Raw genomic sequence first — 71390 nt, forward strand, 5'->3', positions numbered from 1 at the left:
CAGGCTGGCCAGAGCCTCATCCAGCCTGGCCTTAAACACCTCCAGGGATGGGGCCTCAACCACCTCCCTGGACAACCCATTCCAGGCTCTCACCACTCTCATGGGGAAGAACTTCTTCCTCACCTCCAGCCTGAATCTCCCCACTTCCAGCTTTATTCCATTCCTGCTAGTCCTGTCACTCCCTGATATCCTACAAAGTCCCTCCCCAGCTTTCTTGTAGCCCCCTTCAGATACTGGAAGGCCACAAGAAGGTCACCTCAGAGCCTTCTTTTCTCCAGACTGAACAGCCCCAGCTCTTTCAGTCTGTCCTCATAGGAGAGGTAATCAAGCCTATAGCTGCAACCTGGACTTCTGGAGGTTTAAATTACCATAAGAGGATAAATGAAGAAGGATAGGAAGTGGAAGCATCACTAATCCCCTCTTTAATGCCTCTGCAGGCTTCTCCTCCTAAATAATTTCTAGAGGTTGCTTCATAATGAGCTCAGCCTTAAAACAACTAAATGACTGGGGGTTGGGACTACTCTTTTGAAAAGGTTGAGACAAAATGTACCTCTTCCATTTTTCTCTTCATTTCTTCCAGATTCTTTTCAATGTGCTCTCTCTGTCCTGCTGAGTGCTGGGGGAAAACAAAAAAAAGAAAGAAAAAGACATCCAGACATAAGATTGGCAGCTGTATGCAACAATGTACTTTCATTATTTATTTCCCCCCCACACACACATTTTTCTATCTGCCTTGAGTTTGATATCTTTGGTCTGAGGTTTCCTTTCCTATCACTGCCTTTGGCTGCTGTTGGCAGCATTCTGAGCTTCAGGAGCAGCCACAAGAGTCACAGCTCAGGGGAGGGAAAGAGACCTAACACTACTCACACAATGTCTCAGCTGCTGGGTGAGGGATGCCAAGAACTCTGCCACCTCCTTAGCATACAGGTACTGGTCCTTGGCCTCAGTAAGGAGGACATCTTTCACTATAACCTCCACAGTCCTCTTCATCATGTAGCAGTGGTTGTTTTCCTGTGTAAGCAAGTAAGAGGTCGTAAGAATCACAGAATCATAGAATAGTCTGGGCTGGAAAAGACCTCCAAAGGTCATCCAGTCCAGCCCCCTCTGCAGTCAGCAGAGACATTCTCAACTAGATCAGGTTGCCCTGTCAATCCCCCCTTGAATAAACATTGATTAGGTCAAGTTAAATCACAACAAGAGATCAAAGAAGTGCTGCATGAGGAGGCAAAGAGCAGCCTCCTGATGGAGGACTCACCTTGATGTTAACATAGAGCTGCTGGCCAATGAGCCTGTTGTCTGTGTCCTGGTCTGAGACTCTGGCCTGAGAGGAAGAAAACAAAAAGGAAATGTCAGGTGGGGATAGGAACCTCACCTGACAATATAATTTAAAACCCTAAGGTTTTCATCACGTTTTAAGGTCAGGTTGGATGTGGCTCTGAGCAACCTGCTCTAGTGTGAGGTATCCTTGCCCATGGCTGAGGGGTTGGAACCAGATGACCCTTGAGGTCCCTTCCAACCCTAACAATTGATTCTATGATTCTAATAATAGCTCAGATGAGATGAGGGAATGGACACTGTAGACAGCCTGTTACAGGTAGATGAGCTTGGACAGTGTGTTTGTTTCTGCCCCTTAACTGGGTGGGATTCCAGGTCAAGATCACTGGAAAACAAACAAGCAGAAGTCTAAATGTCTGTTCTGCTCTGGAATGTCAGATGTTGCAGTGGTTGTGGTGGCTAACCCAGATGCCACAGGTGGCCAACATCACCAGCAGCTGCAGTGCTGCCGGGAGGTGCTGCAGCTCTTGGTGGCATACACCAAGGGGGACCCACCCGTGGTAAAAGCAGCCCAAGAAGAGCACTATAGGATGCCTGAGGAGCTGCCTGACCATAGCTGGAGGCACTGACAGGCCCAGCTCCAAAGGGACTGAGTAAACAGAGAAATTTAAGCTCATATCTCGCAGTTGTGCCAATCCAATAGGAGCTGCTCAAAGAAACTGCACTGTGTCAGGGGCTGCTTTTCCCTGGGGAAGCAGGAGAGGCAGCACCTTCCACCAGCTACACAGCCAGACCCACTTCACACTCCCAAGCTCTGCCTTACAGCAAATGCATGTTTGGGTTGCTTTTTTTTCTGGAGAAATGCATGAGAGAGGAATGCCAAAGGCAGGAAGCTAGGGCAGGATGGCCCAGGAGGAAGCCCTCAGATCCCCTTGGGAAGGACACACAGGCTACTGTACCATTTTAGCCAGGGTGTAGGTGTGATTCCTGATGTAGGGCTGGAAGTTGAGCTTCCTGAGCCTGCAGGCATGGTGAGCAGTCGAAGCCACCCCTGCCCCTTTTGGAGGCAGAGGGCTGGTGAGAAGAAGAGGAAGACAGCAACAGCAGCAGAAGAAGACCCATCTTGAGAAGCTCTTGGTCAAGGTCTGCAGGAAGGCCATGGCTCCCAGTCCAGTCGTCTGTCCCAGCAGGTTCCAGCTACGGCACTCAGCACTGGTGAGAAAGAGCAATGTTAGCCTCAGGGAGAGTGGGCAAGGAGAAGTGTGAGAGGCAGAAAGGCTGCAAGCCTTACCTTTGCTGTGACTCTGGATGTGCTCTGCAGGAGGTGAGGTGCACCTTATATAGGGACACCAACATCTCTCTCAGCTGCTGCTTTTTTTTTTTTTTTTTTTTGAGGGGGGTACTAGTGGTGAAATAAAAAAAAAAAATGACATCAGCAAGTCTCTTACTTTCCAGTATCCTCTTCTGAGAACTACCTAACCACCTCAAAACCCACAAACACAACTTCAAGGCCATTGTAATCTTTAGTTTCTTCTAAAGTAAACCAAACCTTAATGCAGGGGCAAAGCAGGGGCTTTTACTGGGGCAGAAATCTTGGATTCTTTTTTCCTGACATGGGAGTATCTGAGAAATTGATGGGGTTGTGCCTCCTGACCTGATTTTAGCAGACCAATTAGGCTGGCAATTTGATGACAGATAATGTGAATTACATACATTTTGCTCACCTTCTGTGGTGATTCTGTACTCTGCCATTGCTGCCTGGCATACACAAGTGGGCAGAGACTGAAGCAGACCCAAAGCACTGAGCACCTACACTTCCTTCCCAGCAAATACAAATACCCTTTCCCACACAATGGCTCACTGCACTCACTGCCCCTCTGCCTACCACTGACAGATCAGAAATCTTGTAGGACTAACACTGCATTTATCACATTCCTAACCTCCAAATTCCCGTCTTCCACAAAGTTATCCATATCCCAGGCTGTAATCAGGTGTGCTGGCCATACACTTACTTATCCACGTGATTTTTCCATGTTCCTGACCTTGTTCTGCTAATGTAAAGGCAGTGCTGCACCTCAGTCTGAAATACTGTGCAGGGAAACTGTGCTCTCCTTAGAGCAGAATTTGCAACCCAGCTGTGGATGGTAATGCATGAGGGCACAGAACTGGTACAAATGCAAACTCCTGGTTGTCTGGTACACACCAGGCACACAGGTGGCACATGTGAGAAAGCAGACCTGGAAACCCAAGGCTTTAGCTCTGCCTCTGAGAATGAGCAGGGACATCCATGGGGCTAGGCTGAGGTTCTCAGGACAGGAGCCCAAACCAGCCTTGCTTAGTTGGCTGAAGTGCGGCTGAGCTTCATCCTTATGGCTCAAATGAGGCTGAGCTTCATCCTTATTATGGCTCAAATAGGGCTGAACTTCATCCTTATGGCTGAGGTTCTCAGGACAGGAGCCCAAACCAGCCTTGCTTAGTTGGCTGAAATGGGGCTGAGCTTCATCCTTATGGCTCAAATGGGGCTGAGCTTCATCCTTATGGCTCAAGTGGGGCTGAGCTTCATCCTTATTATGGCTCAAGTGGGGCTGAACTTCATCCTTATGGCTCAAATGGGGGCTGAGCTTCATCCTTACGGCTAAAATGGGGCTGAGCTTCATCCTTATGGCTCAAATGGGGCTGAGCTTCATCCTTACAGCTAAAATGGGGCTGAGCTTCATCCTTATGGCTCAAGTGGGACTGAGGTTCATCCTTATGGCTCAAGTGGGGCTGAGCTTCATCCTTATTATGGCTGAAATGGGGCTGAGCTTCATCCCTATGGCTGAGGTTCTCAGGACAGGAGCCCAAACCAGCCTTGCCTTGTTGGCTGATCTCTCTCTCATACCTGGAAGGAAGAAGCTGAAGGCTGGCTGGCACCAGGTTTACATTTTAGCCTCCCCTGCTGTATCCACAACACAAATTCATCCCTCCATTCCTACGCCCTGCCTCAGTTGTCCTCAGATAGCTGCCACATCAGCTTTGCACAGTTCTATGCCCTTGAAGCTGCACCCCCTCACCCTGGAGCATCCATTGCCACATCCTATTCCCATGCCCAGCCTGCAACAGCATCCTGACAGCAGCAGACAACAGAAAGCACATCTAGACCCAGGGCACTGACAACCTATTTCATACTTCAGGTGTACCACAAGACCATGTTTAGAAGGCTCTTTTCCATACATTTTTCATTTGCCCAGTGGGGAGGAGGTTAATGGGAAAATGGGAGGCTGAGTTGCACTCAGGAGGCAGTTGTAAACAGGAGACTCTTTAGTCTGGAGAGGAGAAGGCTGAGAGGGGATCTGATCAATGTCTCTCAAGAGCTGAGGGCTGGGGGTCAAGTGGAGGGGGCCAGGCTCTTTTGGGTGGTGCACAGGAATAAGCCAAGGAACAATGGAGACAAACTTGAACAGAGAAGGTTTCAGCTCAACATGAGGAGAAACTTCTTCCAGTGAGGGTGACCGAGCCCTGGAACAGGCTGCCCAGAGAGGTTGTGGAGTCTCCTTCTCTGGAGACTTTCCAACCCCACCTGGATGCATTCCTGTGTGAATTACCCTGGGTGATCCAGTTTTGGCAGGGGGGTTGGACTGGAAGTTCTCCAGAGGTTCTTTCCAACCCCTAACATCCTGTGATGCTGTGTGATCCTGTGAAAGGAGGGAGAAAGATGTTTTCCTTTTTAATGTTATGATTTATTCCTGTGTTATTGATATTTTCATTTAAGGCTAGGAACACTGTTTAAAATACAGAATTCTTACCAAATAAAAGCTAGACTGAAAGAATCATAGAATCATAGAATGGTCTGGGTTGGAAGGGACATCCAAAGGTCATCCAGTCGAACCCCCTCTGCAGTCAGCAGGGACATCCTCAACTAGATCAGGTTGCCCAGAGCTCTGTTGAGCCTCACCTTGAATATCTCCAGGGATGGAGCCTCAACCACCTCCCTGGGCAACCTGTTCCAGTGTTCCACCACCCTCATGGCACAGAACCTGTTCCTAAAACACAACCTGCTATGCTTTTGTTTTAATTAAAAACACTTCTCCAAGCTTCTACAAAGTACTCTCTGCCTATTTTTCAAATTTTATTTTAATTAGAATTAATACCAAAAGTTAAAAAAAAAAAACAAAACCCAACTTGTAATTGCTCACAGAGGATATTTTCTCCCCAGTGCCATCCCAGGAGTTAAATGTCCATGCCAGCAGTGACCTCAGCAGTAAGCTCTTCAGCTCCAGTGACGAGGAGTTTCCCCCATGCAGGAGACCATAGTGGTTGAATATTCTCGACAATGACTTCTTGACCCAGATTGAAGACAGAGGATTTTTTTGAGGAGGACTGGAACTCTACATCACAGCTGCCTCAAAAGCCACAGACACTTCCTTCTTGCTTTGAATGAGGCCACAGGTGAGTAACCAACAACTGTACTTCGATGCTCAGCTGTTGTGGATCACCAGCAGCAGACTGGCATGTAGGAGTTTCCCTGGGCTTTAGGACACTTTCACAGAATCACAGAAACATTCAGGTTGGAAAAGCCCCTCAGGATCACCAAGGCCAACCCAGAACCCTACTCTACAAGGCTCACCCCTAAACCACAGCCCCAAGCACCACAGCCAAACCACCTTCAAACACAGCCAGGCTTGGGGACTCCACCACCTCCCTGCCCAGCACATTCCAATCCCTGACCACTCTTGCCCTCAAAAAATGTTTCCTAATGTCCAGTCTAAACCTACCCAGTGGCAGCTTGAGGCCATTCCCTCTTCTTCTACCACTAATGACCTGGGAGAAGAGACCAGCACCAACCTCTCCACAACCTCCTTTCAGGGAGTTGTAGAGAGCCAGGAGGTCTCCCCTCAGACTCCTCTCTTTCACACTAACCATCCCCAGCTCCTTCAGTCTCTCTTCATCAGATTTCTTCTCCAGGCCCTTCCCAGCTTCCTTGCCCTCCTCTGCCCTGGCTCCAGCACCTCCACATCTCTCTTGGATTCAGGTGCCCAAAACTGGATACAACACTCCAGGTGTGGCCTGAGCAGAGCTGAATCCCAGAGGACAATCCCCTCCCTGCTCCTGCTGGACACAGCATTTCTAATCCCAGCCAGGATGCCTTTGGCTTTCTTGGCCAGCTGGGCACTGCTGGCTCCTCTTCAGCTGCTTGTCCATTAGTACTCCTAATTCCCTTCCTGACAATTCTGTGATTTTCTCTATTTCAGCCTTTCATTCTGGAAGCTTGCTAGCACACAGGCTGGGAGACAAGTGTCTTCTGGGCACAATCATTAGGAATGGCAGAAGGAATTAATTTTCTGTGGAGGAAATTACATCCACACAGAGATTGGAGAGGGCATACAGCATCTGACCTGTGTGATCTAGTACAGGTGATCCCACAGGGGGGTTGGACTCAATGATCTTTTGAGGTCCCTTCCAGCCCCTAACATTCTGTGATTCTCTGAGCATATCTTTTGCCATTTTCCTCATGGGTTTAATGCTGTGTAAGGCACTGCCAGTCTTTTGGAATGAGAAGGAGGAGGAGGATCATTAAAATGACAGCCTGGGGCTGTGATTTGAGTTTGGAAACGCCTCTGGTGGCAGCTCTCAGCGCAGACACTGCTGACTCAGGCTTTTTGCTGAGGTTGTGCAGTGCACCCAACCTCCCCTGACTGCAACACTTTTGTTACACAGTAACACATTTCCTCTGGCAGTAACACTTTTGCTTATCTATCTGCTGCTTCATCAGACATCTTTGTTTCTGAGGAGTGTGTCCAGCAGATCCAGGGAGGTTCTCCTCCCCATCTACTCTGCCCTGGTGGGGCCCCACCTGGAGTGATGCATCCAGTTCTGGGCTCCCCAGTTCAAGAGGGACAGGGATCTGCTGGAGAGAGTTCAAGGGATGCTGATGGAGACTCTCTCCTGGAGAGAGAACAAGGATGCTGAAGGGCCTGGAGCACTGCCTGATGAGGAGAGGCTGAGAGCCCTGGGGCTGTTTAGTGTGGAGAGGAGAAGGCTGAGAGGGGATCTGATCAATGTCTATCAAGAGCTGAGGGGTGGGGGTCAGGAAGGAAGGGACAGGCTCTGCTCAGTTGCACAGGGGGCAATGGATGCAAACACTGGTGAGGCCATACCTCAAACACCATGTCCAGTTTGGGGCCCCTCACTGCAAGAAAGACATGGAATTGCTGGAGCATGTCCAGAGAAGGGCAATAGAGCTGGTGAAGAGTCTGGAGAGCAAGTCCTGTGAGGAGCAGTTGAGATTTTTCAGTCTGGAGGAGGCTGAATTGAGAATTTATTGCTCTCTACAACTACCTGAAAGGCAGGTGAGGGTCAGTGTCTTCTCCCAAGCAACTAGAGACAGGACAAGAGTTAATGGCCTCAAGTTGCACCAGGGGAGGTTTAGGTTGGATGCTAGGAAAAATGTCTTTGCAGAAAGAGTGGTGAGGCACTGGAATATGCTGCCTAGGGTGATGGTGGAGTCATCAGGTGTGCTAAAAACATGTAGACATTGGCACTTGGGCCATGGCTTAGTGGATATAGTGCTGTTGGGTTGATGGACCTGATGATCTTAGACATTTTTCCAACTTCAATGATTCTCTGACAGTAAACATCATAAAATTTGCATTTTGTGCTATAAAAAGTCTAAGTAGAAGGCAACTAACAGCTCAGTGTGGACTCAATTTTGAACTGCATTCTGGGACACCAAAAAAAAAAGAAACACCTCAGCTTGGATTAAATAATTTTATTCTTCCCTCAGAAACCTTCATGCAGTGGAGATCCAAGAGAAAGCCACCCATGGACATGTTGAGACAAGACTGTACAGCTGCTCCAAGCATTGTTGCTGCTGCCTCAGGACCACTGCTGTGGTGTGCCAGGAAGATTCAGTGATTAATATTAGAACAAACAAAAAACAAGCAAACAAAACCCTGAACAAACAAACAAAAAAAAAACAAAAACAGACAAACAATCAAGCAAAAAAAAGGGCCAGGAAACCCCAGTGGCAATGGAAGTGCAACAGATGTTAGGCCAGGGGTGCTGCCTCTGCAGACAACTGCTGCCAGTATCAGCAGAGCATGGGGAGTGCTGACACAGGAGGGTTGTGCTGCCATTCAGCCAGACTTGGGCATGCTGAGAGCTGGGCAGGGAGGAACTGAATGAAATTCAGCATGGGCAAGGGGAGAGTCTTGCACCTGGGAAAGAACAACCCCATGGAGCAGGAGAGGTTGGGGACTGAGCTGCTGGAGAGCAGTGAAGGGGACAAGGCCCTGGGGGTCCTGGTGGATGGGAGGTTGACCATGAGCCAGCAATGAGCTCTGGAGGACAAAGAGGCCAAAGCCATCCTGGGGTGGATTAGAAGGGCTGTGGTTAGTAGGTCAAGAGAGGTTCTCCTGCCCCTCTACTCTGCCCTGCTGAGGCTCCATCTGGAATACTGTGTCCAGTTCTGGGCCCCTCAGTTCAGGAAGGACCTCAGGGAAGTGCTTGAAAGAGTCCAGCACAGAGCCACACAAATGCTGAAGGGAGTGGAAGATCTTCCTTGTGAGGAGAGCCTGAGGGAGCTGAGGGCTCTGGAGCTTGGAGAGGAGGAGCCTGAGAGGTGACCTCATTGCTGGTGATAAAGATGTGCAGGGTGAGTGCCCAGAGGCTGGAGCGAGGCTCTGCTGGGTGATGCCCAATGCCAGCACAAGGGGCAGTGGTGGAAGTTGAGGCATAGGAAGTTCCATGGAAACAGGAGGAGAGATTTTTTTTCCCTGTGAGGGTGCCAGAACACTGGGAGAGGCTGCCCAGGGGGGTTGTGGAGTCTCCCTCTCTGGAGATATTCAGGACCTGCCTGGATGTGTTCCTGTGTGACCTGCTGTAGGTGCTCCTGCTCTGGCAGTGGGGCTGAACTGGGTGATCTTCCAAGGTGGAAGACTGGTTGCACTGGAGGAGCTGTTGAGGTCCCTTCCAACTCCTAACATTCTGTGATTCTGTGATAAACAAAAGTCTTACTAAGCCTTGCCAACAGGATCCATCATTTATCTCCTGCAGACAGGAGAAAAGAGAATTTAGACCTCCTCAGTGCCACACAGCCTTGCAGCACTGAAGGCCCTGCCGTTGATTTGTCCAACAGATTGCTATTTCTTTTAACTCAAGAGTGTAAAACCAGCCATGCATTTGTTAGCCTCTGTCACTTCACAGAGTGACCTACATCTATCCAGCAATGTCTTGCAAACAGTCACATCAGGTGAACCGAAACTTCCGTGGTTCCTGTTCCTGTGGTGTGGTTGCAGAGCACATGGCAACTTTGCAGTGACATGGCAAAGTGGAATTACTGACTTAGTGTATCTCAAAGAAAACCACTCGAGCCAGGAAGAGGATTTTGCAAGCTAGGTTATACTCCAAAATTCAGTGACAGTTACAGAATCACAGAAACATTCAGGTTGGAAAAGCCCCTCAGGAGCACCAAGGCCAACCCAGAACCCTACTCTACAAGGCTCACCCCTAAACCACAGCCCCAAGCACCACAGCCAAACCACCTTCAAACACAGCCAGGCTTGGGCACTCCACCACCTCCCTGCCCAGCACATTCCAATCCCTGACCACTTTTGCCCTGAAGAAATGTTTCCTACTGTCCAGTCTAAACCTACCCAGTGGCAGCTTGAGGCCATTCCCTCTTCTTCTACCACTAATGACCTGGGAGAAGAGACCAGCACCAACCTCTCCACAACCTCCTTTCAGGGAGTTGTAGAGAGCCAGGAGGTCTCCCCTCAGCCTCCTCTCTTTCACACTAACCATCCCCAGCTCCTTCAGTCTCTCTTCATCAGATTTCTTCTCCAGGCCCTTCCCAGCTTCCTTGCCCTCCTCTGCCCTGACTCCAGCACCTCCACATCTCTCTTGTATTACAAAAGAGCTCCAGCATTATGCACCTTGATTTACCATCAGCATGACCATGTCATGAATCCACACCATCTCAAGTATTTAAATAAAGCCATTTGGAGTAGAAGCAACACTATTTAAGATGGAGTACATGAGACCTGATCTGAAGTGCTGTGTCCAGCTTTGGAGCTCTCAAATCAGGAAGGACATGGAGCTGATGGAGCAGGTCCAGAGGAGGGCCATGAAAATGCTCAGGGGTTTGGAGCAGCTCTGCTATGAGGACAGGCTGAGGGAGCTGGGGGTGTTCAGTCTGGAGAAGAGGAGGCTCCAGGGAGACCTAATAGCAGCCTGCCAGTACCTGAAGGGGGCTACAGGAAGGCTGGAGAGAGACTGTTTGCAAAGGCCTGCAGGGACAGCATGAGGGCCAATGGCTTCAAATTAGAGCAGAGCAGATTGAGATTGGATGTTAGGAACAAGTTCTGTACTGTGAGGGTGGTAGAACACTGGACAGGTTGCCCAGGGAGGTGGTTGAAGCTCCATCCCTGGAGATATTCAAGGTCAGGCTCGATGAGGCTCTGAGCAACCTGATCTAGTTGGGGATGTCCCTGCTGACTGCAGGGTGGGGGTTGGACTAAATGACCTTTGGAGGTTCCTTCCAGCCCAAACCATTCTATGATTTATGCCCAGACACTGCCCACACACCAGAGCTTCCACTGAGGCTCTGAGCAGAGCATCACCTCCTGAAGATGAGCCCCTGGCTGCTCAGTTATTCCATATAAGAGGTCTCCTAGAGAAGGAGATGCTGGCTCCTGTGTTGTCAGCAGTAGTCTTCTAGTCAGTGTCTGTCCCTAGGAAGCCAACAGTCCATGGCCCAGCCCTTCCCCCGCCTGAAGTTACGTTATTGCCCATTTCCCAGGGGAGCCTTGGAGTTTCCTGTTGGAGTGGGACTGTTGTCAAAAGGGGAGATTTATGGCACCAAAAGGAGATCAAACAAAATAGCTACAACCTAGGAAGCAGGATGCTGCTTTCCTGGGCTGTCTGTTTTTAGCCACGTCCTGTAAGCCAAAATACGTCAACAGACAGGAGCCAGCTTCCCACTGGAAGCACAAGGAGCACATTCCTCATGAGAGCACTGCTCTGGGAACTCAACCCAAGCTGAGCTAGTTGGGGATGTCCCTGCTGACTGCAGGGAGGTCAGACTGGATGACCCTTGGAGGTGCCTTCCAGCCTGGACTATTCTATGATTCTATGACTCACAGACTCACATCACCTGGAGGGCACCAAGCACCAACAGGTTTCACCCAGCCCCACAAGAGACCTCATGTTGAGAGCTGGGCACCTGGCTCTCCTGATGGTGGTGCATCTGCAGGTACAAACTTCAACAGAGAAGGTTTCACCTCAACATGAGGAGAAACTTCTTTGTGTGAGGCTGACAGAGCCCTGGAACAGGCTGCCCAGGGGGGTTGTGGAGTCTCCTTCTCTGGAGACTTTCCAAATCCACCTGGATGCGTTCCTGTGTGGACTACCCTGGGTGATCCTGCTTTGGCAAGGGGGTTGGACTTCATGATCTCTTGAGGTTCCTTCCAACCTCTAATGTTCTATGATTCTATGCCTGTGTATGTGTGTCACAACAAATGGGACCAGCAAGGCACCTAGGAAAGGAGAAATCCAGAAGTGTAGGCTTCCTGGATCCTGTCAGCCATTCCTACTTGACTTCAAGTCATGAAGTATCACAGTCTCACAGTACATTGGAGGTTGGAAGGGGGCAGGGGGTTGGAACTGGATGATCCTTGTGGTCCCTTCCAACCCTGACTGATTCTATGATTCATCATCAGGGTAATGGAACAAGTTTGCTTTAGGCTGTGTTAAAAATTGGTCACCCAGAGCAGAGTAAAACTTCCACTTGTCTCAGACAGCAAGGGGGCTCTTTGCCAGATGCTCTGGCAAGAAGAACTGCTCTGACAGCAGAGCATGAGGTGGCAGCTCAGCCTTGCAGGACAGGCAGATGTGATGAAGCAAGATGACATTATTTTCAGTGCCTGGCTTACTGAGTCCACACCAGAGTCACATGATGGATTTGTTTCAGGTTCTCCAGTGCTTCATTTTTAGCATATTTGAGAAGATCAGCTTGTCCCTGTAAGAAATGCATACAGTCACAATACATGTGATATTAGGATTCTCTTTGTTTTCCTCCCTTTCTGGTTTTTTCACATTAAGGGTACATTTGCCTTGCTAAAACAAAACAAAAACAAAAACTAAACAAACAAAAACCCAAACAAAATGAACAACAAAACCAAACAAAACTCCCAAACCCTGAAAACCCAAAACGAAACTCAGAATCAGATTATTTGATGTTAGTAAGAACCAAGCTCTTTGCTTCCTCTGGAGCCAACTCCTCTGGAGGCTGAGAGCCCTGGGGCTGTTCAGTCTGGAGAAGAGAAGACTGAGAGGGGATTTAAGAAATGTTTTAAATATCTGAGGGTTGGGTGTCAAGAGGGAGGGGTCAGGCTCTGCTCACTTGTGCCCTGAGATAGGACAAGAGGTAAGGGATAGAAACTACAGCACAGGAGGTTCCACCTCAACACGAGGAGGAACTTCCTCACTGTGAGGGTCCCAGAGCCCTGGAACAGGCTGCCCAGAGAGGTTGTGGAGTCTCCTTCTCTGGAGACTTTCCAGCCCTGTCTGGATGTGTTCCTGTGTGACCTGTGCTGGATTCTCTGGTCCTGCTCTGTCAGGGGGCTTGAACTTGATGATCTCCTGAGGTCCCTTCCAACCCCTAACATCCTGTGAGCCTGTGATTATGCAAAGAAGCACCAACAAAATTGTTCTAGGAAGCTGTGCTGCCCCATCTTCAAGCACTGCCGACTTGCTCATCATTACAGACAGCATTTTGGAATTTCCTTTCTCCCCTGCTGCTGTCTGCCAGAAAGTGATGACATCAAGAATCAGAAGAGGAAACCATCTTACTACCTGGACTACAATTTTGGTGAGAATGCTGGTGGCTGGTAAGCAACTTCACTTCCTTTCATCTTTCTGCCACAGTGGGTTCCAGGCTGTGGCCCTTAGGTCCAGGAGGAACCTTCAAGGCATTGGTGAAGGCAAATCTGTTTTCAGGAGTTTGCTACTACATAGGAATCCATCTGAGCAAGACAGAAGACACATGGATCTATTCATTGTAAAAGGCTGAAAAAAACTCTGCACAACAACATGCAAATAGTGACTTGAGCATCACTAGAAAAGCAGTGAGCAGCCTTGGGATATAAATCCAGACTGTATGGCCCAAAAATGTGTCTACATCTTCCTTAAAACCAGTATAGCTCTGATGAATCATGGAATCACAGAATTGTCAGGGTTGGAAGGGACCTCAAGGATCAGCCAGTTCCAACCCCCTGCCATGGGCAGGGACACCTCACACTACAGCAGGTTGTTCACAGCCACATCCAGCCTGGCCTTAAAAAATTCCAGGGATGAGGCTTCCACCAGCACCTCCTTGGGCAACCTGTGCCAGTGTCTCACCACCCTCATGGGGAAGAATTTCTTCCTAACATCCAATCTGAATCTACCCACTTCTAATTTTGCTTCATTCCTCCCAGTCCGTTCACTCCCTAACACCCCACAAAAGTCCCTCCCCAGCTTTCTTGTAGCTCCCCTTCAGATACTGGAAGGCCACAAGAAGGTCTCCTTCTCTTCTCCAGAGTGAATAGCTCCAACTCTCTCAGTCTGTCCTCACAGCAGAGCAGCTCCAGCCCTCTGCTCATCCTCGTGGCCCCTCTCTGGACACCTTCCAGCACCTCCAGATCCCTCTTGCAATAGGAGCTACACTTGGCTGCATACAGTTGTAAGGTTAACAGCATTCAGAGATTTACAGTTTCAGAGCTCACCTCAGCAAGCATTAAAATTTGTAAGTAGCAGTAAAATATTATGGCAAAACTAACACATTTGAGCAGTGTTTAATTGGATAGGAATATCCACAATCCCAAGTGATCTCCCAATCTTCCCAAGAGAGCTGAAAAGCCCCAGCTGAATCTTCTCAAACTCTTCAATCAAGGGTTTCTGGGCTAATTCAGCATTTTAAGTAGGTAAGACTGATGCATCATGGAAGACACTGGAAACTGAGATGCTGAAAAGAAACTATCCTCTGAAAAGTATCCTGGGGTGCATCAAACAAGTGTGTCCAGCAGGTCTAGGGAGGTTCTTCTCCCTCTCTACTCTGCCCTGCTGAGACCACAGCTGCAATCCTGTGTCCAGCTTGGGGCTCCTCAGTTGAAGAGAGACAGAGACCTGCTGGAGAGAGTCCAAGGGAGAGCCAGGAGGATGCTTAGGGGACTTGAGCATCTCCCCTGTGAAGAGAGACTGAGAGCCCTGGGGCTGTTTAGTGTGGAGAAGAGAAGGCTGAGAGGGGATCTGATCAATGTCTCTCAATAGCTGAGGGCTGGGGGTCAAGTGGAGGGGGCCAGGCTCTTTTGGGTGGTGCACAGGAATAAGCCAAGGAACAATGGAGACAAACTTGAACAGAGAAGATTTTAGCTCAACATGAGGAGAAACTTCTTTACAGTGAGGAGCAGGCTGCCCAGAGAGATTGTGGAGTCTCCTTCTCTGGAGACTTTCCAACCCCACCTGGATGCATTCCTGTCTGGACTACCCTGGGTGATCCTGCTTTTGGCAGGAGGCTTGGACCTGATGATCTCTGGAGGTCCTTTCCAACTTCTAACATTCTGTGATTCTGTGATTCTGTGATCCTGTGAACTCAAGACTGGTTCCATTATTAATGTGCTGAGTTTTGTAAATCTTAAGCCAACAAGCTTCCAAGGCTGTTTATTCATTAGATACATCTCCTGTTGGCAGCTCCAAGGTCTCTCCACTTCAAGGCATCTAAGACTTCCTTGACAGAAAACAATACACATTTACTGTCCAGCACACACTTCTAATTATTAATAAAAGCTGCACTCTTGAACCTTTTTTTTCCCCCCACATTCATCTGACTGGAAAACACAACAGGAAACTTATTTGGAGGTTGGTCTGAATGTCCAGGAAAACAAGCTGCTCCCTAGGTGTTACCTGGTGTTCCTGGCAGCTGTGTCAGACTTTTTGTGCAGGCCTGATTTTGAGATCTCTAAGTCATAGACACAACAGCCTGTGTGTCAGTTTTGCTTACGGTATTGCATTTGGGAAAGAACAACCCCATGGAGCAGGAGAGGTTGGGAACTGACCTGCTGTTGGAGAGCAGTGAAGGGGAAAAGGACCTGGGGGTCCTGGTGGATGGGAGGTTGACCATGAGCCAGCAGTGAGCTCTTAGCCAAAGCCATTCTGGGGTGGATTAGAAGGGCTGTGGTTAGTAGATCCAGAGAGACTCTCCTCCCCCTCTACTCTGCCCTGATGAGGCTGAATCTGGAATATTGTGTCCAGTTCTGGGCCCTCAGTTCAGGAAGAACCTGAGGGAACTGCTTCAGAGAGTCCAGCACAGAGCCACACAAATGATTAGGAGAGTGGAACATCTTCCTTATGAGGAGAGCCTGAGGGAGCTGAGGGCTCTGTAGCTTGGAGAGGAGAAGACTGAGAGGTGACCTCATTCATGGTGATAAAGATGCAAAGGGTGATGAGTGCCCAGAGGCTGGAGCCAGGCTCTGCTGGGTGATGCCCAATGACAGCACAAGGGGCAATAGTGGAAGTTGAGGCATAGGAAATTCCATGGAAACAGGAGGAGAGACTTTTTTTCCCTGTGAGGGTGCCAGAACACTGGAAGAGGCTGCCCAGGGGGGTTGTGGAGTCTCCCTCTCTGGAGATATTCAAGACTCACCTGGATGTGTTCCTGTGTGATCTGCTCTACGTGATTCTGCCCTGGCAGGAGGGTTGGACTGGATGAGCTTTCAAGGTGCCTTCCACCCCCTAACCTGTGATTCTGTGTGATCAGTTCTGAGGTAACATCTTGTCTTTCAAAAGTCCACAGATACCCTTCCAACTGAAGAGTGAAAACAGAACTAAGCAGAGAAGTTCCAACACACGAAGGTCTACCAATGGATCTGGCACAATTCCAATAGAAACAAACCAAACAACATTTTTTATTTTCAATAATATCCACGCACAATTGTGTACAAAAAAATCAAACTGTGTACAAAATTCACATTGTTCTTGTATAAAATTTCCAAATTAAAGAGTATTAAAAACTTAAAGCCCTACAAGAAGAACCCAACTGCTTGCCAGCCACCTACTTCCTCTACTTCATGTTAAACTGTTTGCATTGCTTCTAAAGATAAAACAAGCTGTCAGCATAAATCACAAACATTTTGTCAGTCTCCCAGAAACAGGCAACTCAGAGAAGAGGTAATTAAAATGTCCAAGTCAAGAAAAAACATCCTCCTGAGTTTAAGAGATTAACTACTCCTAAATACCTGAGTTTGAAGTGGGGCTGGGGCAAGGCCACTGTTTGAGATTGCACTGTCTAAGAAAGTTGAAATTAATATTAAAGAAGGATATTGTCCCCAGAAGTCCAAATGTTCCTATCAGCACTCACTGATGGGCTGCAGTACTGTACACATTGAACTCTAATAATCATCTTGGCTAAAAAACCGTGGACAGTGAACAAACCCTACCACTTAGTATCCTTTTCTCAAACTCCTGCATGTTGCATGTGGGCTTTAGAAAGAAGTAAGGTGAATGTTTTTGGTAGCAAGGTAAAAGCAGTAAGTAGTAAAAGTGGTTTTATTACAACACTGTGTTGCACTGACAATTCATGCAGTAACATAAACAAATATACCACAGCTGCCTTTAAGAGCGCTGCTTAAAAAAAAAAATCAAGCAACTGAGGTGTTTGGTAAATGATGGTGTTGACCTAGGACAGTATTCAGGGGCATGATCACACCAGAGTATCTTGAAAAGCAACACACTACTTGTATAAAAAAAAAAAAAGCAAATCATCTCAGTTTCAAGAGGTGCCACTATAAGGCCAGGCTGGATGTGGCTGTGAGCAACCTGATGTAGTGTGAGGTGTCCCTGCCCATGGCAGGGGGGGTGGAACTGAATGGTCCTTGAGGTCCCTTCCAACTCTGACAAATCTATGATTCTATAAACAAACAAAAAAAATACACCAACAAAACCAAAACAAAACCCAACATGAAACCCCACAGGAATGTTGTGACTTAATAAATTAAGACAAAACTCTCAGATATAAAGGATATAAACACTGCTTGAAACACTGACATTTTAGATTGGGATGGCAAGTCCTAAAAGTTTGGCCTGATTAGTGAGAAGTGAAAAGATGCTGCACCTGATCTGGTGTGAGGTGTCCCTGCCCATGGCAGGGGGGTTGGAACTGGCTGATCCTTGAGGTCCCTTCCAACCCTGACAATTCTATGCTTCTATGAGTTCTACGATCACAACCTTTTACAATGAACACTGCAAACCCCAAATCCTTTCACAGAACAGCTTCCATCAAACTGGGTGGCAGAAATCATGTCTTGCCCCAGAAATCCTTCCTCTTCTGAGCTCGTTCCAGTATCTGAGACGCAAGTGAGCTAGAGGCTGCTGAGCGAGCAGAAAGCTGCGACAACCTGTCCTCTGGGGGGGAAAGAACAAGAGGAGAAGTTAAGTAGGAAGATTAAACAAACACATTAAACCACAGCTGACATTCATGGCAGACTTTGAAAGTGGAAATATTTTCATGCCCTCTTTCACAACAGATGCTGAAATAGTACCACAATACACTTCATTTACACTTTACACCATTAATGAGTAACTGAGGCTGATGCTGGTCTCTTCTCACAGGTAATGAGGGATAGAAGAAGAGGGAATGGCCTCAAGCTGCCACTGGGTAGGCTTAGACTGGACATCAGTGTCCCTGGAGGTGTTTAAGAAAAGCCTGGATGAGGCACTTAGTGCCATGGTCTAGTTGTTTAGTTAGGGTTGGGTGATCAATTGGACTTGATGATCTTTGAAGTCTCTTCCAACATGGTTGATTCTGTGATTCTGTGTGATTAGGAAACATTTTTTTCAGGGCAAGAGTGGTCAGGGATTGGAATGTGCTGCCCAGGGAGGGGGTTGAGTCCCCAAGCCTGTCTGTGTTTGAAGGTGGTTTGGCTGTGGTGCTTGGGGCTGTGGTTTAGGGGTGAGCCTTGTAGAGTAGGGTTCTGGGTTGGCCTTGGTGATCCTGAGGGGCTTTTCCAACCTGAATGTTTCTGTGATATGCTGGAGAGGAGTATCACTGGAAAGCTACTAGGATGCTAGGTAAGTTTAAGAGCTACAAGTCCAACTCTTGACAAACTCTGGAATGAGATCCCTCCTGTGGCCTGGGAATTGCTCAATGCTCCAAGTCATCTTGCCCTGGCAGAGGGGTTGGACTGGATGACCTTTTGAGGTCCCTTCCAGCCCCCAACATTCTGTGATTCTGTGATCTTTACATTTCCTGTTCTGTGTCAGGAAGACCTCAGAAATTGTTCCTGTGTCACTGAAGTCTGTATAGACTAGACTCTGATGCTAACATGCTCATGGAAGCAACTCATCACTTTGAGCCAAGCAAACAACCTTAGAATAAAACATGACAAATATCAGAACCCTGAAAGAGCCTTTCTGAGCCAAACTGGTCTGGTGTGCCACCAGATGCTGAAAGAAAAATGTCTTCTGAGAAAAAAATAGGAAGTTTAACACAAAGACAACAAGAAGCATGCTTTAAAAATGGACTTTTGAAAGGTCCCCCTTTTGAATAGAGGGTCCCCTTCACACCCAGCAGGACTCATCAAAGTGAAACACCCTGGATGCTGCTTCTCTGATATAAAGCACATTATTATTTAATATCACAATAAAAATGTTACTGCAGCTCTCTCAAGATGAAAAAATGACCTTAGCTACACTCTTCTCCTATAATGGATTTAAAGAAAAAAAATCATTACAACTTTCTAACCCCCCTCCCAGCAAACACACAGAAATTCCACAACTGAAGCCTAACAGGACCTGTACTTTGCCAGTGCTTCAATTAAGTTTTTACAGCATATCTAAACTGTAGAAACATAGAATCATAGAATGGTCTGGGTTGGAAGGGACCCCCAAAGGTCATCCAGTCCAACCCCCTCTACAGTCAGCAGGGACATCCTCAACTAGATCAGGTTGCCCAGAGCCCTGTCAAGCCTCACTTTGAGTATCTCCTGGGAAGAGGCCTCAACCACCTCCCTGGGCAACCTGTTCAGTGTTCCACCACCCTCACAGTAAAGAATCTGAAATACAGTGATCAGTGTAAGAGGCCCACACACTGTGCACAACAACTACATTGCCATGTATGAGAGAACTGCTCATTGCACTTCTGCACACATGGAACTGGAGTAACTCCCAGGTTTGCATGGGCATGAAAAAATATGGGCACATGAACTCCCTGTGAGCTGGTGCACTGCATCTGTTCCTGCAAGGAACATCATCACTCAGCTCACAGGTGGAAGCAAGCAGTTAAGAGTACTGAATCTGTGTGCAGCACGGTGCAGAGTGCTGTAGGATTTTGCAGATGCTTGGCTGAGCCGTCTGCATAACCCACAGACTCTTCAGCCAAGTGCAATGAGTAAAACAGAGAATTGGCCTGAACCCTTGTCAAAACCAAGAAGCAAACAAGCCTAAGTGGTACAGCAAAAAGCTTTGGGTTTTTCTGTGGTGTATTTATAAATAAACTGCAATCAGATATATGCTTGCTGTGCCCAAATTCTAATCTGAGCCAAACCCAAGGGATTGCAGCTAGCACAGCACCACACCAAGCTCCATCTCATCACTGTGCATACAGCAGCTCAAGCTAATGAGGCTGAAGTGCCTTTGGCTGACTCATACTACTGAATGAGTTTGTTCCTGTCCACAGCAGGGCCAAGAAGCTGCACTGGTGGGCTGTGCACTAGCTGCTGCCCAACATTAACTTTACACTAAGCAGGCAAAAAAAGCCCAAAACAGCTGTTGTAGTTTTTTAGGGAGTGGAGAGAAGCTCTTTACCACTCCCCAAAGGAGTGAAAGGAAACATTCCACACAGGATTGGAAAGAATTGGAAGCTTAAATGGAAGTAGTATTCACAGAATCATAGAATCACAGAATCATAGAATGGTCCAGGCCAGAAGGGACCTCCAAAAGTTAACCAGTCCAACCCCCTCTGCAGTCAGCAGGGACATCCCCAACTAGATCAGGTTGCCCAGAGCCCTGTCCAGCCTCACCTTGAATACCTCCAGGGATGGGGCCCCAACCACCTCCCTGGACAACCTGTTCCAGTGTTCCACCACCCTCATAGTGAAGAATTTCTTCCTAACATCCAATCTCAATCTGCTCTGCTCTAGTTTGAAGCCATTGCCCCTCATCCTGTCCCTGCAGGCCTTTGCAAACAGTCTCTCTGCAGCCTTCCTGTAGCCCCCTTCAGGTACTGGCAGGCTGCTATTAGGTCTCCCCAGAGCCTCCTCTTCTCCAGGCTGAACACCCCCAGCTCCCTCAGCCTGTCCTCCCAGCAGAGCTGCTCCAACCCCCTGAGCATTCTCATGGCCCTCCTCTGGATCTGCTTCATCAGCTCCATGTCCTTCCTATGCTGAGGGCTCCAGCCCTGTACACAGTACTCCAGGTGGGGTCTGACCAGAGCAGGGCAAAGTGGCAGAATCACCTCTCTGGATCCACTGGGAACACATTTATGATGTTTCTCAGGATGTGATTTACTGTATACAACAGTATAAAAACTTACAAAACACACCACGTCCTATTTAGCCTCGGCCCAGTTCTCTCCAATCTGGGCTCTTCCAAGATCTCACTAGGCCAGAACCTTCCCCAAACCTTCCCCCAAACCAGGCCTCAATGCCCCAGGCCTCAAAGCCTCTCCATCACACCCCTCTACCTCCCCATGCCTCTAGGTCTGAATGGCACAGAAGAAATTACCTTTGCCCAGGCCACTATCAGGCCACCCAAGGCTGAAACCTTCCCCTGAAATACCAAACAAGAGATAAGGTCCAGCTGGGAGCAGAGTGAGACAGGAAAAAGGGAAGAATCTGACTATGCAGCCAGTTCATACAGGGAAGGGAGATGCAGGCTGACGGGAATGAAATAACAAAAGATTACACCTTATGGTGCTATCCTGGGGTGCATCAAGAGGAGTGCGTCCAGAAGATCAAGGGAGGTTCTCCTCCTGCTCTGCTCTGCCCTGGTGAGACCACATCTGGAATACTGTGCCCAGTTTTGGGCTCCCCAGTTCAAGAGGGACAGGGATCTGCTGGGCAGAGTCCAACAGAGGGCTACAAGGATGCTGAAGGGACTGGAGGCATGCCCTATGAGGCTGAGAGCCAAGGGGCTGCTTAGTCTGGAGAGAAGAAGACCGAGAGGGGATCTGATCAGTGCCTATCAATATCTAATTTATGTCTATGAATATCTGAGGGCTGGGTGGCAAGAGAGAGGGGACAGGCTCTGCTCAGTTGCACCCTGGGATAGGACAAGGGGCAATGGATGGAAACTGCAGCACAGGAGGTTCCACCTCAGCATGAGGAGGAATTTGTCACAGAGCACTGGAACAGGCTGCCCAGAGAGGTTGTGGAGTCTCCTTCCCTGGAGACTTTCCAGCCCTGTCTGGATGTGTTCCTGTGTGACCTGTGCTGGATTCTCTGGTCCTGCTCTGGCAGGGGGTTGGACTCAATGAACTTTGGAGGTCCCTTCCTACCCTTAACATCCTGTGAGCCTGTGATGTCCACTTCCTGAGTGATCTAGCCCCTTCTGGAGGACCTTAAGGAACTCTATGGTTCTTAAACCCACGACGACAGCAATCAGAGTAACAGGAAGCCATAAGTACCCCTAATGCACTGAGTTAACAAAAATGAGCAGGATCATTCTATGCTGCATATCTGTTGCTCAAGTTTCACAGAGAAAATCTTTTCTCTTTAAATTCTTGGTACTTGTCAAGTTGCATCCAAAGCTACTGCAGCTGCAAAGCCTGGGCTGTGACTGTTGAGCAGTTTACAGCTGTTGCTATAGACAGAAAGGCTTAAAAAACTTTGTGGGGAGGAAATGATTTTAAGTATGGAACTCAACAAGCTATATTAATCATGTTGAACCACAATGGTCTACTTAATTTTCAGCTGCATTTAATGGCTTTTTCTTAATAAACACCTTCATATTCATACTTCAGATTACAGAATCACAGAATCATCAAGGTTGGAAGGGACCTCAAGGATCATCTAGTACCAACCCCCCTGACATGGGCAGGGACACCTCACACTAGATCAGGTTGCCCATAGCCACATCCAGATTGGTCTTAAAAACCTCCAGGGATGAGGCTTCCACCACCTCCCTGAGCAACTTATTCCAGGGTCTCACCACCCTCATGGAGAAGAATTTTTTCCTAAGGTCTAAACTAAATCTTCCTTCCTCTAGCTTGGATCCATTCCCCCCAGTCCTATCACTCCCTGACACCCTCAAAGTCCCTCCCCAGCTTTCTTGTAGCCCCCTTCAGATCCCAGAAGGCCACAAGAAGGTCTCCTTGGAGCCTTCTCTTCTCCAGACTGAACAACCCCAACTCTCTCAGTCTCTCCTCATAGCAGAGCAGCTCCAGCCCTCTGATCATCCTCATGGCCCTTCTCTGGACACCTTCCAGCATCTCCAGATCTTTCCTGTAACAGAGGCTCCAGAACTGGACACAGTACTCCAGGTGAGGTCTCTCCAGAGTCATGTAGAGAGGGAGAATCACCTCCCTCGCCCTGCTGGCCACACTTCTCTTGCTGCAGCCCAGAGAGCCAACCAGAGCCTGGGCTGCAAGTGCATATTGACAGCTCAAAATGATCTTCTCATCCCCCAGCACCCCCAAGTCCTTTTCTTCAGGGTTGCTCCTGAACCAGTCCCTGCCCAGCCTATATCAGTGCCTGGGATTGCCCCAGCTCAGACACAGGACCCTGCACTTGGTCTTGTTGAACCTCATGAGGTTGGCTTGGGCCCAGCTCTGCATAATAATAGTTTAAAAATCATTTGAATAGAACAATGTGGTAGTTATTCATGCAAACACATAAGACACTCTGACTTACTGCAGTCAGAGACCTTTCACATTAGTGCACAAGTTACAATGAACCCACCTTATATATATGCACAAATGATATACAACAATACTTTGGGACAAGAAATACCTTCATCATCATAGTTTCTTTCCTGAAGGGGTAACTGGAAAGAACTTGGTTTCAGATTGCCAAGATTCCCTAAGACAAAAAGTCAAAAGCATATTTTTGAATCATTTCAGAACAGACAAAAGGATAATATTCCGTTTTAGAGCACTTTAAAAATGTTATTTCCAAAACAGTAAGTTTTTTACAAAGAGCAAACACACCAAAATCTCCAAGAGATGCTTTTACTCTATGCTGAGGTAAAATAAACTTACTCCTCTGTATTCTTCCCAGTGCAGCTACCTTGGGTACATGATAAAAGTTATTCAGTAAACTGTATTTGAAGTGCAGAGCTAGAACACAAATTCAACCTCTTTCCAAGGAAACTGGTCTGGGTTTCACTATCCCACTTAGCCTGACAATTACTTCACAGAATTGTCAGGGTTGGAAGGGACCTCAAGGATCAGCCAGTTCCAACCCCCCTGCCATGGACAGGGACACCTCACACTACAGCAGGTTGCTCACAGCCACATCCAGCCTGGCCTTAAAAAATTCCAGGGATGAGGCTTCCACCACCTCCCTGGGCAACCTCTTCCAGTGTCTCACCACCCTTATGGGGAAGAACTTCTTCCTAACATCCAATCTGAATCTCCCCACTTCTAGTTTTGCTCCATTCCCCCCAGTCCTATCACTCCCTGACACCCTCAAAAGTCCCTCCCCAGCTTTCTTGTAGCTCCCCTTCAGATCCTGGAAGGCCATAAGAAGGTCTCCTTGGAGCCTTCTCTTCTCCAGACTGAACAACCCCAACTCTCTCAGAATGGAGACTTAAGCACATAAACTTTATTTTGCCTAATAGGTGAAGGATTGTTTTCTTTACCAGATTTATGCTCCCAATACTCCTAAACATTGCTAAACATCTTTGACATGCTCCAGCACAAATTCTTCCTCAGCCACAGAAATGGCTTTTCTTCCTATCTAATAGCTCTTCCATAAATTGCTTTTCGTTTCCATATCCTGCAAAAATATTTAAGGTTCACAGGATGTTAGGGGTTTGAAGGACCTCTGGAGATCTTCCAGTCCAACCCCCTGCCAGAGCAGGACCATAGAATCCAGCACAGGTCACACAGGAACTCATCCAGACAGGGCTGGAAAGGCTCCAGAGAAGGAGACTCCACAACCTCTCTGGGCAGCCTCTTCCAGTGTTGTCACCCTCACAGCGGAGAAGTTCCTCCTCATGTTGAGGTGGAACCTCCTGTGCTGGAGTTTCTATCCATTGCCCCTTGTCCTATCCCAGGGCACAAGTGAGCAGAGCCTGTCCCCTACTTCTTGACACTCAGCCCTCAGATCTTGATAGACATTGATTAGATCCCCTCTCCTCTCCAGTCTAATCAGCCCCAGGGCTCTCAGCCTCTCCTCCCCAGGCAGTGCTCCAGTCCCTTCAGCATCCTTGGAGCCCTCCCTTGGACTCTCTCCAGTAGATCCCTGTCCCTCTTGAGCTGGGGAGCCCAGAGCTGGATGCCATATTCCAGGTGGGACATCACTAGAGAGGGGGAGGAGAACCTCCCTGGATCTGCTGGACACACTCTTCTTAATGCTTATCCCTCAGAACTCCCCAAGTCCTGTAAAATATTACAACACTATCAAGGTCCCCAGTTACACCCTTCTGATGGTCACTGAAACTGGAAAAGTGTCACAGCATCCAATAGTAGCCTGAAGATTAAAAAGTACAACAGTTGATGCTAAACCAAATGAATCTCATCAGTACTTAGTGAAATTAGTAAAGCAAAATTAGACAACTGACCACTAGAATACAATGACATTAGTGGAATCCGCAGCTCAGGTGGAGAGTTGTGCACATTTCCTCAGCAAGACTAAAGATACAATAGAAAAGCTTTTGTTTACAAACAACATATCCTTTGTAGAGCCTGTAAGGCAGCAAACTCAGCAGTCTCTTGGCCTGGATGTGCATAGTAGCCACTTCCATCCTGCAGCACTCTGCAGACAACCAGTTAATACACACAACTCACCATTATGCTGGAATTCTGGATCCTTGAGAGTCCCTTGAATACGAGGAGATGGACTCCAGAAAGGCATAGCAGAGTTTTTGGCTGACTTCAGCACAGGAGTTATAGAGGAATGCTCTTGATGGGCTGAAGCAATAGGAACTTGCTGGTTAGAAACACTGTTAGGAGGCCACTGATCCTGCCTAAGTGGCAGAGGATCTAAAGTTCCTAGCCCAGCAGGTGGAGAAGTAAGGAGTGAAACAGCTTCCACATTCTAAAACACAATAGAAAGTAAAAAAAATAAGAACCCCATACCAGCATCTCATCTACAGATCCACACATAAGCAGCAGATGTTGGCTTTACATGGTTACACTTCTCAGGAGGGTACTGGGAGACAGCTTAAAGAAAATCCATTCCTGATAACAAGTGTTTAACATGGTCTGGAAGGAGTCTAGTCAGGTCAACCCAAAAGCTTCTTTTCTTCAAAGCAAAAAAAAAAAAAAAAAAGTTTTATTTTAAACTAACATAACTGTGAGGTTGGTGAGGAACAGGTTGCCAGAGATGCTGTGGATATTCCCTCCCTGGAATTGGTCTAGGCCAAGCTGGATGGGGCTTTCAGCAACCTGGTCTAGTGGAAGGTGTCCCTGGCCATGGCAGGGGTGTCGGAACTAGATGATCTTTTAGGTCCCTTCCAATGATTCTACGATCAGCTTCTAATTGCAGTTGTGTCTGCTTCTGTTACAGAACTCACTACAGATGATGCATGCAGTGAAATGTCAGCTGCCTTTGTGCCCAAGACCACTTGACAAAAAGCCCATGATTTTGAGAGGAAGACAGCTGAACAACTCCTAAATATTTCTACATTTCTAAAAGAAGCACAAAGGAAAGGAAAGGGAGAATCAAACTACTACAGCACATTTACCTATGTTGTACATAGGCTCCCAATTTCTCCTTATTTTATTTTTTTTTCAATTCAAGGAATCTGAAGCTGTGTCCTATGCCAGTGGCAAGCCACAGTAACACTAATTGGATGTTAGGAAGAGTTTTTCACCATGAGGTGGTGAGACACTGGCACAGGTTGCCCAGGGAGGTGGTGGAAGCCTCACCCCTGGAGGTTTTTGCAGCCAGGCTGGATGTGGATCTGGGCAACCTGCTGTAGTGTGAGGTGTCCCTGCCCATGGCAGGGGGTTGGAACTGGATGATCCTTGAGGTCCCTTCCACCCCTAACAATTCTATGATTCTATGATAATGGGGAAATCAACAGCTCCTGATGGCAGCCTTGTTTGGTTTGGGTTTTTTGTTATTGTTTTGACTGGTTGTTGTTTTTTTTTTTCACAACAGATCCTGTGCATTTAGCAGAGAAAGCCAAAACAGAGTTCATTCAATCTCACTCCAATAGTTTTGCTTGATACACCCCCAGAAAAATATTTTCTTCAGACATCAACCATTTTTAATCACAGATGCTGAGACTTTTAGAATAGCAAATGACAACTCAAAAGAAAAAAAAAATTAAGTAATTTATTCACAATTACTTAAAAGCACATTCTTAAAATGCACACTGGCATGTCCTTTTCTGGCTCACCTGGAAGGGCCTTCTTTTTGAAGCCTCTCTAGCACTTTTCTTAGCAGCAGAAGGGTGTGTTCCTAAACCTCTTGCTCTCCTCTGTGAAGATGATGACTTCAGCTTAGGAGGAGACACTAAAACCGCACCTCCTGTGATAGTGGAGAAGATGAAAAATGCATTATTATTATTACCTTAAGTAATCTAAAAGATTCATTTATACAGGACTTTTTTTTTTTCCCTTTGGTTCTTGAACTACTGCTTGGCATTTCAAAGTCTTTTTACCAACAGCTGGGGTAGTAAGATCATGGTGAGTCCTCTGAGCTCTACCAAGCGCTCTCAGCTTCGGAGTAGGAAGCCGGCCGCCAGTCCTTGAGGATGCAGAAGAAGAATCTGAGACAGCTGCAGAGGAGTTCAATCCTAAGGCATTCTCACTGAAAAAAAAAAAAAAACAAACACAAAAAGAGAGAGAGACATTATTAAAGGAGTTGTGCACTGTAGCATTTTGTTTCTAATATTACACAATCACAGAATGTTAAGGGCTTGGAAGGGACCTCCAAAGCTCATCCAGTCCAAGCCCCCTAGCAGAGCAGGAGCACCTAGAGCAGATCACACAGGAACATATCCAGGTGGGGCTTGAATATCTCTAGAGAGGGAGACTCCACAACCCCCCTGGGCAGCCTCTTCCAGTGTTCTGTTACCTTACAGGGAAAACATTTTTCCTGCTGGAACTTCCTATGCCTCAACTTCCACCATTGCCTCTTGTGCTGTCATTGGGCATCACCCAGCAGAGCCTGGCTCCAGCTTCTGGGCACTCATCACCCTTATATCTTTATAAACATGAATGAGGTCACCTCTCAGGCTCCTCCTCTCCAAGCTACAGAGCCCTCAGCTCCCTCAGGTTCTCCTCCTAAGGAAGATCTTCCACTTCCTTCACCATCTTTGTGGCTCTGCACTGGACTCTTTCAAGCAGTTCCCTGAGGTCCTTCTTGAACTGAGAGTCCCAGAACTGGACACAATACTCCAGATGGAGCCTCACCAGGGCAGAGTAGAGGGGGAGGAGAACCCCTCTGGACCCACTAACCACAGCCCTTCTAATCCACCCCACAATGGCATTGGCCTTCTGGGCCACAAGAGCACATACTCCTACAATGAAGGCTAAGGCCAGAAACTAGGACCATAAAACACCAACAGCCTACAACTAAAACATCTGCTTGCAATGAGGACTCCTGGATTCCAGATGTTGAGCCTCAGTTTCTGAATTCTGTATGTAACTGGATAAAACACAAACAGTCTCAAGCTGCACAAGTCAGATTCCCTCTGCCCCAATAAACATTGAATGTATTGCTGCACAGTAGCAGAGACTCAACAGGAGGGCTGGGCAGAGTACTCACCTTAGAATTGGGTATGTGGGTATGAGTCTTTTCTGTCAGTGTGGTAGAACTGAAACCAAGCATCCCCCATGCTCATGTAACCACTCTAGCCCCCAGGTTATTAAATAAATCAGCACTACCTCTTCTGCCTTCTTCCTCCAGATGCATCTCCAAAGGCGCTGGTGGCATAGCCACACCATATAATGAACCTGATCCTCTCTGTGCATGCTAGATGCTCTGAGGTCATCTAGACAAAGAATGACTCATTTCACAGAATCACAGAAACACTCAGATTGGAAAAGACCCTCAGGATCACCAAGGTCAACTCAGAACCCTACTCTACAAGGCTCACCCCTAAATCATATCCCCAAGCATCACATCCAGGAACATATCCAGGACTGAGGACTCCATCACCTCCCTGCCCAGCACATTCCAATGCCTGACAATTCTTGCACTGAAAAAAGGTTTCCTACTGTCCAGTCTAAACTTACCCAGTGGCAGCTTGAGGCCATTCCCTCTTGTTCTATCACTAATGACCTGAGAGAAGAGACCAGCACCAACCTCTCCACAACCTCCTTTCAGGTAGCTGCAGAGAACCAAGAGGTCTCCCCTCAGCCTCCTCTTTTCCAAACTGAATAGTCCCAGCCCTTTCAGTCACTCTCCTTCAGCTTTGTTCTCCAGCTCTCAAGCAGTCTTAGATAACATGGAAGTGTTAAGCTGCTTTGCATGGCCAAGTCCAGAGCAGACCTCTGCACACACACACAACCACATTGTGGGAGGACAGAAAATCTTCAATTTACTCCAAGACAGATCAGTGAAACAGATAATCTCTAGAATCACATAGAAAACTAAGAAGGTTTTCAGGATGATGGTTTTGAAAGCCTGCATTTAATCTCTATTTAACTCTAGCATCTCAATCTTCTCTGCCTGGGCTTTGAATACAGGGTATTATCCCCCAAAGGAAACAATTCCAGAGAAGGGCCACGAGGATGAGCAGAGGGCTGGAGCTCCTCTGCTACGAAGGCAGACTGAGAGAGTTGGGGTTGTTCAGTCTGGAGAAGAGAAGGCTCCAAGGAGACCTTCTTGTGGCCTTCCAGGATCTGAAGGGGGCCTACAGGAAAGCTGGGGAGGGACTTTTTAGGGTGTCAGGGAGTGACAGGACTGGGGGGGATGGAAAAAAAAAAGAAATGGGTAGATTCAGATTGGATGTTAGGAAGAGTTTTTTCCCACAGGGTGGTGAGACACTGGAAGAGGTTGCCCAGGGAGCTGGTGGAAGCCTCATCCATGGAGGTTTTTAAGGCCAGCTGGGTGTGGCTCTGGGCAACCAGATCTAGTGTGAGGTGTCCCTGCCCATGGCAGGGAGGTTGGGTGATCCTTGAGGTCCCTTCCAGCCCTAACAATTCTATGATTCTATGACAATTACAATTACTTATTCTTGATTTGTGCTGCAACACCAAAGATAGAACCCAACAAGGAATGCAAAATGCTTTGACAGTATGGTAATAAAGGTCAAAATTATTCATATTTAAGTAGCTATCAAACTAAATTGTTTGTTCTACTCAAACAGGAATGTGAAAGTTGCACAGTAAAAAGGCAGAACTGTAACCACACATAAATAGGATCTTTTATCTCTCAGCCACAGGGCTATGCACATACTGGATTGATCTCTCGTTGTTTCTAAACAGCCTGCCACCTTTCTCCCACCCATGCTCAGTAACATTATCACCAGTTATTATGGGGTGCTAGACACCTTTTTCCTCCCAAGTCTTTTATCTTTGCCTGTGAATGTAAAGAAAAACAGATGCTTAAGCACAAGATTGGCATCTATTATATCCTTTCAGTCCCATCAATTGTACACCAAATCACAGAATTGTCAGGGTTGGAAGGGACCTCAAGGATCATCCAGTTCCAACCCCCCTGCCATGGGCAGGGACACCTCACACTACAGCAGGTTGCCCAGAGCCACATCCAGCCTGGCCTTAAACACCTCCAGGGATGGGGTTTCCATCACCTCTTTGTGTGAGATGTCTCCAGTGTCTCACTACCCTTATAGTGAAGAACTTCTTCCTAACATCTAATTGAAATCTGTCCTCCTCTAGCTTGGATCCATTCCCCCTAGTCCTGTCACTGACCTGACAGCCTAAAAAGTCAATGTGAAGCAAATTGTGAGCTTTAATTTTCACTACTCTTGTAGTGGCTGCTGTGTAATGAACAGTCTCTTCTGGCAGGCCTATACTGCAAATTTTAAGGTGTTGGAAAAAGAAAACACATCAGAATTGTTCATGCTTCTACAAACTTCTGCCTTGCAAGTCAGAAATCAAGTATCCTTAACAACAGATTCATTCCCATCCAACAGCTCAATGTCTTGAACTTAGAATGATAGAATCAGAGAATGGTTTGGGTTGGAAGGCACCTCCAAATGTCATCTAGTCCAGCTCCCCTTAGTCAGCACGGGCATCCTCCACTAGATCAGGTTGCTCAGAGCCTCATCCAGCCTGACCTTGAATATCTGCAGGGATGGGGCCTCAACTACCTCCCTAAGCAACCTAAAAACCAAACTAGTGCCACACCACCTTATACCCTCTTAATTAAATCCTATAGAAACCCCAAAAATTACTTAATATAAAAAATTCTGAGATGTTTGAGTAAAAAAAATACACACCCCCTGACACACAGAAAACATTTAGTTTTACCCTTCAATTTTCTTATCTTCATTGGCATCCTTATTATTTCCTTTTAACTGCTGAGCCATGACTGCAGCCTGTTCATTTTGTTTTCCTTCCTCTTCTGTTGTCTTTGGATTCTCCCTTTCTTCAGTGCCTTCTTGCTCACCCCAAGCTAAACGCCTTTTGACTGGAACAGTTGAAGCATCTGGTAACTCTTTCCTCTCTGTGCTGTCCTGGTGTGGCTGTTCTCTGGGGTCAGGCTGCTGCAGCATTTTGGGGCTTGGTGCAGTCTCCTCAGAAACTCTAGGAAACAAAGCAAGCAGTGTTTCAAACCACTGATTTGCACAAGACAGATATGCCTACAGACAACACAGCCAGCCAGTTCAGTCCTTTGCCACAAACACAACTCACAGTCTCACAGTGTACCAGAGGTTGGAAGGGACCTCAAGAGATCACCAGATCCAACCCCCCTGCCAGAGCAGCATCACCCAGGGGAGTCTGCACAGGAATGCATCCAGGTGGGGTTGGAAAGTCTCCAGAGAGGGAGACTCCACAAACTCCCTAGGGAGCCAGTTCCAGGGCTCTGTCACCCTCACTGGAAAGAAGTTTCTCCTCATGTTGAGGTGAAATCTTCTCTGTTCAAGTTTGAACCCATTGTTCCTTGGCTTATCACTGTGCACCACCCAAAAGAGCCTGGCCCCCTCCACTTGACCCTCACCCCTCAGCTATTGATAGACATTGATCAGATCCCCTCTCAGCCTTCTCTTCTCCACACTAAACAGCCCCAGGGCTCTCAGGCTCTCATCCCAGGGGAGATGCTCAAGTCCCCTAAGCATCCTCCTGGCTCTCCCTTGGACTCTCTCCAGCAGGTCTCTGTCTCTCTTCAACTGGGGAGCCCCAGACTGGACACAGGATTGCAGCTGTGGTCTCAGCAGGGCAGAGACAAAGGCAGATCTAGGCAACAAACTGAAATCCAGGCAGCTAATGTGATTTCAGGGATCTTGGGAGCTTAATAAAAAAGGCTGAGAATTCATCACTCATGACACTACACAGTTACCCCCCAGATTTATGTCACTACACAGTTACCCTGCAGATATTAAAAAGTGGTACAGTTGACATGATGAATGGTTACATTTCCACTGATGCTTTAATTGGTGTTTAAGTGCAACCCGTTTTCCAACTAGATTCTGTGAAAACTCTTTCTGGATTCACATTTCCAAAAGTGTCATGTAAAATAAGGAGTCTGTTTCCAACTTCAACAACAGCTTATCAGGAGTGTTCCAAAACTAACCAGTGCCATGCATGGGGGATGTCTGATGGCACAATTCTGAAAGCCAAGCAGTTTAGGAGACTCCTCTTTAGGAAAAGCTTTTTAAAGTTTTGAACTGTCAAGTGCTCACAGAAATCAGTGCAAATTAGCCCAGTGCATGGAAATGAGATCAGTGAGGATCTCCTTATGAGGACACTGAGGCAGCTGAGGGCTCTGTAGCTGGGAGAGGAGGAGCCTGAGAGGTGACCTCATTCATGGTGATGAAGATGTGCAGGGGGAGTGCCCAGAGGCTGGAGCCAGGCTCTGCTGGGTGATGCCCAATGACAGCACAAGGGGCAGTGGTGGAAGTTGAGGCATAGGAAGTTCCATGGCAACAGGAGGAGAGATTTTTTTCTCTGTGAGGGTGGCAGAAGACTGGAAGAGGCTGCCCAGGGGGAGTTGTGGAGTGTCCCTCTCTGGAGATATTCAAGCCCCACCTGGATGTGTTCCTGTGTGATCTGCTGTAGGTGCTCCTGCTCTGGCAGGGGGTTGGACTGGATGATCTCTTGAGGTCCCTTCTAGCCTCTAATATTCTGTGATTTCACAGGCAAAAAGTCAAACCAGTAAACCAAACAGATCCTACTTAATACTACACACTGTAGTGTAATAAATACTATACTTAGTGTCATCCCTTCAACCTTTTATTACAGCTACAACCATGCTAATGGGTACAACTCCCTCACACACACAAGTAGTGCTCATACAACATCAGTGACGTTCAAGCCAATGTTTTTAAACATCAGATCTCAGAGAAGACATAAAAGGCTTCTTTCTGCTCCCTTGCTTCAGCAATAGCTGTCTGCATATTCTACTAAAACACCAATTGTAGATTTTCCTAGCAAAGGATTTAATATCTGCCAATTCTGATGGTCTTTTCAAAGGAAGGAGAAAATAGATGTACACCGTTCCATTCAGAAGTCTCATCTCAGAACTACAGAGAGTTTTAAGACTCAACCATGAGATTAATTAATCCTGAGAAGAACACTGATAACACCTGAGTAGGCAAAACTACCATTCCTATCATTCCAGTTGAAAGAAGAATATTACTTCAGTATGACTCAGTGCAAAATTGCTCCAGACTTGATGAAACTGAGTTTGCCACACTGAATATGCATTTGTGGAGAATTAGAAGAGCAAGTTCCCCTTCTTCCAGAGGGCTAGAGATTGCTCTGTTTTCAATTTATGCACATAGTAATTGATCTATCTATGAAAAAGGAAACACTCTCATCTCTTCTACAGAATTCACATGCTACAAAATCCTGGAACAGCTCAAGTTGGAAGAGTCTTCTAAAGATCACCTGGTCCAACTTTTCTTGGGCAAAGGAAGCCCAGGTGAGGTTATCTAGCACCCTGTCCACAGAATCACAGAATGGTAGGAGTTGGAAGGGACCTCTGGAGATGATCTAGTCCAGCCTCCCAGCTAGCACAGGTACACCTAGATGAGGTTGCATTGGAACATGTCTAGGTGAGTTTTTGAAGTCTCTAGCAAAGGAGACTCCACAGCCTATTTGGGCAGCCTGTTCCAGTGCTCTGTTACCCTCAAAGAAGATTTTCCTTAAGTTCAAGTGAAACCTCCTGTGTTCCAGTTTGTACCTGTTGCCCCTTCTTCTACCACTGATAAGAGCTTGGGCCCATCCTCATGACCTCCACCCTTTAGACATTTACCTGCACTCCAGAATTTATATCACAGAATCACAGAAACGTTCAGGTTGGAAAAGACTCTCAGGATCACCAAGGCCAACCCAAAACCCTACTCTGCAAGGCTCACCCCTAAACCATATTCCCAGGCACCACATCCAAACCACCTTTAAACACAGCCAGGGTTGGTGATTCAACCACCTCCCTGGGCAGCACATTCCAATGCCTGACCACTCTTTCTGTGAAAACTGTTTTCTTCTTTATGTCTCTCTTCCATGTCTCTCAGGTCTCTCAACCTCTGCTTGTAAGAGCTGCTCCAGTCCCCTGATCATCTTCAGTCTTAATGGTGTCTTAAATACAGGCAAACATCCAAGATCTCACAGCTGTGCTAACCCTGTGCTCAGCATTTTGTTCTGTTTCAAAGCTCCCGAATACCAAGCAGGAATGATGACCTTACCCAGCAAGATCTAGTGCTCTGATGTTGTTGCTGATGCCTTCTTCTGAACTGGAACTTGAAGAGACATCCCAAAGACTGTTATTATCAGACAGGATCTGATTGAGGTGGTACCGGGAGAAGTGTGTTCCCTCTACTCGCTGCCTGTAAGCCTTTGCTCTTTCTCGAAGCTCTTTCACCTGCACATCAACAAACAAGGTTTCCTAAGCTCCATGTCTGCTCAAAGTTCACCAACAGGCTATAATATTGTAACATATTTGCAGTAGCTAATGGCAGCTAAAGGAGAAAGCCAAGTTACTCATAACACCACAGGGCCACCCACAGCACAAACATTGCATGCAGCAGTAAATGCAACGAAATGAAAGCAAAAAATAACAACAGTGTGTATTTATTAAGCATGGTTGAGCCATGAAGCTAAAGCAAAAAGTTGTCAATTACTCATTCAATGAGCACAAGGAGTTATGCAGCAGCTATGAATAAGTTTAGTGCTGGGTACTAGATTTTTTTTTCAGTCAGCGCTCAGACACAGTGCTCCAAACACTGAAAGAGGAACTGAGATGCAACCAACCTCCATATACCACATGGAATTTAGGGTGTTTTGAGATGCCTAAGGAGAAGAATACAGAATTATTTTGAAGTGCCTTATTTTTCTCTCAACACTGTATCGTTACTATCACTCTTGTAACTGTGTTTCAGTCCAAGTAAGGAAATAAGTACTGAAAACCTGTCAACATAGCTCTATGCTGCCTCCCTGAGATCCAGCAAAGAGCTGTGAAACAAATACATCAGCACTAGCACTGCCCCACCTTTTGCTAGCTTTGAGATTTAGATTTCTAAGCCTTTACACACAGAAATACATCCACCACACACTAATTTATGCTTATTTCAAGTCAATAGGATCTATGTGCATGTGCAATACTGTTTGTATGCTGCATTCATCTTATCTCAGTGAGGAGCAGATTACATGACACTTCTAGATGCTATTGCACAGAAGACATAATATCAAAATCATTCATAGAACCATAGCATCATAGAATCACAGCATCATGAAATCACAGCATCATAGAACCATAGAATGGTCTGGGCCAGAAGGGATCTCCAAAGCTCATCCAGTCGAACCCCCTCTGCAGTCAGCAGGGACATCCTCAACTAGATCAGGTTGCCCACAGCCCTGTCCAGCCTCACCTTGAAGATTTCCAGGGATGGAGCCTCAACCACCTCCCTGGGCAACCTGTTCCAGTGTTCCACCACCCTCACAGTAAAGAACTTGTTCCTAACATCCAATCCAAATCTGCTCTGCTCTAGTTTGAAACCATTGTCCCTCATCCTGTCCCTGCAGGCCTTTGCAAACAGTCTCTCTCCAGCCTTCTTGTAGCCCCCTTCAGGTACTGGCAGGCTGCTATTAGGTCTCCCCAGAGCCTCCTCCTCTCCAGACTGAACACCCCCAGCTCCCTCAGCCTGTCCTCATAGCAGAGCTGCTCCAACCCCCTGAGCATTTTCATGGCCCTCCTCTGGACCCTCTCCACCAGGTCTATGTCCTTCCTATATTGAGGGCTCCAGAGCTGGATGCAGTACTCCAGGTGAGGTCTCCCCAGAGCAGAGCAAAGTGGCAGAATCACCTCTCTGGCTCTGCTGGCCACACATCTTTGGATGCAGCCCAGGCTGGGATTTTCCTTCTGTGCTGCAAGCTCACACTGCCTGCTCCTGTCCAGCTTCTCACCCATCAGCACCCCCAAGTCCTTTTCCTCAGGGCTGCTTTCTAACACCTCCTCCCCCAGTCTGTATTGACAGTGAGGATTGTTCCAGCCCAGGTGCAGAACCCTGCACTTGGTCGTTAACCCTCATGAGGTTCACCTGGGCCACCTCTCCAGCTTGTCCAGCTCCCTCTGGATGCCATCCTGTCCCTCTGCTGTATCGACAACATCTCTCAGCTTGGTGTCATCTGCACACTTGCTGATGGTGCCTTGACCCCACTGTCTATAGCAGTGATAAAAATATTAAACAGCACACGTCCCAGTACAGATTCATTCTGTGCTAAAAGTAGTTTAGTCTTAGGAAAAAAAAAAAGGGGGAGAAGCCTTCTCTTCAGACATCATACTGCAGAGTTCACACTGTCATTTTTATGGTTAAACTATTTCAACACTCACCATGCCTTGTGTCATTCAGTCCCTTCACCCAAGCACAATTAAAGTGCAGGAAGAACAAGCAACAGCAAAACTTCTGTGTTTAATTGATCAAAAATAACTTTGTGATATTGTTGTGTAAATTCTGGCTCACTACAAAAAAAAATGCTTCCCAGGAAACAAGTAGTTCATCAAAGAGCAGCAAAGTGATACTGACACCTCCTCTGGCAATATTTTCAAAGCTTTTATTTATTCTTCTTGTATGCTAGACTTCCTGCATCAATCTTCCTGCAAGGAACAGACTTAAGTGGGCCAAATTCCACAAACCCCACTAAAAGTAACTGAATGCAGCAGATGGAAATCCACTTAGCCCACACCAGCTAACGTCCCACCATTTGACCCACTGAGCTTCCATAGAACAGCCCATGAAAAATATACACTTGGCATTTTAAGAGGAGAGTTTGAAGTCTGAGGTGATCTATTGGATTATTCACCCTAAACAGAAGAATTAAAAATTAATTATGATAGCCACAACAGAAAGACTATAAATCCAGAGCAGCAGGACACTGCAGGGGGAGGGAAAATACTATGTCTCCAGTGAACTGTGAAGAAGTACAAAGGACAACTGTCACCTTCAGTGAGTCAGCAGGCAGCATTATCTCAGCAGGACACAGGACGCAGAGAGTCCTACTGGGATTATGAATTGCTCACATTCATTTTTCAAAGAGAATTTTTCATTCAACCTGCTGAAAAGCAACCCTTTATAATCTAGAGTAGCAGTCTAGGAGTAATCGCTACAGCTAAGGTCACACCAGGATTCTGTTGTAGTCTTTTGCCTGTTTGGTCTCAGAAAGTCTGCTTTGGACTCACATGTGCATTGCCAACTAAGGGAAAAAGTTCTGCAGGCACCTTCAGCAAGGATGAGTCTCAACAACCCCTCAGAAGCAGAGGGGTTGAAGAACAGAATCACAGATTTGGCAGGGCTGGACTCCCACCTAACTACAACTTCCCTTCAGGTACTTGTAGAGTGTGCTAAGGTCCCCCCTGAGTCTCCTCTTCTCCAGGCTGAACACCCCCAGCTCCCTCAGCCTCTCCTCATCAGCCTTTCCCTCCAGTCCCTTCCCCACTCTCATTGCTCTCCTCTGGACCTGCTCCAGCCCCTCAAGATCTCTCTTGCAGTGAGTGCCCAGAGCTGCACACAGTGCTGGAGGTGAGGCCTCCCCAGTGCCCAGCACAGGGCAGAATTCCATCCCTGGTGCTGCTGGCCACACTATTCCTGATCCAAGCCAAGATGCCCTTGGCCTTCCCTGCCCCCTGGGCACACTGCTGGCTCCTGTTCAGCTGTTGTCCCCCAGCACTGCCAGGTCCCTCTGTGCCAGGCTGCTCTCCAGCCACTCACCCCCAGTCTGTAGCCTGCATGGGCTCCTTGTGGCCAAGGTGTAGGAGCTTGCCCTTGCCCTTGTCATACCTCATCCTGTTGGCCTCAGCCCTTCGACCCAGCCTGGCCAGGTCTCTCTGAAGTGTCTTCCTACCTTCCAGCAGATCAATTCTCTGCCCAGTTTGGTGTCATCTGCCAATGACTCCACCCCCTCATCCAAGTCATCAATAAAGATGTTGACTAAAACTAGGCCAGTACTGGTCCTGGGGTACACCACTGGTCACCAGACACTAAATGAATACTTTCAACTGGGAGACTTAGTTCTTGTTCAGTATTTCTGCTATATCCAATACATCTTTTTTTTTTGCCCCCCAAATCTAGCAAGGGGACTGGAGCATGTGCCTTATAAGGAGAGGCTGAAGGACCTGGGGCTTTTTAGTGTGGAAAAGAGAAGACTTAGAGGGGGTTTAATAAGTGTTTATACATATCTGAGGGCTGGGGGTCAGGAGGGAGGGGACAGGCTCTGCTCACTTGCTCCCTGGGATAGGACAAGGAGCAATGGATTCACAGGAGGTTCCACCTCAACACAAGGGGAAACTTCTTTACTGTAAGGGTCACAGATTACTGGCACAGGCTCCCCAGAGAGGTTGTGGAGTCTCCTTCTCTGGAGCTTTTCCAGCTCTGTCTGGATGTGTTCCTGTGTGACCTGTGCTGGATTTTGTGGTCCTGCTCTGGCAGGTGGGTTGGACTCAATGACCTCTTTGGGTCCCTTCCAACCCCTGACATCCTGTGATCCTGTGAAGTCCACTGAGAAAACATAAAACTGAATTCTACCACACTACTCCTGCAATTCTCAGAGAAAGTTATGTCAGAATTTCAAAGCCCAATACCCTAGAGCCATCTGCTCCAGTTCTATTTTTCACATCAGCTTGGTCCCAACTGATGAGGAAAGTCACCTTTCCAAGTATTGGCCACACATTTAGCAAAACATAACATCTCATGGAGGCTCCTTCTGTCAGCTGGGAAAAGGCTACGTCAGTCTGCTGAAATCTGACAGCTGCAGAACTAGCTCTAGCAGTTTCTTAGCACACTCCTAACAGTTCTGATTTACTTAACTGATTCAGAAAACCACACTCAATAATCCTACTTAGAAATCCTATGGTACTAAAGCTGTTCAGCATTTTCAGAGACCTGTCAGATGAGTTCCTAGCAGTATAATGCTGATAACAGTTACTAAATCAACTACATGAAAATACTTAGATTGGCTGAAACCCTCAAGAGAAACTCTGTGTTGTGCATGACTGAATTCATCTGACTGCTTTGAATGGATTCAGCATGCAGGCTAATAAACTGAACTTGACTATCAGGCTGACTTAGGCTGACACACATGGTGTAACATTGTCCTTTTCCTTTCACTCCCTTGGAATCTCCTATCAACCAATGCTGCATTGCAAAACTTCTGCTTGTTAAAACTGGGCTGAACATCAACACAGATTATCTGCTCCAAGAGACTCTGTTCTGAACAATTAACACTGTAAGGGAAACAAAACTCCTCCCTCACTTTGGATGCCACCTGACTATAGTCTTTAAGTTACATCATCTCTTACTTTATCTTGGTAGCTATTACACTGACTTGTAAGAAACTAATTGCCTTTGTATATTCACCTTTGGGAGCTGGAGTCATTAGCGTTAGAATCACAGGATCCCAGGATGTTAGGGGCTCAAAGGGACCTCTGGAGATCTTCCAGTCCAATTCCCCTGCCAGAGCAGGACCAGAGAATCCAGCACAGGTCACACAGGAACACATCCAGACAGGGCTGGAAAAGCTCCAGAGAAGGAGACTCCACAACCTCTCTGGGCAGCCTGTTCCAGTGCTCTGTCACCCTTACAGTCAAGAAGTTCTTCCTCATGTTGAGGTGGAACCTCCTGTGCTGGAGTTTATATCCATTGTCCCTTGTCCTATCCCAGGGCACAAGTGAGCAGAGGCTGTCCCTGGCCCTTCCTTCCTGACCCCCAGCCCTCAGCTATTGATAGACATTGATCAGATTCCCTCTCAGTCTTCTCCTCTCCAGACTAAACAGCCCCAGGGCTCTCAGCCTCTCCTCAGAAGGTAATGCTCCAGTCCCTTCAGCATCCTTGTAGCCCTCAATGTCTTCGTGTATTCACCTTTGGGTACTGGAGTCATTACCATTACAAAACTGTATCTCATAAACATCACAATTCAAAGTTTTTTGCACCTAAAAATTCAAAATACAAAGCATATTCAGGCTTCAGATTTTTTTAAGAATACTCACCTGGTTGGGACCTTTACTCCTAATACGAGACCAAGCTCCATCTTTGTACAAATACTGGGCTGGAGACAAAAATTTTGCCCTATATTCAGTGCTCATCTTCCTAAGAAATGAAGAATGAGGAGAGGAAAAAAAACAAAAAAGACAGAAAAAGCACTTTTAAAGTTGTACCAACAATAATAAGGGTACTTGCACCTAAGTATCAGGGCTGAGATGTGAAAAATGCACACTTTGAAACACTGCTCATCCCTACCAACATAGTTAGGAAAGCTGTGGAAAAGCTTATTCATAGCTGGCGGCTCTGCCAGTATTACTTCTGTTGGTTTTTCCTCACAACCCTTCTGCCAGAAGCCTTTGCCCTGGCAGCCAAATCAGCAGAATGGAATACACACAAAAGCCTTAATTGCTTCAATGCAAAGTGCAGCATCTTGGTCTAAGTCACTGATGAAGGTGTATTAAAACAAACAAACAAAAAAGCCTGGTTTGGCACTCATGTGTCTGAGATATTTCCTCCTATGAACTCCTTTCTTAAGGCACTCTGCACATGGGTGGGGTGAATTGTTTGGGTTAGAGACATCTGACTACCAGAACAATGGTCACTGTAATTCATCTTGCTTTGAACTTCAAAAGGCCTCAGTAGTTCAAGAGATGGATTCAGTTTTCCTTCTGTCACACACACAGAGGAAAATTAACACTATGTAACCTGTAGAAGGCAATAGGCAATACTCCCAAGTCCTTAAGCCCTGAACTGTGGGTTTATCAGCTTTGGTTTTAATCCTGCTTTTTTTTATTTTAGTACATTCAGCACTGGGTGAAAAGACGTCTTTTTTGCTTCTTCAGAAACAGATCATAAAAGCCTTAAGTCAGAGATAAATGCACTGTGTATAAAGAAAAATACCAAGGTAAAAAAAAAAAACAAACCACTTTATATTTAAAATTTGTTACCATATCTCCCTTTCTTTGAAGCTAACAGAATTCCTTCCATCTTGGTTGCAAAAGTAATGGACTAGTTAAAAAAAACCACATCACTGCTCTGCTTTGATCCCAGTCATTCTGCTGCAAAAGCAAGGCATGCAATCACAGAATCACAGTGACAGTCCTGTCTGAATATTGACACCTTCCACACTTGGACAGCAATTGGTTTGGAATCTTCTGTCTTATGCTGCCACACTGAAAGCATAAGAGGCAAAAATTTGTCCTTAAATGAGTAAGTCACAGCAAATGATGAAGAATTTTACACACTACTCATGACCAAAATGAACTACAAACTACTCTGTCAAACAGCTATGAAAAATCTAAGTTCAAGGTTTCAACTACAATAACTATCCACTCACTCTATCATAAAGCAATTTTATTTCACAGAATTTGGGGTGATTATTTCATGATTATCTCCCAACATCCAACAGCATTCAGACCTAGCTAAACCTCCTCTCCCATCTTTAATCTAGTGCCTTAAAAGTGCCAGCAAATCATGTGAATGAAAGCAGTCACTGGGACATACAGAGACAGCAGGGTTTAATTAATTTCTGCACTTCAAAACCTACATCCATTTTGAGTTTTGATTTTTTTTGGCACATCTCAGATGTGTAGACATGAAAACATGAGTTCAGATCCTGCAGCATAGGTTATGGGATAGAAATAAAAAACAAAACATTTTGATAGCACTCAGTGACATACAATTCCATTTTATTTCCATGCTTGTCAGACTATCCTAAGCAGAACAGATTTCTTTATTTCCCTTTACCTCTTATTTGCTTTTGGTAGTCTGGGACAGAAGGTCATACAGACTAGAAAAAGCAGACATCAAGTACAATCATCACAGCTTTAAGGCACAGAGCAAGGACAGCAGAGCAGTTTGAAAGGTGACTACACAACTACCAAAGCACTTGCTGAAAGGCTTAGTAGCAGCACTGCATCCACTGCATTTCATTCATCTTATTAGCAATATTATTACTGCATCAGAGGTTGAACTGCACGAGCGTGGTTACAAAGCTTCCACTTTGGCTGCCCAGAGAAGGGGATGGAAATTAACACCAGGAAATGGAAATGAACACCAGGAAATGGAAATGAACACCAAGAAATGGAAATGAACACCAGGAAATGGAAATGAACACCAAGAAATGGAAATTAACACCAGGAAATGGAAATTAACACCAAGAAATGGAAATGAACACCAGGAAATGGAAATGAACACCAAGAAATGGAAATTAACACCAGGAAATGGAAATTAACACCAAGAAATGGAAATTAACACCAGGAAATGGAAATTAACACCAAGAAATGGAAATTAACACCAGGAAATGGAAATTAACACCAAGAAATGGAAATTAACACCAGGAACCTCAACCCCTGCAAGGGGGCATTTGCCCCTGCACCTGCAGCACGGGCATGGTTTGCACCATTCTAAACATCAGGTTGCTGTACACCTACTCACTAGGCTAGGTTTTCCTAATTCATACATACCCATGACTTCTATGTAAAGAGAGGGGCTTTGGACTGCTATGTTGCTTATGTTTTTGTTTAGGATGTTTCTGTTCTGATTTCCCTTGTTTTGCTGCATCTTCTGCTGGCTTTTGAAACGGTTCTTCCCTCTTACTCTAAGGCAAAGATAATTTCAAAAATACCACATTAGCTAACAGTCTGGAAAGCTCCCACATTCCTTTTGACAACAAGCTTTTTGCAAGAAGTGCATTTTATTGTCATGTTTAGCTGCTTTGCATCTTTAAGACAACCAAGAATTTATGTTCCTCTGTGAATGCAAAAAGAAACCAGCAAAATGCCAAAGCTAAGACTCTGAGTGCAACATTCAGTTAGTCAGGTGACCCATTTGGGATGCTTCACAAAATTAATTTAACAGGAAACACAGAAATCAAACAACATGTGTGCATTCTAACCCGAGCTGTGCAAGACTGAACACATAGATTTCTGGTATCAGGAGGTTGGAGCAGCTCTGCTATGAGGACAGGCTGAGGGAGCTGGGGGTGTTCAGCCTGGAGAAGAGGAAGATCCAGTGAGACCTAATAGCAGCTTTCCAGTACCTGAAGATGGCCTACAAGAGATGGACTGAGACTGTTTACAAAGGCCTGCAGTGATAGGACAATGGCTTCAAACTACAGCAGAGCAGATTGAGATTGGTTGTTAGGAACAGGTTTTTTACCGTGAGGGTGGTGGAACACTGGAACAGGTTGCCCAGGGAGGGGGTTGTGGCCCCATCCCTGGAGATATTCAAGGTGAGGCTGGACAGGGCTCTGGGCTGATCTAGTTGAGGATATCCCTGCTGACTGCAGGGGGGGTTGGCCTGGATGACTTTGGAAGTCCCTTCCAGCCTGGATTATTCTGTGATTCTATGAATTTGTAATTAATTATAAAAATAAAACCTCTTAACTTTACAGTCAAGCAATACAAAGCAATTTGTAATAAACCAAAAGGAACAATTCTAATTTGCTGCCATTCTGCTTAATAAAGGATCATATTGATTTGTTCTGTGTTCACAGCAAAGGTATCTGTTGTATCTGCTGATTTTGTGGGTTTTGGTTTGGTTTTTTTTTTTTCCTGCTTATTTTATCCTCTTAGAAATCACAACATTTTCAGGGTTGGAAGGGACCTCAAGGATCATCCAGTTCCAACCCCCCTGCCATGGGCAGGGACACCTCACACTACAGCAGGTTGCCAGAGCCACATCCAGCCTGGCCTTAAAAACCTCCAGGGATGAGGCTTCCACCACCTCCCTGGGCAACCTGTGCCAGTGTCTCACCACCCTCACGGTGAAGAACTTCTTCCTAACATCCAATCTGAATCTCCTCTCCTCTAGCTTGGATCCATTCCCCCAGTCCTATCACTATCTAACACCCTAAAAGGTCCCTCACCAGCTTTCTTGTAGGCCCCCTTGAGATAGTGGAAATCTCACAAATGATTTCCAGTTCTGCTAGAGATTTTCATAGATTCTGTTCAAAACATTCAAGGAAAAAAACAAAACAAAACAAAACAAAAAACCCCACCAAAATCCCCCAAAGCTTTTTCCAAGATATTAATCAAAGATATTAGTATCACAAAAAGTGGTTGAGACACCATCAACAAAATTCCACTCTCATGCTTTCTGTTCCTTCACTTTATTAGCACTCCTGGGAAAATATAACCTCAGTTTGCACTATTAAAACAAAGAAATGCTTCCTGAAATCCTCACACCTTTTAAGCTTTCTTCACATCTGTTAAAAAGAGGTAAAAAGGGGCATCAAATTCCTCATTCTCAGATGAGATTTAATGCAGTGGGCGGGCCCCACTTTTAAATTATAAAGCCTCCAAGCCAACAATTGTCTTTAAGGACATCAAAAGTACCAATGGCTAAAGCTGAGCCACAGGTCCTCCCTGTTAAATGTGAATTTTGGGCAGTAATGGTCCTAATAAACACACTGTCTGACAGTGGCTCTTTCTATTTTAACAAGGAAGAGAGCTACAAGAAGAGCCTTGTATATGGTCCTTCTGTCTGAAGGATGGTTAGCTAACCTGCAGGCATTTAGACAACACTATACTTAGCAGCTTGCTACAAAAACAGACATTCCTATGTCTATTGCTCTCACCTATTTTCAGAAGGTCTCATCCTGAAGCAATTCCTTTCCATTAAATGCATCTGGTAAAACAGCCACAGCCATGCTACAAATCCACCTCAGTGTGTCCCAGCCAACAGCAAGACAAGGAAATGCAAAGCCTCAGACAGGCAAATTGCTTTCAGAAAAGACATTTTCCTGTTTTGAACTGAGTAACAGAGCCTACTGTCTTCTTACAGCCTTGTGCTAAATACAATTCCTTTACCTTTCAAATTATCAAGGCAAAGGCAAATTAATTGTAACCACAGTATCACAGAGGTTGGAAGGGACCTCAAGAGATCATCAGGTCCAAATCCCCTGCCAGAGCAGGATCACCCAGGGTAGTCTGCACAGGAATGCATCCAGGTGGGTTTGGAAAGTCTCCAGAGAAGGAGACTCCACAACCCCCCTGAGCAGCCTGCTCCAGGGCTCTGTCACCCTCACTGTAAAGAAGTATCTCCTCATGTTTAGGTGAAATCTTCTATGTTCTAGTTTGAACCATTTGTTCCTTGGCTTATCACTGTGCACCACCCAAAAGAGCCTGGCCCCCTCCACTTGACCCCCACCCCTCAGCTATTGAGAGACATTGATCAGATCCCCTCTCAGCCTTCTCTTCTCCAGACTAAACACCCCCAGGGCTCTCAGTCTCTCTTCCTCCATGCTTCTTCAAATTACAACTATTGGATGAAAATCAGTTCCAACTGTGGCATCTTCCATGCATCAGAGTATTTTTAATTCCTTAATTTTTAAGTTGTAATTTACTTATGCTTGACTTATGAAACACAAGAAGTTCTCTCTCTCCCATCCAACTTTCCTGCAGACCAAGAGACTACACTGGTACCATGAACCAGGGATTTGTGTTTCAGACACTGTCCCAATGAATAAAACCCTTCAATTTAAAGGGAAAAAAAAAAGAAAAAAGAACAACCTACTTGAAATATCATTAAAAAGGGGGCATAGGAAAAACACACTTAAAATGTCATTGTAAAGTGAACACATTCACTACAGAACCCACTCCAGAAACTCCCACTAAGAGCATGCAGAGTTGTATAGTGTTATTTTGTCTTTTATAGCAGACCCACTACTGAGTATAGTGTCATTAGCAACAGCTCTGAAATGTAACTAACAGATTTCAAAATGAACCCACATTTATAGAAATGAACAATAAAAATATTTACTTGCTCATCAGCCAGAGACTCCTTCCCTTCTGAAGCACCTCCCTCTTGTGGATCCTTAACAGGAGGAGACTCCTTGAAATTTCTCTCACTTGCAGTTTCAGAAGTAATTGCAGGAGTTTTAGATGGAGGTGTGGATTTAGTTATGTTGCTAATAACCTTGATGGGAAAGAAAACAAACAAACAGAAAAGTGCAATTTGCTTACTTTAATTTTTCAGCATTAATTAACCAATTCATGCAAATACATTCACATATGAGCAAAAAAATGGTCACAGGAAATTCCAACTCAACAAAAACATGGACTTGCTAGAAGGCGTCCAGAGAAGGGCCACAAGGATGATCAGAGGGCTGGAGCTCCTCTCCATTGGAGACAGAGTGAGGAAGTTGGGGCTGCTCAGTCTGGAAAAGAGAAGGCTCCAAGGAGACCTTCTTGTGGCCTTCCAGGATCTGAAGGGGGCTACAAGAAAGCTGGGGAGGGACGTTTTAGGATGTCAGGTAGTGACAGGACTGGGGGGAATGGAGCAAAACTAGAAGTGGGGAGATTCAGATTGGATGTTAGGAAGAAGTTCTTCCCCATGAGGGTGGTGAGACACTGGCACAGGTTGCCCAGGGAGGTGGTGGAAGCCTCACCCCTGGAGGTTTTTAAGGCCAGGCTGGATGGGACTCTGAGCAACCTGCTGTTGTGTGAGGTGTCCCTGCTTGGGGCAGGGGGGTTGGAACTGGATGATCCTTGAGGTCCCTTCCAACCCTGACAATCTTAGAGCTCCTAAAGTAAATTAATGCAAACAGGAGAAAATGATCCTGTTAGAATGATGGAATACAACCAGGGATGAGGAGAAGGAGTAATTAGACCTCACTACAATAAAGAATCACAGGGAAACAAATCTAATTATACTGTACTGCTGTATTTTGAGAGAAAAAAAAGATTTATAAATCATGCAACAATATTCAAGTTTTTTGTTCCCTTGCCAGAAAAGGAAGAAAGAAAATCTTGGAAGGTAAGCAACTTTGCTGGTACATTAAAAAATCCAAAATGTAAATGAATACTTTCTTTTAACTTACCTGTTCAGCTGCAAGTATTGGTGATTTTTCATGAGGACTCCTCCAAACAAATTGGCTTTGATATTCAGAATTTCTGGGTAAAGTACTTAAGTGTGAAATATTCATGTCTGCTTTTCTCTGAAGGACTCTTTGAAGCTGACAATATAAAAAAAGACATTTTAACACTGATTTTTCCCTTTCCTAAAACGTTTTCAAAGACAGGTTTTGGGTTGTACGAATTCAATGAATGCAAAGTACATTTTTAACATTACAACCAACAACCTCAGAAAGTCACAGGATCAGAGATGTTGTAAAGGACCTCTGGAGATCTTTGAGTTCAACCCCCTGGCCAGAGCAGGACCATAGAATCCAGCACAGCTCACACAGGAACTCATCCAGACAGGGCTAGAAAGGCTCCAGAGAAGGAGACTCCACAACCTCTCTGGGCAGCCTGTTCCAGTGCTCTGTGAGCCTTACAGCAAAGAAGTTCTTACTCATGTAGAGGTGGAACCTCCTGTGCTGTAATTTACATCCATTGTCCCTTGTTCTATCTCAGGGCACAACTGAGCAGAGGCTGTGCCTTCCTTCCTGACCCCCAGATATTCAGATATTGAAAGACATTGATCAGATCCCCTCTCAGCCTTCCCTCCAGACTAAACAGCCCCAGGGCTCTCAGCCTCTCCTCACCAGGCACTGCTCCAGTCCCTTCAGCATCCTTGTAGCCCTCCCTTGGACTCTCTCCAGCAGATCCCTGTCCCTCTTGAACTGGAGAGCCCAGAACTGCATGCAATATTCCTGGTGGGGCCTCACTAGGGCAGAGTAGAGGGGGAGGAGAACCCCTTGGATCTGCTGGACACACTCTTCTTAATGCACCCCAGGATACCATATTATTGGCTAAACCCTTGCATAACTGAAAACAACAGAGATGGTACATAAAGGGCAAATTCCTACTGATCTAAGTGGAACAAAAATCTGTCTCAAAAGGACTGTTCTCCCAACAGAGAAGTTACAATGTTGAATATCAAAATACAGAACTAAGGAGAAAGTTAGGCAACAGAGGCTGGTGTATGTGCATTAAATTGCTGTATTAGGCTAGTAATCTTTATACTCATCAATTTTAAACATAAATAAACATCTTCCCTTACCCCATTACCCATTTTTCCCAATTCCTTTTTTTGAGATGAAAATGCTTCATTTTGATTTAGTGGAGCTGCAGAAGGTGATCTCTTCATGTTACTTTCTGCAAGGGCAAGAGCTGTTTCTCCTGTAGAGTCTACTGAATGTGACTGCACTTTTGGGGGGAGCCTGGGTCCTTCCGGAGTTTCAGTTTTTTCCTGAATCACATCATTGTTGCTGTGGTCTGTGTGCAACTCTGCACTCCTAGGAGCTTCAGTTTCCACTGGATCATCCAAATCACAATCTCCTGTCCATTCTAAGGACTTTGAAATCTGTGGATTATGGTAAGGTACCCTTCTCTTGGAAATGAAGTTTGGTTCTCTTGTGATTCCTGAAAAAGACACACTAGGCTTAACCAACAGATTCTCTTCAAGACATAGTATCACTTTATTACAAGAACTGATTATCAGAAAAACATATTTTAGTGTCTTTGAGGAAAGACATCCTATGGGCACAGCTGTGAAATCTTGCCTTCTATCTGCAAATGCCCTTCATTTCCCCTGAAGAGAGACAGGAACATGCTGCTCCAGGACCATGTCGGACAAAACCTTTAAAAACAAGTATGGCCACAGGACAGTCCTTCGCAAGTTGATTTTGGGAGCTGAACAACAAGAAAATCAACATAGCCAGTGAAAGAGCCTAGTTAACACCAAGACCAAACTAAAACTGCAGTCTAGTTTGACTGGAAAAGAAGCACAGATTAGAATTTTAATGAGAAGTTAACGTGTTTGGATGTTCAGGTGTTTCAGAATTGGAGGAAGTTAAGTGCACGCTTCAATACAGGCACCCATACACAGAGCCATGTGCTAGGGAAAGCAAGGTTAAAAATATACATATTTTTCAGTGATAGAAGAAAGCAGTAATAAAGTAATAACACCTCTAGCAAGATTAAATTATTAATATGTCTAGCATCTAGACTAAAACAAAGCTTACTCTCTGTCATTTCTTCTAGGCCATAATTTAGAACCCTTATCATACTGAATGATTTCATGTATTGGACTCTATTTACACACACATAGAGTGTTTGCACTGAATTGCACAATCTTCTTAATCTGTCTTGTGCCACTACAATAATTCATATTTTTTAATGCATCTTTTCAAAGCAGTGCAGTTGTCATTGCTCTCCAGCTTACTCCTATTGGCTCTCCAGTTCAAGTGACATTTCCTTCGGCTTCTACTTCCCAATCCCACATTTTCCTGCCATGATACTGCCTACACCCCCTAAGTCTTAGGCTACAGCATCCCAAGTTTTTCAGTTTAATCTTTAACTTTTTCTTTTTTTTTTTCCCAGATACCTGTCTCCATTAGTCTTTGCAGCAATTTTACTTTGTATCAAACTCTGCCCCAAGTTAGTTTCCTCTTAGAAGTAGAATTTTGCTTACTGTTCCCATGCTTCACAGGTCACCCAGTGCCTCCTTCTACACACTCTGCATAGGTTAAGATTTCATGTTTGGGACTGAGCTTATGCTGCATGTCAGAACCCACATATTTTTCAGGTTTTATATAAATAGAGCTAACATTAAAAGAAGTGACCTGCACTAGATTCTCTGGTCCTGCTCTGGCAGTGGGGTTGGACTCGATGATCTCCGGAGGTCCTTACCAACCCCTAACATCCTGGGATCCTGTGAAAGTTTCAGTGTAGCCACAAAGAACACAGCACTTGAAAACATATTCGAAATGATGACCAGGAACACACTTTTAACTGTACAAAAGTACACAAACTGCAAACACTACCACTTCACTGTGCCCATGCACTCAGTCAAGGAAAACCTTCTCAGGTCTGCTGCTGCTCAGACTCATTCTTTCCAAGCCAGGCTTGGACAGCGCTGTGCTTACCAAACTGATCCGAGCGAAGTCCTGCCCACAAGGATTTCTGCTGTGGGGACAGGCTACAGAAGTCGGGGGTTTTCCATTTGAAGTTTCTCTTATATTCACTCAGCCCCTGCAGCAAACAGAGAGGTGCCTGTCAAGCGACCGGCGCGTATCCTGCTCCTCCGCTGCTCTTGGTAACAGATCTCCATGGGGAAAAACACCGACAAGGCCGGCGCCGAATTCAGCCGAGCTGGCAGGCTGCTCTGCCTCTTCCAAAGCCAGCCCCACCGAGGACCCAAACCTGCTTAACCGAGCCGCATAAAACGCGTGAAATAAGTTCATGCGCCAAAAAGCGTACAAAAAAAAAAAAAAAAAACAAACAATCCAAAACAAACAAAAAGCCCCAACAAAAACCAAAGCAAACAACAACAAAAAAAGCCCAAACCAAAAATCCAAACAAATTTAAAAAAAAAAAACAAACTTATTTACATCTTGCAAGAGCATAACGTTTCAGGACCAAACGCATCCCGAAAGCCCTGGCGCCTTCACGACTGAGCTCTTTCTGTCTTTATTAGCCGGCGCTCAAGTGTACTGCTCATCCCGCTTTGCCAGTGGCACCCCAGAAACAGCTGCACTCCCCCCTCCTGCCGGCTGTAGGGGCCCCTGGGCCCCACCGCCTCCCGGGCCCGGGGCCTGCCCACCCCCGCAGCGCACGGCCCTGCGGGGCGCGCAGGCACACACCCCCTACCCGCCCCCACGGCCGCTTCCCGACAGCTCCGCGCAGCCTCACCCTGAACCGCACGGGCATGGCGAAGCGCGGACCGTACAGCCACAGTCGTCAACGCCACTCTTCCTCTAGCAAAGCCCCCGACCGGCCCGCCCAGGCCCGCCTCGCCTAGCCTGGCCAGGCGCCTGCGCGGCGGCCGCCCAACAGAGGCGGGTAGCATCGCGACTCACGCCGGGTAGACGCCGTCGCTTCGCTTTGCCTCGCTTCATGGCGCTTCCCTCACGGGCCGTGTTGGACGAGTGGGGCCACACCGCCCTCCCCCACGGCACTGCCCTCGGGGTCTGTGTTGCGTAATCCATATTAAAAGCCTCCTTCCCTATCTATGGCAGGATAAGGGCTTTGCATCGCCAGCGCAGCGTTTCCGAAGAAGAAGAAGGACGGGGAAGCTGCGCACCCACCGGCCTGTCAGTAGTGCCGGGCAGTTGGAGCTGATCTAGGACATGGCCAGGGGAAAATTGAATACCTAGTTTAAAAAAAAAATAACGCGTTGGTACAAACACAGTGCTTAGAGAAAGCAAAAATAAGTCCCCTTACCGTTCCGGAGCTTGTGCAATGGCGTACCAGCTGCCGATCCTTCTTTGCCACCTCACCCGACCTCAGCGCGCAGTCAGGAGAGTCTAATCCACCGTCTTGTTCAGGTACTCCCTCAGGGCTCACTTTCTTCACTGCATTCCCGTTACTGATGTTTATGCCTACTCTCCCCGGCTGAGAACACAGTAGTAAAAGTGGCAAAATAGATACACTAAACAAAATGGCTTAGGTGATCTGTTTACACTCCTGCCCTTGGACACTGATCCTCTTTGTCTTCCTTCTTAGTAAGGCCTACTGCTGGTCGCTGATGCCTCCCCCAGTTGCAGTGTGGGCCTCTTAAGCCAGAGCTTTCATAGAATCACAGAATTGTCAGGGTTGGAAGGGACCTCAAGGATCATCCAGTTCCAACCCCCCTGCCATGGGCAGGGACACCTCACACTACAGCAGGTTGCTCAGAGCCACATCCAGCCTGGCCTTAAACACCTCCAAGGATGAGGGTTCTACCATTTCCATGAGCAACCTGTTCCAGTGTCTCACCATCCTCATGGTGCAGAATTTTTCCTAACATCCAATCTGAATCTACCCATTTCAATTTTTATTTAATTCCCCCTAGTCTTATCACTACCTGACACCCTAAAAAGTCCCTCCCCAGCTTTGCTATAGGCCCCCTTCAGATACTGGAAGGCCATAATAAGGTCTCCTCGGAGCCTTCTCTTCTCCAGACTGAATAGCCCCAACTTTCTCAATCTGTCCCCATGAGAGAGGAGCTCCAGCCCTCTGATCATCCTTGTGGCCCTTCTCTGGACACGTTCCAGCACATCCAGATCCTATGACTGCAAAGCACCCTGCCAGACAGAAAAGGAAAATTTAGTGCCGGTCCCACTGACTTACACAAAGTTTAGATCCAGTGGGACCCTGTAACAAAGGTGAGCAACAATTTTTTTTTTTTTTTTACTGTGGATGAGAGAGAGGAGAGAGCACCAATCTTGTAATGAAAGGCTTGCTAGAAAAGTAACTTGTTCTGAAACGTAACAGAGGGAAAAAGTAGGAAGAAACATGCTGCACTGACAGTGCTTCCAACTTTCACACATCTTTACTAATTTATTTTAAGATTAAGACAGTAATTCTGTTAGAATTTTTTTGCTGATTACACTTGAAACTTGTAGGCCCACCAAAGAAAATAGTTCACTTTGTTATTACAGTGGTTTATTTTGCAGTGCTCAGTCAGGTCTAGTTCAGTACATCTTCTAAAGTAATATGCAAACTTGTTACAAAATGTGAAAAGCCAGCTGGCAAGCTGCTCACTCTAAATACAGATTCCAGACATCAAAATACAGCCAGGAATCTCTCTTCTTTGATATATGTGGAAACCAAGCCAAACATAATTTCAGTATTCTTCCAGGGTGTTTTCCAATTAACCAAACTTAATGCATTTATAGATGGTTTGAGGATGGCTGGATTCAGAGATGGTTTGATTCTTTAATGCAGAAACAAAATATGACACCACACACACCATCCTCAAATGCGGGGTATTGTATTTCTTACAATGGCTTTCCCTTGTTTTAAGATAAATCAAAACAAATTATGCTGAAACAATGGAATTCATGTTCCTCTATATGCACTGATTGATTTAAGTTACATTTTAAATCTTATAGCTAAGATAAGAAGAGGGGATGTGAAGGAAGCACTTCAGTAAATATGTCAGTCACTGACATGCTAGGATCTTTATCTCATACTCTTTATTGCGGCTGATGTGCACTACCTTCTTTAAATACAATATATACACATTACTCAACACAGTAATTCAAAGTAATGGGATGTAAGAATGCTAAAACTCTTTGGTAACAATATTTTCATGTAAGTGCTGAGCAGATAATGAAATCATAAAGATGGAGACGTGTAGAAAAAGCTACAGTGCACTCACAAACTCATGGTCTGGAAAAGAAGGAAAAGATTGTTTCCAGTTTCATGGAAAATAAACTAGCTGGGACTGGTGTAAATGTGCATCCCTCAGTAGCTGGTCTGTATGACTTGCTGGATCCCATTGTTCAAGAAAAATAAGCATTTAAAGCCTGAGTTGCTGCATTAAACATTTAAATAGTTTTGAGTTTATGCCACTTCACATTTCTGTAGCACTTGAGAGGTTTACCATTTTTGTCCTTTACTTCCTATCAAGCAAATATATGTATTTTATTTTGCCTTGCTGATACTTACACCAGATTTAGATCTTCTTGTTGCTGTTCTTCAAATGAATCAACAGTTGTGATTTCTCTTGCTCAACCACATATGAAAATTATTTTTAATTTTTTATGTGTGCAATTTCAAATGCCCAGTTTGTGACCCTTATATTTTTCTTTTTTGCGTTGTTTCTTTGTCTTTTAGCTTCACTACATCTTTCTGCATATCCAAACCCTTATCTTTGGCCTTCTTTGTCTCTTGATCCCAGGCCACTTGAGTCTTCCTCTGGGGACAGGCTACAAGAGTTGGGGCTGCTAGGCCTGAAAAGAAGGCTATGGGGAGACCTTATGGCAGCCATCCAGCACCTTGAAGGGAGCCTACAAGGAATCTGGGGAGGGATTTTTCATGAGGGCTGGTAGTGATAGGATGAGGGGGAGTGGCTTTAAGGTGGAAGAGGGTAGATTTAGACTAGATATTAGGAAGAAATTCTTTACAGTCGGTGGTGAGATACTGAAACAGGTTGCCCAGGGAAGCTGTGGATGCCTTCTCCCTGAAAGCGTTCAAGGACAGGGTGGATGGAGTTTTGAGCAACCTGGTCTAGTAGAAGGTGTCCCTGCCCATGGCAGGGGCGTTGGAACTAGATGATCTTTAAGGTGCCTTCCAACCCAAACCATTCTATGATTGTTAGATTTTTCCTGAGCACTTTCATTTGAGCCTGTGAATAGCTTTTACATCTAACTAAAAGGAGAACGTTTTATGGCCTGTTTCTCACTCTGCTTGTAAACTTGTATACCACAGGCAGCCTTGCCTTAAAGAGTCTGTAACCTAAAGAAGCCTCTTTCTTTTCTTTTGTCTTAACATTGATGGTATCTCCTGCCAAAACTCAAAGCACAACCATGTCAGCATTCCTCCCTCCAGCCATGGAAGGCTAGATACAGCTTGGCTTGGAGCCTGTCAGCTCCACTCCACGTGTCAGCCTGAGGGAATCAAATGAGAGCAGTGAAACTTACTTTCTACCTCCAGAGTCTGTAGCCTCTGGCACCTACTGATACAGGAGAAAAGGAGGAGCAGTAGCACAGCTGGCCTGGCTCAGGTCCCATGGTTTTACCCCTAATCCCAAATATTTCTTGTGCAAGCTTGTTCCATCTTATTTTACAACTCATTTTAAAACTACTTTAATTTAGTACTCATTTCAACCCCTTTTTTCAAGTGGCAGAGCTCATCCAGCAGGCATTAAAGGGCAGCATTTTGCTGCTTACAAGAGATCTGGATTTGAAGATATCCTGGCTTCGTGCCTCAGTAATGGTTCTTGACCTTGGCAAAAGCTTTAATGTTATCATCTTAAACTAGTCTGTCCCTCTGACACAATTTCATTCTGAATTGCAGAGGACTGTGTTTAGTACATCTCTCTAACTGCGAAAAAGGTCATAAAATGAACATGATGTGGATAGACAGGTCTGACTATCAGCCCACCATCCACGTTTTTTGTGTATTATACTCAATCTCTTAGGGAAAAATGCTGTCAGAAGTGAATGCTGCCTTTGAGAACTTCATCTTATGCTTACTCAAGGGCAGACACAAAAGAGCTTTCCCAAACCAGACCTCTATCCTATGAGGAGAGGCTGAGGGAGCTGGGACTGTTTAACCTGGAGAAGAGGAGGCTCAGGGGTGACCTCATTGCTGTCTACAACTACCTGAAGGAGATTGTAGCCAGGAGGGGGTTGGTCTCTTCTCCCAGGCACCCAGCACCAGAACAAGAGGACACAGTCTCAAGCTGTGCCAGGGGAGGTTTAGGCTGGAGGTGAGGAGAAAGTTCTTCACAGAGAGAGTTGTTGGCCATGGGAATGTGCTGCCCAGGGAGGTGGTGGAGTCACCATCCCTGGAGGTGTTCAAGGGGGGATTAGACATGGCACTTGGTGCCATAGTTTAGATAGTCATGAGGTTTAGGGTGACAGGTTGGACTCGATGATCTTTGAGGTCTCTTCCAACCTTCTTGATTCTTTGATTCTAAGAAACAATGGGTTCAAGCTTGAACATAGAAGATTTCACCTCAACATGAGGAGAAACTTCTTTACAGTGAGGGTGACAGAGCACTGGAGCAGGCTGCCCAGGGGGGTTGTGGAGTCTCCTTCTCTGGAGACTTTCCAAACTCACCTGGATGCATTCCTGTGTGGACTCCCCTGGGTGATGCTGCTCTGGCAGGGGGGTTGGACTGGATGATCTCTGGAGGTCCCTTCCAACCTCTATCCTTCTGTGATACTGTGATAACCAAGGGCTGCTGGCATCCATGGCAGTCCAGGATAATCTTCAAAGTGTCTCAGATCAGACCACTTTTGAAATCAGCATGCTTGACCTCTCTGCCCTTTCTTCTCTAAAGTGAGAACAATGTGAGGTTCCTAACCATAGTTTGGTGCCTGCTAATCATGAGCTTATTTTGATTATAAAAGCACTAGATGTTTTTTAAAACTTATAGAAGAGAACAAAGTATTCCAAATGTGTGAAGCTGATGAAAGGGTGCCAGTGGCTAACAATTTCTTAGATGAGAAGAAAAAGGAAAGCAGGAAAGCATGTGTCATTTTGATCTGAGGTTCGCCTGGAGAGCACAGTGAAACCACAGCTGCTCATCCTTTAGCGAAGAAGCATACACCCAACTTGTAGCTATGACCAGCAGTGATCTCAGTTTCTGTAGGAAGCACAGGACATTGCTCTGTGATGATTGCAGGACTCTACACACTCAGTCATTACCAGCCTACATGATAACGTAGAAATAATCTCCTTTCTATTTTAAAAGTTACATAAGATTTACACTGTGAAGAAACAAAATTGTGCAACACTGGCATAAATAATCTGTTATCACAGAATCACAGAAACATTCAGGTTGGAAAAGCCTCTCAGGATCACCAAGTCCAACCCAGAACCCCATTCTACAAGGGCCATCCCCAAACCATGGCCCCAAACACCACATCCAAACCACCCTGAAACACATCCAGGCCTGGGGACTCAACCACCTCCCCGCCCAGCCCACTCCAGTGCCTGACCACACCTGCCATGAAAAAGTGTTTCCTACTGTCCAGTCCAAACCCTTCCAGTGGCATCTTGAGGCTACTCCACATTTCTCCTGGAATGAGCTGCCCCAAACTGGACACAACACTCCAGGTGTGGCCTCCCCAGACCTGAGTCCCAGGGGACAATCCCCTCCCTGCTCCTGCTGGACACAGCATTTCTAATCCCAGCCAGGATGCCTTTGGCTTTCTTGGCCACCTGGGCACACTGCTGGCTCATATTCTGTTGCTTGCACATATTTGTTGCATTTCATGTTTCTAGATTGTAGCTATGACAGCCCCTCAGGGAGCTACTCCTGTTGGCAGGATATGTGCAGTCCCAGGATGTTCTGATGCATTGGTAAGTGCACCATAACAATGGAAACATGAGCTTGGCCTCAGACAAGTCAGGGCTGGAGTGGGCAGGCTCAGCTGTGTCAGCAAGGTAATGCAGTTCAACTTCAAAAGGCAAGGTGGAGGGGCTAAGAGTCAATGTAGAGGGCTATCTGCTAGGCAGCCAAAGCTCTCTGTGGTGTGTGTATTAAGAAAAGGGTTTGTAAAAGATATGCTGAGCTTCCTGATAAATGAAACCTTTCCATCTCTTACTTTGCTCTGCTTGCCATCTGGAACAATAATCTGGAACAATAATCTGCTCTCACACCGTTGATGCTACTTAGATAAACTCAGGAGAAATCACACTTCCATGATGCTGACTCATAGCCATTTAGGAGGGAAGGCTCATTAAAGGAGTGGGAATTGGCCACACTGTCCAAAGAAGATTGTCCTTTACCTTTTGGAATCCAAATGTGAGCAATTTTCCCCTTCCCTGCTGCTCCTGGCAGTGTCCTTCAGGAGGCAGACAGACAGGAGTCTATTTCAACAGTCTTGTAGCACAGTGAAAATGTTTTAGCAAGTTCAGGTTTTGAATGTCTGGGTCAACATAGCTGATCTGGTAAGACTGTGGAAAAGGAACATCTAAAAATTATTCTTCTTTTCTAAATAGTGATCAGTCAGTGTAATATGCCACAGTGCCTGTCATCCATGATGATAGAGGGACCTTATCTGTTATCTGTGGGGAAAAAAAAGATCATAATACAATAGAGTTGTGTTTTAGGAAGGAAAAAAAGAAGAGTGTAAAACCACTGTGTTTTCTGGTTACAGATATTGAAGAAGTCATTATTAATAGCTTGAAATACACTTTATCAGTAGCTCTAGCAGTGTTGAGTACAGTCTGGGACAGGGACAGTATGCTGAAAGGGGAAAAAACTTCAGCACCCAGCTGCAGGAAAAGCCATTAGTGGCTTCTGTATAGATCAGATATCCCCCCTTGGTATCAGGAACTCACTTCTTGTAGATAGCAGGGGTAGCTTGCTCCGACAGATAGCTTGTTACCCCCTTTCGCCCTTCCTGGTGCCATTTGGAGAAGAAGTTGCATATTCCTCTGTAGTATGCATTTCTCAGGGCACTGCAGCAGCAGCTTGTGGTGGCTGTTTTCTGTCACAGAGATGCACAGAATTATTGTTTTGTTATGAAGTGGCAGCTGTTCTCAAGATCTTGAGAAGTATCAACTCTTTCATCTGCCATTTTATCCAGTAACCCTCCAATAAGGCAGTGCAGGTGTCCTTGTTCTTATTTTCATTTTTTGTTAAACAGAGTATCAGCATAGGCAAGCTTTCACTGCTACAGCTTGATCACACACCTGTACTAAACACACACCAGCCTTGGATTTCTCACCCTGTTTCACTGGATGCCTCTTCCCTGCTAACTCCTGCTAGCCCACAGGACTTAAGAATAATGTGCCAGCAGTCACATACCCAAAACTACATTCATACACGGGCTACAAAAATGGTTAGATATTACTGTGCTAGCTACACTGTGTCTAGGAAAATAGATTTGATGCACTTGACTAGCTCCAGTGCCTTCTATTAAGGTGATTTGAAAGCATTGATTAGAGTAGTGTAGTATAGAGTAGTTCCCAAACTGTGTTCATGCATTCTCAAGTATGCATTACTTTGCAGCCAGATATAGGACCTGCTGTCACTATCAGTGGCCACCAGCACTGCTGCCACCAGTGTCCCTGCAGTGATGGAACCTGGCTTTGAAAGTTTGTGAAAGTCAAATTTAGAAACTTGTCTCCCCTCAGAGTGCCAGTAAATGAAGGATGTCTGAATAAGCCCTGCTCTAGATGCCCTCTAGTAGACAGCCAAACACAATCTGCAAGTAGTCAGGATCAACAAAGTCCTGGGCTACCCCCAGCCTGAGTAGCTCCTTGGTCTCTTGGTGTTTGTCTGCATTAGGTATGCACAGCAGCTGACAGAGGATCATAGAATCAAAGAATCATAGAATGGTCTGGGTTGGAAGAGACCTCCAAAGGTCAGCCACTCCAACTCCCCCTCAGTCAGCAGGGACATCCTCAACTAGATCAGGTTGCCCAGAGCCCTGTCAAGCCTCACCTTGAAGATCTCCAGGGATGGGGCCCCAACCACTTCCCTGGGCAACCTGTTCCAGTGTTCCATCACCCTCATGGTAAAGAACCTGTTCCTAACATCCAATCTCAATCTGCTCTTCTCTAGTTTGAAGCCATTTCCCCTCATCCTGTCCCTGCAGGCCTTTGCAAACAGTCTCTCTCCAGCCTTCCTATAGCCCCCTTCAGGTACTGGCAGGCTGCTATTAGGTCTCCCCAGAGCCTCCTCTTCTCCATGCTGAACACCCCCAGCTCCCTCAGCCTGTCCTTGTAGCAGAGGTGCTCCAACCCCCTGAGCATTTTCATGGCCCTCCTCTGGACTCTCTCCATCAGGTCCATGTCCTTCCTATATTAAGGGTTCTAGACCTGTACACAGTACTCCAGGTGAGGTCTCCCCAGAGCAGAGCAAAGTGTCAGAGTCACCTCTCTGGCTCTGCTGGCCACACATCTTTTTCTGCAGCCCAGGATGTGATATACCTGTGTCTCTTGGCTGTATTTAGGTATGGTAAGGAATCTCTGTACCTGGTTCTGACACCTGGTTCTGGCTGCTCTGAAGGACAAGAGGTTCTGAACACTTGCGTATAAGAATTTGGCTACTGTAGCTAAGCTTTTCAGTTGGAATTACATTAGGCAATACAGAAGAATATTTTAGGGCACTGAATATTGCACTAAAACACTGCAGCTTTATGGTGCAAAGTCCCACAGGCATGGGATTTGAATGTGCTAAAAAATGTTCCAGTTTATATTGGTTTAATTGGCTTATATTCTGTCCACACCAATTTTATGCCAGCCTAGGTATTACAAGTTTCCCCAGACAATATAAATACTCTGGATAATTCACCAGTAGTGCTGTCAAGTGCTCCTGCTCCTTCCATTTGGACTGGTAGGTGATCCAGTGCCACACAAATCAAATCTTAATGGTCTTGTCAGCATATCCTTACTAAAACCGAAGTTACTTATTTGTCTCAGCCTCTCTTCTGTCTGACATGCATATGAGCACAAAGAAATCAAATATTTACCAGCACAGCTGTTTCCTACCTGCTTCTGTGTCTGCAGCCCCCTGGGACACAATTCTAATAGAGTTTTGTGTAAACAGCAGTTGGCAAAAATCCTGAAGTCCCTTCTAAGGCAGGTATGAAATCCCTGGGACACACATCTGGAGTTTTTTCAGGAAATTATTTCCTCTAGATAGTGCCTGCCAGAGAGACTGAACAAGCTGAAGGTGTTGCTGGAGGACCTCATCCATCTCTATCCAAAGACAGTGCCAGTCTTTGGGTTGGCTTCAGGGAAGGCAGGCATGGAGCTACAGGCTGAGCCTGACCCTACCTGTTGTGGTCCCAGGGAGAGGCCTGTTGACCTCAGTTGCCTTATGACTTGTGCAGTTGATTTTGACTCTGCACTTTCCCAGCAAAAGGAAAGCCACCACATGGGGATGGGCTGAGGCCAGGCATGGTAGAAGCTGTCACTCAGGTGGGAAGACTGAGAGGGGATTTAATAAATGTTTATAAATATCTGAGTGCTGGGAGTCAAGAGGGACGGGACAGGCTCTGCTCAGTTCCATCCTGTGATAGGACAAGGGGCAATGGATGGAAACTCCAGCACAGGAGGTTCCACCTCAACCTGAGGAGGAACTTCTTGACTGTGAGGGCCCCAGAGCACTGGAAGAGGCTGCCCAGAGAGGTTGTGGAGTCTCCTTCTGTGGAACCTTTCCAGCCCTGTCTGGATGTGTTCCTATGTGACCTGTGCTGGATTCTCTGGTCCTGCTCTGGCAGGGGGGTTGGACTGGAAGATCACCAGAGATCCCTTCCAACCCCTAACATCCTGTGTGTGAACTGATACTCAGGTGGGAGCTAAGCACCATGGCCTCAGCTCCCCAGAGACAGGAATGGGTCCCAGCTGCAGCCTCCCTGTGACACTACCTGGGGGCCTCACCCTGGGCTGCAGTGACTCTGCATTGTCCTCAAGCCCTGGTTGCCAGACCTGCTTGTGGGGGGATGCTCACAGAGCCTTTGCAAAATGGACCCAGTGGACCTTTCTGTGTTTACAGCTGGTCTGCATAAATGTGTGATGCTTTCTAGTATTTTCTTTCAATCTGTCACAAAATGTAAAGTTCCCAATATTGTTGGAGAGGAAAATGCCACCCAGCCAGCAATCTGGTCCTTATCACAGCCGCTCAGTCTCAGTGCCCAGAAGTCAAGTTTCAATCAATTTAGTCTTGGATGCTTTTGCAATTTCAGATAAACCAGAGCCCTCAGCACTTAAAAGCTTTTAGAAAAATATATGCAACGAAATATGATACATTGGATTCGTTTCAAAATACCCAGTTTGCAGTGGTACACTTCCAAAGATAATTTCATTGGGGTTTTTTCTTTCCATGACAGCACTTGGAACAAAATCCTGTCATTTCCTACTCATAAGTAGCTCTCACTGAAATCAGTGGAGTGACCTCAGAGGAGCAGTTTGCTGAAGGTATCTCTTTTCTTTCCACAGAACAGATTAAGTACTTTGCAGGCCAGATCTAGACAGGGGATCATTGGCTGATTATCTCTGCTATGAGATCTAAAAACAATTCATAGATTCAGTCAGGGTTGGAAGGGACCTCAAGGATCATCCAGTTCCAACCCCCCTGCCATGGGCAGGGACACCTCACACTACATCAGGCTGGCCAGAGCCTCATCCAGCCTGGCCTGAAACACCTCCAGGGATGGGGCCTCAACCACCTCCCTGGACAACCCATTCCAGGCTCTCACCACTCTCATGGGGAAGAACTTCTTCCTTACGTCCAGCCTGAATCTCCCCACTTCCAGCTTTGTTCTATTCCCCCTAGTCCTATCACTACCTAACCTGATAGCCTAAAAAGTCCCTCCCCAGCTTTCTTGTAGCCTCCTTCAGATACAGGAGGGCCACAAGAAGGTCACCTTGGAACCTTCTTTTCTCCAGACTGAACAGCCTCAACTCTCTCAGTCTGTCTTCATAGCAGAGGCACTCCAGCCCTCTGATCATCCTGGTGGCCCTTCTCTGGACATGTTCCAGCATGTCCATATCCTTCTTGTAATAGAGGCTCCAGAACTGGATGCAGTACTCCAGGTGGGGTCTCACCAGAGCTGAGCAGAGGGGGAGAATCACCTCCCTTGCCCTGCTGGCCACACTTCTCTTGCTGCAGCCCAGGCTCTGCTTGGCTCTCTGGGCTGCAAGTGCTCACTGCTGGCTCATGTTGAGCTTCTCATCCCCCAGCACCCCCAAGTGCCTCTCCTCAGGGCTGCTCTCCAGCCAGTCCCTGCCCAGCCTGGATTTGTGCTTGGGGTTGCCTCAACCCAGCTGCAGGACCCTGCACTTGGTCTTGTTGAACCTCCTGAGGTTGGCTTGTGCCCACCTCTCCAGCCTGTCCAGGTCCCTCTGGATGGATCCCTTCCCTCCAGAAAGGGATTATTTATAATTATGTATTAGAATCTTTTATATTTCATTCCGTGGCTTAAACTTGATCTGTGTGAGAAGTGGCTTGATGTCATTAATGAGACCAGTCTGTAGTTCACAGAATCACAGAAACACTCAGGTTGGAAAAGCCCCTCAGGATCACCAAGGCCAACCCAGAACCCTACTCTACAAGGCTCACCCCTAAACCACAGCCCCAAGCACCACAGCCAAACCACCTTCAAACACAGCCAGGCTTGGGGACTCCACCACCTCCCTGCCCAGCACATTCCAATCCCTCACCACTCTTGCCCTGAAGAAATGTTTCCTAATGTCCAGTCTAAACCTACCCAATCACAGATTGAGGCCATTCCCTCTTGTTCTAAATTCTAAATTCTTTTTCTTAAGTAAATAGTCTCAAATAAAATCTGGATAAATTTTGTAGTGTTTTGATCTGAAATCTGGAATGGCAGCAAAAGGTCATGGGTCCCAAATGTGTATCTCCCCATCTGCAGCTCTGCTGGCTCTCACCATCGTCAGTTGGAGTGAGCTGTCAAACTCCAGACCTGAATTACAATACCCAAGGAAGAGTAAAGTTGTAACTCTGATACCCAGAACTCCTACTGACATAAGGAACAATTCCTGTTGACCTCAAGAGGAGATCCTGCTCTGAAGACAGAGATGGTGAAAGCATTAATGTGACAGTGAGTTAAAACCAACAGTCGTGGTACTTAACTCTTTTTAAAGTGTCGTTCAGGCAAGTGTTCCACCGGTTCTGGTAACCTAATCAAGCTGAAAAGCTCTCAGCAGAACAAAGCAGTTCTTCATCCCCACCAGGATGTAGAGAAGGGAAAGAAGCCAAGTGAGTAGGAGGCAGACTTTTCACAGAATCACAGAATACTAGGGGTTGAAAGGGACCTTCAGGGATCATCAGGTCCAGCCCCCCTCTCAAAGGATCACCCAGGGCAAGCCGCACAGGAACTCATCCAGGGGAGTTTTCATAGTCTCCAGAGAAGCAAACTCCACAACCTCTCTGGGCAGCCTGTCCCAGTGCTCCATCACCATTTTTGAATATCAATTTTAAAATGGAAATATGTAGAGAAAAACTTGCTTTGACTGACTTATGCTGGAAGTTTCCTTTTGGGTTTGGATTTGCACATAGGAAGAAGTGGGGTTAACATTAACCCATTGGAGAATACCTCCCTGGCTGCAGTCTCCAGTGCAGCAGCATGGTGAAGACTTATCATGACTTATTCATACCCATTTGCAAAACTGTTTGGGTCATCAAGGCAAGCAGAAAACTCATCCCACCTCATATTTGGAGAAAAATGTTCAGGGCAAAGCACCATTGAATGGTAGTAAACGCTTAGCTGTGTATCCACATTCAGCCTCCAGTGTGGCATTAAATTCCCACAGAGTAGTTTTTTCTTGTGTGTTTGGAAAAGATTGGAAGCTAAATATTTCATGTGCAATCAAATCAATTAAAAGAAAGAAATCTAAGCTGTCCAATTGAAAAGCTTCAGATTTTCCCCAAAATTTACTTTTTGTCTAGAGGAAGAAACTAAAACGAACAGGAGAGTCTCAGCCTGCTCTGGTCTTACCAGCAATCAGACTTTGTAGAAATGATATCAGAAAGAACTTTGAAAATCATTTGATGTGTTAATTGAACAGTATCAACAGGATCCAGACAAGGCAATCCAGCTTGACTGTGTTATCACAGCTGGAGTATTGGATATTCATAGAATCATGGAATGGTCCAGGCAGGAAGGGACCAGGGCCTCCTGGAGTCTTACCTTGAATATTTCCATGGAAGGGGCCTCAACCACCCCCCTGGGCAACCTGTTCTAGTGTTCCACCACCCTCATAGTAAAGAACTTCTTCCTAACATCCAATCTAAATCTGCTCTTCTCCAGCTTAGAGCCATTGCCCTTCGTCTTGTCACTGCAGGCCTTTGTAAACAGACTTTCCCCACACCCTTCTTGTAGCCCCCTTCAGGTACTGGAAGGCTGCTATTAGGTCTCACTGGATCTTCCTCTTCTGAAGAGGCTGAACAAACCTAGTTCCCTCAGCCTGTCCTCATAGGTTTTCTCTCCATTTTGGGTCTCTTGTTTAAGCATGGGTCATACTGGCAGTCTCTGCGAAGTTGTTGCCTTTTCAAGCTTAGAAAAATTATTTGAGAGTTAATATTTGTTTGAGTTTTTTTCTGCTCCCTCCCAGATATAATCATCCTCAAATAAACAATCTACTGTTAAAGAAGATGTTACATTGGTTTCTGTCATAACATGCTGCATCTGTCCTAACTTTAAAAGGTGGTTCTAATGCAGCAGCATTTCCAAGTGATTTTCCTCCTAATCTTTTTACATCTACACTTGCTCCACCCCTGACACCCATCAGACACTGAGAGCATGGCATTAAGACATATTCAAGAAGACATAATTGCTCACATTTCTTCTGTCTATCAAATATTTAATCCTGATCAAACAGTACTTTTCTAATCCATCTTTAACATTCCTTGAGGACCATGGCTCATCTCTAAGACAGATGTCTCGTGTTTTGAGTTGGGTTATATAAGAAGCACTGATAAAATTTCTTTATTGGCACAGTATCACTTCTATTAGACTCAGAAGTTGCATTTGCTTCTTGGGCACTTTGGCTAATGCCAGTGGCAGAAGGCTTGCTGGAGGAAGGGTGTGTGGCAGAAAACAAGACCGGGGTCCACACATCACACAGAGAGCAGGACCAGCTAGTGAGGTGCTGGAATGAAGGTTGCATATTACATGCAAGAGCTTTTGTCAACAGTTTCTGTCAGAAGAACTCATAGGGATCCCAGTATTAATTTAAAGGTAATCTGACAGTTACCAGAGAAGAGTGGCAGAAGTACCACATTTTTTTCTGTGCTCCTGGGGAGTGACTTATGAAGCAGCTCAGGGTTTCAGCTCACTTCCTCACCAGGGCAAGTCAAATCTTTGATCTCTGAGTGGGGACAATGCAGGTTTTATGGTGTGACAGTTCCTCTGAAGACTGAGTGCTGACTTTCTTTTCAGTATTGGCCTGAATCCATTAAACTCTGCATGAATGCACAATAGTAGATTTTTTTTCCCACTGCAATCTATTAATTAAAACTGCAGTCTGTTCTGTGGCTTGCTCAGTGCAGAAAGATTGCAGTCAAATATTTCATCTATTATGTTTTGGTCAATAAATCTGAAGGTCCAGTTAATTCCTGGTGTAACTCCAATGCTGCAGTGTGGATAGATGTTGTCTTTTTTTTTCTCCCTTCCTGAACTAAATTGTTCAATCAAAAAGATGAGAAATCTTCGAAAGGAGTTTGCTTAAGCAAGGCTGAAAATGTCATTGAACAAAGACAAATAGAAGAATTTTAATTTAAAATTTACTGCAGGTTTGCAGACAACTGGTTGGTAAGTCAATCCATTCCAGCTTAGGTTTAGGCAATAATCGTAAGTCAAAGTGAAATACAAAACTGGTTAAATAAAGCTATCTAAGAGCATTTAGTTTTTCAAAGATGCCTTTCAGGGCTTTCAGGCAATGCATAAACTATTTGCAGCTGTATGATGACTTGGGCAGGTAACAGAAGTGACAATGAGTGAGGACTGCACAAATGAAGCACTTCTCTATTCTCTATTTTATTACTGCATTGCCTCTGGCTTCAAGCCCAAGGCAGATGCCAGCTGGAGTGGGCAGGTAAATTACAGATGTGAACACTTGCCTTTGACATTTCCTCTCATCTGCAGTCTTCTAATGGCTGATGTGCAGTTTGGAGGTGAAAGAAAAAAATGCCAGAGCATCTGATGGGACATTGTTCTTTATCATTATCTGATTGTTCTTGTATTAAGAAGAGAGTGTGTCCAGCAGATCCAGGGAGGTTCTTCTCCCCTTCTACTCTGCCCTGGTGAGGCCTCACCTGGAATATTGCATCTAGCTCTGGGCTCCCCAGTTCAAGAGGGACAGGGATCTGCTGGAGAGAGTCCAAGGGAGGGCTACAAGGATGCTGAAGGGACTGCAGCAGTGCCTGGTGAGGAGAGGCTGAGAGCCCTGGGGCTGGTTAGTGTAGAGAGGAGAAAACTAGGAGAAGATCTGATCAATGTCTATCAATAGCTGAGGGCTGGGGGTCAGGAAGGAAGGGACAGGGACAGGCTCTGCTCACTTATGCCCTGGGATAGGACAAGGGGCAAAGGATTGAAACTGCAGCACAGGAGGTTCCACTTCAACGTGAGGAAGAACTTCTTTACTGTGAGGGTCCCAGAGCCCTGGAACAGGCTACCCAGAGAGGTTGTGGAGTCTCCTTCTCTGGAGCCTTTCCAGCCCTGTCTGGATGTGTTCCTGTGTGCCCTGTGCTGGATTCTCTGGTCCTGCTCTGGCAGGGGAATTGGACTGGAAGATCTTCAGAGGTCCCTTCCAACCCCTAACACCCTGTGAGCCTGTGATCCTGTATCTCGTGAAGAGATGTGCATGCGCTGTCTGCAGCGGCAGTGGGGCTCGGCGCGGCGGCACTCTCACCACTAGGTGGCACGAACCTGATGCAGCAGAAAACGTGTCTGAGAAAAAGCTGAAACATTTAATGCTTTGCTGAACAGCTTCTCTCCAGTAAGTGAAGACTGCCACAACCATGCTAACCATCGGCACAGCACGCTTCTGGAAAGCTCCCTTCATTCTAGTTTGCACAACAGTTTTATCGTAGAATCATAGAGTGGTCGGGGCCAGAAGGGGCCTCCAAAGCTCATCCAGTCCGATCCCTTCTACAGTCAGCAGGGGCATCCTCAACTAGATCAGGCTGCCCAGAGCCTCACTGAGTCGTACTTTGAATATCTCCAGGGAAGAGGCCTCAACCACCTCCCTGGGCAACCTCTTCCACTGTTCCACCACCCTCAATAGTCAAGAACTTCTTCCTGATATCCAATCTAAATATACCCTTCTCTAGTTTGAAGCCATTGTCCCTCATCCTGTCCCTGCAGGCCTTTGCAAACAGTCTCTCTCCATTCTTCCTGTAGCCCCCTTCAGGTACTGGCAGGCTGCTATTAGGTCTCCCCAGAGCCTCCTCTTCTCCAGGCTGAACACCCCCAGCTCCCTCAGCCTGTCCTCATAGCAGAGCTGCTCCAACCCCCTGAGCATTTTCATGGCCCTCCTCTGGACCTGCTCCATCAGCTCCATGTCCTTCCTATATTGAGGGCTCCAGAGCTGGATGCAGCACTCCAGGTTGAGGTCTGCCCAGAGCAGAGCAAAGTGGCAGAATCACCTCTCTGGCTCTGCTGGCCACACATCTTTGGATGCAGCCCAGGCTGGGATTTGCCTTCTGTGCTGCAAGCTCACACTGCCTGCTCCTGGCCAGCTTCTCATCCATCAGCACCCCCAAATCCTTTTCCTCAGGGCTGTTTTCTAACACCTCCTCCCCCAGTCTGTATTGATAGTGAGGATAGTTCTGCCCTAGTCTTCTAGATAATGAAGCAACAAGGATGTGTTTGGAACAGAACCACTGTGTTGCCTACTCCCTCCAGGAAAAATGAAAATCCATTGCTACTAATAAGGGCTTTTTTCCACATTTCTGCAGCCAGGCATTTAAAGCACACCTTTTTTTCCTCCTAATTTGGAGCTGCAGTGCTGTGAGCATCTGGGATTGCATCATAAAAATGAGGCTAGTTGGCTGCCATTGCTGTGCCTTTCCCTTTGGCCATAGCCACACAGCTCACTTGGTGCAACCTTGCTTTTAGGCCTCAAGGTTGTAAATCAGTGTCCCAGCACTGGACACTGCACTGCAGGTCTGAGGAGAGCTGCTGCCATGGTGTCCTCAGATCAGGGTCAATCTGGAAGCCATGGATGGCTCTCCATGTAGGTATTTGAGATCTCAAGATAATTCCAGTTACAGCAAGTGATCTTGAAGATTTCTTTAGTGATATGCACTCTATTGTACTGCTGATTTTTTCAGATGTGCCAATATCTAATCCATTACATGAAGCAGCATTTTTAGATAAATATGAGAATTGATTTATCTTCAAATACAGGAAAGCTGGCCTTGCAGTTTATGGCTGTCACAGTTATAGGCTGATGCCCAGGAAGACTCCAGAGAAAATTGTAAAATGTAAATTGTACTCAGCTCTGGTGAAGCCACACATTGACTATTGTGTCCAGCCTCAATATAAGAGAGATGTGGAGGTGCTGGAGTCAGGGCAGAGGAGGGCAACGAAGATGGGGAAGGGCCTGGAGAATAAATCTTATGAAGAGAGACTGAAGGAGCTGGGGATGGTTAGTGTGAAAAAGCTGAGGGGAGACCTCCTGGCTCTCTACAGCTCCTTGAAAGGAGGTTGTGCAGAGGTTGGTGCTGGTCTCTTCTCACAGGTCATTAGTGCTAGAAGAAGAGGGAATGGCCTCAAGCTGCCACTGGGTAGGTTTAGACTGGACAGTAGGAAAGATTTTTTCAGGGCAAGAGTGGTCAGGGATTGGAATGTGCTGGGCAGGGAGGTGGTGGAGTGCCCAGGCCTGGCTGTGTTTGAAGGTGGTTTGGCTGTGGTGCTTGGGGCTGTGGTTTAGGGGTGAGCCTTGTAGAGTAGGGTTGTGGGTTGGCCTTGGTGATCCTGAGGGGCTTTTCCAACATGAATGTTTCTGTGATTGTGTGATAAAATTACCAAAGTCCCTCCCCAGCTTTCTTGTAGACCCCTTCAGATACTGGAAGGCCACAAGAAGGTCTCCTCAGAGCCTTCTTTTCTCCAGACTGAACAGTCCCAGCTCTCTCAATCTCTCTTCATAGCAGAGGAGCTCCAGCCCTCTGATCATCATATTGTACATATTCTTTGCATTTCATATTTCTAGATTTTAGTTTGCTTGTAAATATAGCTTCATTTGCTTCCAAAACCTTCTGAGCTAGTCTGGTGATTTATCTGGGGGGTGATTTCTCCAAATTTGTGTTGGGGGATAATTCCTAAATTCACTACGATGACAAAGGAGACCGAGAACTACCAAAAAAATATGTTCTGCTTTGTCTTAAAACTCTTGCTTCACCATTTGCAACATTTTTTTTTTATTTCTACAGCATCACAGGTGTGCAAAGCACTTTAAAGAGAGAGGATATGTGCTTTAAATGTGCTATCATATATGCAGAAGGCACTCAAAATAAGAAAAAAAAAAAAGTAATGTCCTTGCACTAAAGCACCTATGCTTTAAATGATATTAAGTGCAGGATAAGATGACAATAAACAAAGGGTTGGATGAAAGGCTGGCAATGGTGAATAGTCAGACTTCATAATATGAGCAGATCTTATTTCCTCCTCAGATTTTTTTTTTTTTTTTAATACAGTAAATTTATTGTAATAGGATTTCTGGACAGCATCCACTTTTGAAAGCCTGCACAGAAGTTAGCAATAGAAGATTGGCTGGAAAAAAAAATAAAATTAAAAAAAATTGAGGCATGTCAAAAGATTTTAAGGGAGTCTGAGATTGCAGGAAGCAAAAGATCAGGGACTATTTCTTTTAAAATGCTTATAACATTTCTCATTTCTCATACAGACAACATGTTTTAATGCATTGCTCTTATGTAGTTTCTGAGTCATTTGTGTCAGATGTGAATTTGGTTCAGTTTCCTGGAAGTGTGATGCTACACCCAGATGCTGTGGTGACAGAGATTATACTCATGAAGCCAGTCAGAAACTGCATGCAGGGTTAAGAAAGAGTTTCCTTACAGGAAACTTGATTTCTTTTTTTTTTAGCATAAAACAAAGAAAGTTCTCAGTTTTGGGGCAACAAGTTAAACAAGGGAGAAAATGTTCTTTTTAATATAACACAGAGGAAAGTAAACTGTTTCTGAAAACGTCAGCATTTTGCCAAATCCTTTTCTTATCAGCAGAAGTTGCAGTCAAGAGTTCTAAAGTGGATTCTTGCACTGTATGTCCCCTGCCTCGGAAGGACTTCAGTTTGCTTGCACTTGTTAATTATGTGCAATTTTGCTACAGATTTGTTGTAGACAGCACTTAGAAACCCATGATAATAGCCACAGAAGCCCTGAAATTTGCACGGGGCAGAAGCTTGCTTGTGAGTTTTGGCTTGGAGCAGGCTTTCTGCTCAAACAGAGATGCTTCATCATCCTTTTCCTTGCTGTGTGGAGCCAGAGCTTGATCTCACTGTTTCCTGTTGGCAGAGCCCAGCCCTTCTGAGGCACTGAGCTTCCGCAGCCCCAGGGCAGTTACAGGACCACAGCTGAGGCAGGAGAGCTGCCCAGGGAGGAAACCTTGAAACTGCACCTGCAAAGGCAGAGAGGGAGTTACTGCCACTCTGTAGTTGCCCCCAAACAAATCAAAACCAAGCCAAAACCCAAACGAACCCAAGAGACTATCGGCTCACATCAGTGACATATGATCACAGCTCTGCAAATTCCAAATATCCAGTACTCATGCTCCTCCTTCCTGAGAAGAGCCTGGAATTCTGACTGCTTCACAGCCGTTTAAGAGCACCAAAGGAGTCAGACTTCCTCACAAAATGATCAGGGGGTTGGAGCACCTCTGCTACAAAGACAAGCTGAGAGAACTGGGGTTGTGCAGCCTGGAGAAGAGGAGGCTCCAGGGAGACCTAATAGCAGCCTGCCAGTACCTGAAGGTGGCTACAATAAGGATGGAGAGAGACTGTTTGCAAAGGCCTGCAGTGATAGGATGAGAGGCAATGGCTTCAAACTAGAGAAGAGCAGATTTAGATTGGGTATTAAGAATTTAACATCCAATAAGAATTAACATCCAGTAAGATTTAGATTGGATGTTCTTTACCATGAGGGTGGTGGAACATTGGAACAGGTTGTCCAGGGAGGTGGTTGGGGCCCCATCCCTGGAGATATTCAAGGTGAGGCTGGACAGGGCTCTGGGCAGCCTGATCTAGTTGAGGATGTCCCCGCTGACTGCAGAGGGAGTTGGACTGGATGACCTTTGGAGGTCTCTTCCAACCCAGACCATTCTATGATAAAAATGTGTTTTGCTTGTTTCCAGCCCAGCCCGGCACATGCACCCACCCCGAGTGTGGACACACAGGACATTTGGGGTTTTTTTGGCACAGCCTTCCTGAGCAAAAGAGCTTGTTTGTTAGTGATGGGCCTCTTGCCTTTGGATCTGTGATGCAGACCAAATGTGGCTGGGACAATATCCTGGGTTATCAGATCTTTTCTTCTGTAACATTTGCTCCTTCTGAAAAATAGATGTT

The 71390-nt window shown here is 46.1% G+C and overlaps 2 protein-coding genes across 2 annotated transcripts in view; both read right to left on the reverse strand.

The window, feature by feature from the left end:
* The window catches only part of IL22 (interleukin 22), a 2811-nt gene extending 376 nt beyond the window's left edge, over positions 1–2435 (reverse strand). Inside the window, exons 1-4 of the mRNA XM_054399897.1 lie at positions 2235–2435; positions 1256–1321; positions 868–1011; positions 551–616 (exon numbers count right to left, since the gene is read on the reverse strand). Coding sequence (XP_054255872.1) covers positions 551–616; positions 868–1011; positions 1256–1321; positions 2235–2435 — 477 coding nt within the window. The remainder of the gene's footprint in view (positions 1–550; positions 617–867; positions 1012–1255; positions 1322–2234) is intronic.
* A 15108-nt stretch (positions 2436–17543) lies between these two features.
* MDM1 (Mdm1 nuclear protein) lies at positions 17544–50600 on the reverse strand. The gene is made up of 15 exons (XM_054399619.1): positions 50583–50600; positions 49817–49922; positions 47950–48311; positions 46826–46960; positions 45766–45921; positions 42468–42601; positions 40008–40107; positions 34781–34819; positions 34216–34391; positions 30839–31114; positions 27058–27206; positions 26775–26924; positions 25235–25474; positions 23235–23303; positions 17544–17691 (listed from the first exon to the last, which is right to left on the reverse strand). Exons 1-15 carry the CDS (start codon positions 50598–50600, stop codon positions 17585–17587), a joined length of 2217 nt encoding a protein of 738 aa, XP_054255594.1. The 3' UTR covers positions 17544–17584.
* Positions 50601–71390: the final 20790 nt, after the last annotated feature.

Source organism: Indicator indicator, chromosome 3, assembly GCF_027791375.1.
Source record: "Indicator indicator isolate 239-I01 chromosome 3, UM_Iind_1.1, whole genome shotgun sequence".
In the NCBI taxonomy this organism is placed as follows: Eukaryota; Metazoa; Chordata; class Aves; order Piciformes; family Indicatoridae; genus Indicator; species Indicator indicator.

What these genes read in the sequence shown, in the direction of transcription:
- MDM1 (XM_054399619.1), bottom strand. An exon ending in TCTTTACATAGAAGTCATGG is followed by an intron (nt 40,108 to 42,467) that starts GTATGTATGAAT and finishes TTCATTTCTTAG; the next exon opens with GAAGATGAGCACTGAATATA. An exon ending in TCCAGAATTCCAGCATAATG is followed by an intron (nt 23,304 to 25,234) that starts GTGAGTTGTGTG and finishes TTTTTGTCTTAG; the next exon opens with GGAATCTTGGCAATCTGAAA.